We start from the raw sequence: 59882 nt of genomic DNA, 5'->3' as shown, positions 1-59882 counted from the left end.
ACAAAACGGAAGGGCATTCCATGCAGAGGGGACGGCAGGGACAACGTGTCACTGTGAGTATGCGGGGCTGAAAGGAGGCCGCTGCGGGCTGGACGATTGAGGACAGAAGGGAGTGAGGCGCAAGAGCGAGGTGAGGCTGCAGAGAGCACGCTCCGTCACGTCCAGCGGACACCTGGCTCTGCAGACCAATGGGCTCAGAATGCCAGTGCACAGGAGGGAAGCCTCCTCTAGGATGCAGCTCAACACACTGCTGCTTTCATCAAGAAAGCCTGCCTGGTGAACTCAACAGTACATCGAGTGGTGATATGATTTACATTCTGGAGCAAGCTCCTTATCTTAGAGAATGGCAACAGTTCTCAACCAGCAGCCAGTCAGTGACTCCACATTTCTGACCACTGTGAGGAGGTTTGTCTTTATCCTAAGAACAATGGGAAGTCACAGAAGAATTTTTTTTCATTTATTTTTTTTCATTTATTTTGGAGGCTAATTACTTTACAATATTGTAGTGGGTTTTGCCATACATTGACATGAATCAGCCATGGATTTACATGTGTTCCCCATCCTGATCCCCCCTCCCACCTCCCTCTCCACCCGATCCCTCTGGGTCTTCCCAGTGCACCAGCCCTGAGCACTTGTCTCATGCATCCAACCTGGGCTGGTGACCTGTTTCACCCTTGAGAGTATACTTAAGAATTTTAAGAGGAGGGGGTAGTGGCTGCATCACGGAGAATGAACTGGAAGGCAGGGGTGGTTAGCAGCAGAGGACGAAGTTGGTGTGAGAAATCTCCCTTTTCCTGGTGAAATAAGAGGTATTCTCTTCAGATGAAAGAGCAGGGACATCGAACAGTCTAACAGGACAGGATAAGAGTAGAGGAGATTTGGAAGCGTCATTGTGAACAATCATAAGTAAGGGAGGGGAAGAAAGCAATGGGGACCACAGGTCAAAAACAAGACAGCCTATGTTGTCGACATAGCTCTGTGACCAGATTCCAAAAAACTCGATGCTCTGAAAGCAGGTGTGAAGATGAATGTTACAGATGAACAGAAAGCATCAGCACCAAGGTTTCATGGGAAGAGAAAACAGCTTGGCAGTGTGGGTACAATGTTGGCATGATGGACCAGGGGTCGAAACAGGGACTAATAAGAAGCAAAATGATAAACTGTATTCTAGTCAAACTCACACTCACCAGACCCCCGAAGGAGGACAGCCCGTTTCTTGTACCACTCAGTAGGCCTGTCCCTCCCAGCTCAGGTCCCTAGAGAGAAGCCAAGGCATTTTGTCTGAGCCAGACATGGACCTAAATTGTCAGAGGATCCCAGAGGTGCTGTGGGGAGGCTGCTTTTGCTCATCATGTTCCTAGAAATAGGTGGGTAGAAAACATTAGATGCTGAAAGAGGGACCAATGCTACTACTAAGCCATAACTAAATATAAGTAGGGGAGAGAATGGGCTTCCTTGGTAGCTCAGCTGGCAAAGAATCCACCTGCAAAGCAGGAGACCCTGGTTCAATTCCTGGGTCAGGAAGATCCCCTGGAGAAGCACTAGGGTACTCCAGTATTCCTGGGACTTCCTGGTGCTCAGATGGTAAAGAATCTGCCTGCAATGCAAGAGACCTGGGTTCAATCCCTGGGCTGGGAAGATCCTCTGGAGGGCATGGCAACCCACTCTAGTATTCTCGCTTGGAGAATCTTCATGGACAGAGGACCCTGGTGGGCTATAGTCCAGGGGTTGCAAAGAGTCAGACAGGACCAAGCAATTAAACACACAGGGGAGAGAATATCAGAGAAACTTTGAAAGAAATCCAGCTGGATAGAACATAGTAAGCTCGAGGAAAATAAAAGTTTAAATTAATGTTAAATGACTAACTAATACGATGAAAGCTTGCCTGATCTGCATCTGCAGTAATGCCTTGTATGGAGAGGAGGTGAGAATGTTCCAGTAATCATTAATCAGCACTTCATCTGTACCAACACCATCCTAGGCATAGCGAATACAAGGATGAGTGAGACATGGTCCCTGCCTTCAAAGGGCTTACTGTTCATGGAAGGAAAACCATCTAAAAAGATGCTGGGAATTCCCTGGCAATTCAAAGGGTTGAAATTCTGTGCTTCCACTGCAGGGGGCATGGGTTCAATCTCTGGTCTGGGAACTAAGATCCCACATGTTATATGGCAGTTATAAATAGATTTATTTACAATCAATTAAAATAAATAATAAATTTATTTATAAATAAATGATTAACAAATAAAAAGATGCTTGTCACTGGAGATATGAAGGATTCTGACATGGGGATGTCAGGGAGTAGAGTAGGGAGGCACCAAAAAAGCAGGAGAAGATAGAAGAGGATTAGGGAAAGAAGGCCTCCCAGGGAAGCTGGTCCCCAACCTGAGGCCGGGAAACCAGCGGACATCAGCTCACTGAAGAGCAAGCAGAAGAGGAGGGTCTTAGTAAAGAAGCAGCATCTGTAAAGGCTCAGATAGAAATGACAGAACTTCAGAAATTTCAAGCTGTTCCACACGTCTAGAGAAGACAGGAAGAATGGAGCAAGAGATAAGACAACAGAGGCAGTCAAATCATGATGGAGCTCATATGCCAAGCTAGGGAACACAGACCTGATCATGATGGAGCTCATATGCCAAGCTAGGGAATACAGACCTGATTGCTGAGGACAATAAGTCTATGGCTTTCTAGGAAGCAGTCTGAAGTTCCAGGAGGAACTGGAGAGAGAGAGATCTTTGTTAGAAGGCATCACCCTGGAGGGGGAAGTTAAGCCTGAGCAGGAGATAAGATCACATGGAGAAATTGAAATGTCAAAAGGGGTGCCCACTGAGGATAGGAATCTGAAGAATACCAACATTTAAAATGGGCCAACATTTAAGATGGGTAAGCGAGACATCGGAGAGTGACACTGAGAAGGAATTAGAGAGGGATTAAAAAAAAAAATCAGGTGGCTTGATGGAAAGCACAGAGAAGGGAGCTTTAAGAAGATAGGAGACAACTACATTATGATGGAGAATAAAAAAAAATGGATGCAGCAATAAATAAATTATACTTAAAATTGGAAACAATTTAAATTACCATCAACAGGACACTATACGAATAAATTATGGTATTTTCCTACTTGGGACTTCTATACATCAAGGGAAATACATGAAATACACCTTCATATGTCAGCATGGATGAACCTAGGAAAGATAACACTAAACAAAGCAAGTAGCAAAAGAAAACACAGTAGAATATTATATGCTGTTTAAGAATAATTACAAATGTAGCATAAATATAAAGACATCCATTGCAGTGATGAATACCAAGTTCTAAAGAGTGTTTGCCCAAGGTCAGCTAGGGAATGTTTGTGATTGGGAAAGTCTCCAACAGAAATGGTAATGTTTCATTTCACAAGTTGGTTGGAAGATAGAGGTAGTGTTTGGCTATATTATAATTTGAGCATATTGTAGGTAAAAGTCATTACCGACCATATCTAGGAAATTTTAGTGTAGCATGTGTGCCCATGGAGAAGGCGATGGCACCCCACTCCAATACTCTTGCCTGGACAATCCCATGGATGGAGGAGCCTGGTAGGCTGCAACGGTTGGGCACGACTGAGCGACTTCACTTTCACTTTTCACTTTTGTGCATTGGAGAAGGAAATGGCAACCCACTCCAGTGCTCTTGCCTGGAGAATCCCAGGGACGGGGGAGCCTGGTGGGCTGCCGTCTACGGGGTCGCACAGAGTCAGACACGACTGAAGTGACTTAGCAGCAGCAGCATGTGTGCCCATGCTAATAGTAGGTAGAGGTATCCAGAATGCAGTGGGTAGAAAAGGAATTCTGTAAACATAATGGCAAGGCCTGATCAGAGGACTACCACTGTTCTAGAAACTGGATGCAAATCCCACATCTAACCCAATGTTAAAAGATAAACTGAGGCATATTTACAATTTTAAAAGTTTACTTGAGTGAAAAGAGATTCAATTCAGGCAGCACCAAACTGGAAGTGGTTAGGTGCACTCCACCCACAGAAGCTGCAGAGATTTTTATTTTAAAATAAAATAAAGGGTAGAAGCAAAGTAATTATTGATCTGCGACAGTTCTATAGCCTAGTTGGTGATTTTGTGACTGGTTGTCCTTACCGGTTGTTGTAACCAAGACATTTATTTATAGGCTTTGGTTTTTGTAGGTGGCCACATCAGTCTAATGGCCACATCAGTCTAAGGACCACATCAGTCCACTGGAGCCACCTCAGTCTAATGGCCTCTTTGCATAGTTAATCTAACACCAACTGTCTGAATTTTTCCTAAGTTACTTAACTTCCTGTACCTCAGTTTCTTTTGCAAAGTGGATAATCAGTAGTAAATTATCTGTGGAGTTGTTAGGAAACTTGGATGATTTCATACTAAAACAGTGCTTAAAACTATGTCTAGGAAACAGAACTATACCAACAAAGGTCCATCTAGTTAAAGCTACTTTATTTTAAAAATAAAAAACTTTTATTTTCCAGTAGTCATCTATGGATGTGACAGCTGGACCATAAAGAAGGCTGAGCGCCAAAGAATTGATGCTTTTGAACTGTGGTGTTGGTGAAGACACTTGAGAGTCCTTTGGACTGCAATGAGGTCAAACCAATCAATCCTAAAGGAAATCAGTCCTGAATATTCATTGGAAGGACTGATGCTGAAGCTCCAATACTTTGGCCACCTGATGCAAAGAACTCTTTTTGGAAAAGATCCTGATGCTGGGAAAGATTGAAGGCAGGAGAAGGGGACAACAGAGGATGAGATGGTTGGATGGCATCACGGACTGGATGGATATGAGTTTGAGTTGAGCAAACTTAGGGAGTTGATGATGGACAGGGAAGCCCGGCATGCTGCAGTCCATTGGGTCGCAAAGAGTCGGACAGGGCTGAGCGACTGAACAACTGAACTGAACTGAACTGAGAATACACAAAGTGCTACTTACCAGACATAGTCATCATTATCAGTACAAAACAAAATGATTATTAGTAATTACGATAATGTTCTTAATGCATGGAACACGTCATCATTTGCCAACGACTGTGTCAAGTAGGCAGAAACCAAAGAAATAAGAATTCTCTGCAGAAATTAACACACACGTGACGATTTAATGATCCACAGGTGTTTTTCATTCAGCCGTACATGCCTCCCTTACGGAGTGTACTCCCTCTCTTGGCTGGTGCAAGCACAGACACTTACCGGGAGTGTAAATAAGTAAGTAAGTGAAGTCACTCAGTCGTGTCTGACTCTTTGCGACCCCGAGGTCTGTAGCCCACCAGGCTCCTCCGTCCATGGGATTCTCTACGCAAGGACACTGGAGTGGGTTGCCATTTCCTTCTCCAGGGGATCTTCCCAAACCTGGTATCGAACCCAGGTCTCTCGCATTGCAGGCAGACGCCTTAACCTCTGAGCCACCGACCACTGTAAAATGCGTTGATACAACCATATCTCACTTTCATTCGAATCAGTAAACGCTTTTTGTAATCCCCGAATGCCCTAAACCACCTACCTTTTGCACCGCCCTCTTCGCGAAGCTCCCGCCCCTGATCCTCCGGCACGGTGCCCACGGGAGGCGGGGCCTGCGTGCTGACGCACGGGGAGCGCGCTGACGTACTCTTGCTCCCGCCTGCCGGCTTGAATCGCAGTCCCGCGCCGCGGAGGGCGGTGAGGCGGGAGCCAACGGCCGGTGCTGCGGGGCGGGAGGCAGCGCGGAAACGCGGCATCTAGGGGGCGACCTAGCTGGGACCCGGGGCGCTGAGTCTTCTGGCGGATCCGCCGCTCCTGCTTACGCTGAGCGGCAGCAGCCGCCCGGCGGTGGGCGCCCAGGAGCCGGGTGGCGACCCGGAGCCCCCAAGGCGGGGTGCGGACGTCGTGTCCGCAGCCTGCGTCCCCCGCGGCCGCGCTCGGGCCATGATCGACTCGGTGAAGCTGCGCCGCGACAGCGCGGCCGACTTCTTCTCGCATTATGAGTACCTGTGCGCGCTGCAGGACTCCGTGCCGCTGCCCGCCGTGCGCGCCTGTCTGCGGGAGGGCGTGCTGGACTTCAACGCCGACCGCCTCCGCGTGGCGGACTGGGCGCCGCTTCTCAGCACCCTCAAGAATGATAAAGATCTGCCTTTGATCTGCATCAAGAGCTTCTTCCAGCCGTGGCTTGGCGAAACAGGTTTGTAGTTCCGGCTCTCAGGGTCCCCCGTCCGCGCTGCGAAGCGGAGTTGTAGATGGTGCGAGGTGGGGCCCGGGTACTAGAACGGTGCCCAGTGCCTCTGTGTGCACAGGAGATGGGGCATGCGGCCTAGGACTCCTGCGGGCTCCGCGACCCCGGCCGAGTGCCGTAAGGATCTCTGTGTTCATCTGTTAACGTGGGCTTCACGTGTCTGTGGTGGTTGCAGGATTCAGTTCTGTTAATGCACAGTTTGGAGCGTTGTTAATTGTTCGACAGATGTTACCTGGTCTATTGAATGACTTTGCCTTGTACAGAACAAAGAGATTAGGAAGTTGATATATCCCAGCTTCATTTCCTTTTGATTGAGACAGGACTCAGGGAAAAAAAAAAGTTGTATCACATAGTGGAAAAAGCACAAGTGTGAAGGCAGCTTAGGGTTTGAATTCCAGAGCTTATACTCTCTGTGACCTGGGCAGGTTACTTTTCAACTGCAATCCCCACACTTGTAAAATGACATTAAAAACCACTTTTTCCCTGGGTTCTTAGATTTAGGCAGATTATGTGTGTAAAGTACCCTTGCACTTGAGTGAGTTCAGTCATCTCCTGCCCTGGGTGACCTTCCCTTCTCCCGGGCAGCAGGTAGATACAAGCACTGTAGTCAGTACTCTGAAAGAGTGAGTTCTGGAGTTACAGAGCATAGGATTTTTTAAATTGAATTTTTTATTTTATATCGGCATGTTATTGATTTACAGTGTTACTGTAGTTTCAAGTATACAGTAAAATGATCAGTTATACATATATATATATCCATTCTTTCTCAGATTCTTTTCCCATACAGGTTACCAAGTAGAGTTTTCTGTGCTATACAATAGGTCCTTGTTGGTCATCTATTTTATATATAATAGTGTATATAGGTTAATCTCAGACTCCTAATTTATCCTTCCCCTCCACCTTTCCCCTGTGCAAAGCACAGAATCTTGGAAGAAAAGATTCAGAGTAGGCTCCTTGGAGGTGGTACCATCCTTTTTTCTAAGGACATGTAGAAGCTTCTGGGGTGGCAGGAAGGAGCCGTTTGTGTCAGAGGTTGAGAAATATAAGAAAATATGGCAAAACTAAGGTACAGGAGTGGAACTCAGGTTTTGGGAAAGAGATGAGAGTTGATACTGGAAATATTGTGGGGCCAGACAGAAAGGGGCTTTGTTTGTCCTATCAGAAGGTGGGATGTTTATCCTGAAGACTGTGGGAAACGCTAAGAACAATGAGATGGACTTTTGATTTAGAAGTTCACTCTGACCTCCATGTGAAAGGCAGTTAATTGGATGCAGATGAATTTAATCTAAGGGTCCAAATTAAGTTATAAATGGTTGGACTGGATTTTAGAGATCAATGATTCAGAATGGGTGGGACCTAGTGACCAGCTAGAAAAAGGAAGACAGCAAGCTTGGGTGAAAAGCCACATCTTTCTGAGAGATACGGAACACAGTAGGAAGGGAGTGGGGTGGGGAGAGGATCTTACTTCATCTTCAGTGCTTTAGAGCCAACTGGTAAAGAGGTCTGGGCCCAAGGTATCGATCTGGGTTTTTGGGAGGACAGGTGTTTGAAGGCACAGAGAAGATCCCATGAGTTATAGTTCTGAGAGATGTTTTTTAAGTGGACACACCTGAGGATGTTTATGAATGAGAGAAAGTAGCCGGCAGAGAAATGTGTGCAGATCTAGGAGAGGAAATGATTTATTTTTAAAAACCTGAATGCTTATCATGTACCTGGCCCATTTCTAGGATCTGGGGTTCACACCATCTGTTAACTCTTCTCCAAGGACAGCTCAGCCCATCCCCTGGTGAAAGGAAGTCAGATTATTCTCTGCATCCCATTCAGGTGTAGGAACTATTCCTTACCTCTGAAGGCACTTTACTTAACCAGAGTAATAACTTAGAAATCAAAAGAAATTACACCTGAAAGGGACCTTAAAGGCCACGGTACTTGATTTTCCCTAATATTTTGCATGAATATAAGAAAACTATGTGGCAGAAAGCATTCTCTTCATAGTTCCTTCACTGAACTTTCTTTATGTCTTGCATCCAGTGGGTCTAGCTTGTAGATTTTGGCCTCTTCCTAAATTTGCTTCTTCATCCATATTGTTACATTTTGCCTGGACTATTGCAGAAGCACTTAGGTGGTTTTGCTGCCCTTGGGCTTAGTTCCTGTAAGTCCATCTGCCTACTCAGCTTGAGTGATGTTCTAAAATAAAAAGATGTGTTTAAAACAGTGCTTGCAATAGCATTCCCACACAAGATTATTGCATGTTAGTGGCACAGCTTGTGTTTTGCACAGAGGCATGAAATCTGAACTGTGCTCTGCCAAGCCTCATGGGGCTCTTTGGCCCTGAAGAAGGGTTCTTTTTCTAATCATTCCCTTTAGCTAATTGGTCTTTCAGCAGCGGGGCTCCTTTTTCTAATCAGTGGCAGCACCCTTATTGAGTCAGCGGTAGCCCCAGCCCTCATGACCTATGGGATAAAAGCCATACTGTCTCCCAGACTTGGTTCAGCCAACATCTCTATTATTTTTATTTTTTTAATATTCAAACATTCAGAGCAGTTTTATTTTCAGTAGCCCCAAAGTGGAAACCACTTACGTGTCCATCAGTAGGTTTATTGATAAACTGTAGCATGTCCTTACAACAAAATAGCACCCAGCAATTAAAAGGAATGAGCTCTCGATATCCACAACAGCCTGGAGAAATCACAGAATAATTGTTGTTGTTCAGTCGCTCAGTCATGTCCTACTCTTTGCGACCCCATGGACTGCAGCTTGCTAGGCTTCCTCTCCTTCGCTGTCTCCTGGAGTTTGCCCAAACTCCTGTCCACTGAGTCAGTGATGCCATCCAACCATCTCATCCTCTGTCGTCCCCTTCTTCTCCTGCCTTCAGTCATTCCTAGCATCAGGGTCTTTTCCACGAGTCCGCTCTTCACATCAGATGGCCAAAGTATTGGAGCTTCAGCATCAGTCCTTCCATGAATATTCAGGACTGATTGCCTTTAGGATTGACTGGTTTGACCTCCTTGCAGTCCAAGGGATTCTCAAGAGTCTTCTCCAAGACCACACTTCAGAGGCATTAATTCTTTGGCATTCAGCCTTCTTTATGGTCCAACTCTCACATCCATACATGAATACTGGAAAAACCATAGCTTGGACTAGACAGACCTTTGTCAGCAGAGTAATGTCTCTTCTTTTTAATATGCTGTCTAGGTTTGTCATAGTTTTTCTTCCAAGGAGCAAGCATCTTTTAATTTCATGGCTGCAGTCATCATCCTGAGTGATTTTGGAGCCCCAGAAAATAAAGTCTGTCACTGTTTCCATGGTTTCCCTGTTTATTTGCCATGAAGTGATGGGACCTGATGCCATTGAGGTTTTTGTTTTTTGTTTTTGGCCATTGAGTTTTAAGCCAGCATTTTCACTCTCCTCTTTCACCTTCATTAAGAGACTCTTTAGTTCCTCTTTGCTTTCTGTCATAAGGGTGGTATCATCTGCATATCTGAAGTTATTGATATTTCTCCCAGCAGTCTTGATTCCAGCTTGAGCGTCATCCATCCTGGCATTTAGCATGATGTAGTCTGTGTATTAGCTAAATAAGCATGGAGACAATATACAGCCTTGATGTATGCCTTTCCCAATTTTAAACCAGTTCATTGTTCCATGTCCAGTTCTAACTGTTCCTTCTTGACCTGCATACAGGTTTCTCAGAATAATTACTCTGAGTGAGAAAAGACAGACTAGGAAAAAAAAAAAGACTACATACTGTATAGTTTCATCTATTAAATGCCAGAAAATAAACTAATCTATAGTGTCAGAAAGCAGCTCAGTGGTGGCCTGAGACTGGAGTGGAGTGACAACATCTCTATTTTGTTTCTTCTCCCGCTTGCCTTTTGCCTTCTCCTCTTCTTGCCTTTTATCATCCCCACCTGCAGTATTTACAGCACCCAGCAGGTGTCAGGTCTGAATGTCTACACAGGGTGCTCCCTCTGCAGTTAATCCACCTCCCTCTCCAGCTCTAAGTCGTGTCATCTTTCTAGATTCAGCTTCAGGGTGATCATGAAGCCATCACTTAGATATAACGTTTTGCTTCCATAGGAACCTCTGTACATATAGATTATGTTTCTTCATCTCATGTGTTGAAAGTTTTGAGTTTACATATGTCCATCCTTAAAGAGGGTTTAAAGGGCAGGAGTCATTTCTAATCCTTAGCCCAGAGTGTATGCTTTTTAATGATGATAAAATGTATGGTTGAAATCACTCATTTTACAATAATTTTGCTTTAGCTTCTGACAGAAATAAAGTTTACAGAAGTCGTGTTCCTGCGATAAGAAATAAAGACGTGACCTTCCAGTTGTGTAAAGCTCTTAAATGCTGTTTAAGTGCATCAGGTGCGCTGAGGAACCTGGAGCTTAATGGGCTAGTTCTGAGAGAGAGAGACTTAACGATGTTAACAAAGGTAAGCCTTCAGTGAGTCCTGCCAACATTTGATAGTTGCTTTGGGGGGAATCTAAACCAATAAAATTTTGAACTTTTTTTCCTCATTAAAGGGGTTGAATAAATCGGCCACTTTGGTGCACCTGTCTCTTGTGAATTGTCCGATTGGAGATGGAGGTTTAGAAAGTAAGTGTCAGTCTTGTCTCTTCCCGTCAGACTAGTCTTGTGATTCACTGCACGCCATGTTGGTTCCTGTCTGCCTTTTCTTGGCGCGCTCCCCGCCTGGATTGTCTCCCGTACCTGCTCATACCGTGGTCTGTTCTCATTTGTACCACGGAAGTCTGTCATGCTGGGCACTCTGAGCACTCATTTTACCTCAGTTTGCGTTAAGCCCCAAACCACACATTTTGTACTTTCTGTTTTTTGTGTTTGTTTATATTTTTGTGGTTTCTCTTTAAGAAATATTATGGGAAGGGAAATAGCAAGATGTCAAGAGCAAAAAAAATCTGTATCTTTAAACTGTTAAAACATCCATCTGCAGTAATAGTTATCATGCACTGTGGAATGTGTTAAAGTAGGAGATATATTCAACGTACTATAAGAGCATTTAAAAGGCGAGCAAACTCAGTAGTGTTGGCTGGGGTGTATCTGGAAGTAATCACAAAGAAGGTGACTGTTGGGGTGCTGAAGCATTCGTGTGTGCTCACTGTGCCCAGTACTGGCCTGGAGGGCTAACGGGGGCTGCATTTCAGTTTGAGGGAACAGAGTTTGAGATCATCTATCTTATATTACTATATTATATTGCATAGTACCTAATAAGATTCTGAGTTTATAGTTGACATTTAAATTGTTGATATAAAATTGGGATATATCATTGGAAATGAAAGTAAGAAGAGTCTTATGCTTTTTAGGTTTTTCTTTTTTTTCCCTGTGTCTTTAAAGGTATCTAATACTTAATTGAGTGGTTAGGAATAAAGTTTGCCGTATTCAGTTATAGTATCTAAATAGAATTAAACTATTATTGTGAACTGGAACACTCTAGCACTTTGTTACTGACTTACTTTAGAATGCACCAATCAGTCAGTTACCTATTGGGGAAGATTGTCAACAGTGATTTTAAGAATCTAGCTATAAACCTCCAATTGACTCAAGAAAAGCAAATAAGTCAAGTTTGACCAATATATAGGCTCTTCATCTTATTGTGTGTGTGGTTTTCTTTTGTTTGTTTTTTTTTCCTTTTAGTTGTTTGTCAAGGTATAAAGAACTCTGTCACTCTTAAGACAATAAACTTCACGGGGTGTAATCTGACATGGCAGGGAGCAGATCACATGGCCAAGATCTTAAAGGTGATTTTATGTTTAAACTTTCATGAAAACATACGTGATTGAAGCACATTAATTTTTTGATACAAATGGCAGTGATTTTTTGTCTTTTGATACATGTGAGTGCAGCTTTAGTTTTGTTGAAAAAATATGACCAGTTTTCAGTTTGAGATTCTTTCTTCCATTTAGTAAAGATAATCCACTTAATCTTAGAAATAAGACATTTAATATATACTACATAATAATATTTAAATACTTTTATGTCTTTAGTTATTGAAAACATTTATTGTAATACTGTGAAGAAACTTGTCATTATAGTCTTCAACAAGACTTAAATGGAGTGTTTATTAGATGCTATAGCCTATAAACTAATAAAAATTACTACTTCAGAGCTCTCTATAGTTTTAAAAATACTGCCTTAACAACTTTATAGTGGTTATATTTACTGTGTTTAGGCCTAAAATTATTTAATAATTTGACATGAAGCCTTTTTAATACTTTGGTGGTATAGATCAAGGATAGGTAAACTATGGCTAGGGGGCCAAATCCAGCCCATCCCCTGATTTTGTAAAGAAAGCTTTTTGGAACATAGCCACACCCATTGTTTGCATGGTAACTAACTAAGGCTACTTTCACCCTGCACCCATGGTGATGAGTAGTTGCCACAGAAACTGTATGGCCCACAAAGCTGAAAATTTTTTAATTTAAATTTAAAAAATTTAAAAATGCTTTGGACCTGTACAGGGCAAATCCATTGATCCCTGGGACAGAAAATGGTGGCGAGCTTGCTTGCTGAAGCCAAATGTCCTAGGTTCAGATTTCATCTCTCCCTGTTTCATAGCTGATGACCATGGGCAAATTGCTTAACCTCTGTGCTTTGTTATGAGGTTTAAATGAACTCATTTGGATAAATAGTGCCTGGCACATAATAAGCACTGTGTGAGTGTGCTGTTACTTCTGCTTGTAGCTTTTATAAGTTATTGTTAATAGAAAAATGACACTAATGATTTTTCTTTTAGAGTGTCAGAGGAACTTTGAGTCTTGTTTAAGAATGTAATAAGATTTTTTTCCTTTAAAGCCAATGTTCCTTGTTAACAAAATTTATTTTATGAATATAAAGAACTGAATATCTTTAAGATAATGCTAGTGGTTAAATGTCAAACTCTCAATTTCCTAAGGCACATCAAACTGACTTTTCATTGTCCAGGCCTTTAAAGTTGGTGTGTATATCTGAAGTAGTGTGTGAGATCCATTTTGTAAATATAGTTTTTAAAGTAATACCTTAGAAGTTAGAAGAAGATATTAGAACCCATTTACTTTTATATCATTTAAAAAATATCCGTGTTGTTTACAGTGTGCACAAACTATATATATAGAACTTCATGTATATAACTTGTTAATAAATAATATGCATATTAAAATTTTTCTTAGAGGGTGCCCAGTCAAGTGTTTGGGGACCACTGGAGGACAGAATGATAAAATTTAGAGCTTCAGCAATGACAGAATTTAGAACTAATTCCTTGGGTTGGCAGATAAGGGAAATAAAATTCTTAAACTGTAACTGAATTATCAAACTTTATATAGCTAATCAAAAAACAGTCATCCAGTGGCTAGAGTCTGATCACTGACAGACTTGAATCTGGGTCACTGGATCCCTAAAGCAGAATTAACTGTTTAATTTCTCCTGTCATATATGCTTGACACGTACATGTGTGTAAATCTCTGACATAATAAACTATACTCAGTAGGCATATGCTGTTTCTTCATTCAAGTGACTTACTTTCATCCCATTCAATCTGAAGTATCAGACCATCAGAAGGCATGAGGAAACCTGGGCCGAGAGTCTTCGTTACAGGAGACCTGATCTTGACTGCATGGCTGGTTTGAGGCGCATCACTCTGAACTGCAACACACTCATTGGTGACCTTGGTGCAAATGGTTTTGCAGAATCTCTTAGTGAGGATTTATGGCTGAGAGGTAAATTCTAAAATTGAATATATTGAATTTTTCATACTAGATATACTTAGCTTTTGGCATGATAACTGTTGCCATAGGATTTTTATTTTTTTAATTTCATTTTTTTCAGTAGCTTTTATTTTACTTTTAAACTTTCTCTGAGTTGCATATATTCTTTATAGAAAATCCAGAGTAACAGGAGAGCCGTTACCTGTAATCTTAATGCCCAGACATAATCACCCTTCATTTTGGTGTATATACGTTCAGTCTTTTTTTTTCTTTCTATAAATATATTTATGCACTTAGGGATTACAAAAATAGAATGTAGTATATTTGCTATTTCATATTCCTGCTTTTTTCACTTAATGATGTATCATGTAGTATTCCATCATATTGATGTCCTGTAGTTTAATCAATTCTTTGCAATTAGGTTTAGACAGTTTGCTTTTCCCTATCAGAAACAATGTGAACATGTTGTATATACATCTCTGTGTCCATCAAGATTACTTCTGTGGAATAAGCTACTAAAAGTGGAATGACTAAGTGTGAGATATTTTTAAGACTTTGGGCACACATTGCCAAACTGCCATTCAGAAATGGTGTGCCAGTTTGTAGCCTAACCCTCGCAAACACTGGCTTACAGTACTTCTAAAAACTGTAAAACTGCAAAAATGAAGACCTCTCCCTTTCTTATGCGACTTTTTTCAGTTAATAAACTATGAGAATCCTAACAAGTGAATAATTTACATCTATAGCATCATTTTTAGTGACTGTTCAGTGTTCCCTTATATAAACATGCCACAGTACACTTAGCTTATTCACTCTTGTGTATAAGCTGTGTCCCGTTTTTAAGTTACAGTTCTCATACACATCCTGGCTTATATCTGATTATTTCTTTTGGTTAAATTCTTAGGGAATTAATGAATCAAAAGGGCATACTGATTTTGAAAGCTTTTATTACATGATGACCTAATCTGATAGATGAATAATCACATGTTAGTTTGTATTCATTTGATTTACTGGTGAGATTTAGTGACTGTTTGTATTAATTTGACGAGTTGATTAATTACACCCTATGCCCATTTGTCTGTTGTGAGAGTTTGTAAGGGTTGCATCATACCCTGTCAGATCCACATGACTGACTTGCTATTTCTGTGTGCCATGGGGTTTTGAAAGACTCCAGTTATTTTAATGTAATAGTATATATGCTGTGGTCAGTTGCTCAATTGTGTCTGAGTCTTTGCAATCCCACAGACTGTAGCCCCTCAAGTTCCTCTGTCCATGGGATTTTCCTGGTAAGAATACTGAAGTGGGTTGAATTTCCTTCTCTAGGGGATCTTCCCAACCCAAGGACATACAGCACTTTAGAAAAAGACTGATGATAGTTTCCTTTCATTTAGTATTTTTTAATACCTATGCTTTTGTACTGATGATACCTTTGGTTTAAATGAATAGGTTGTTCAGCCCCAGAACTATTAGAATTCATGATCATTTGTCCTGGATTTTGTCTGACCTTTTACAGAAAGTGTTGTTGACCGACATTTTTTCATGATAGGTTTTTAGCATGTATTTTCTATTCACACATTCTTTGAGTTTGTTATTATTTGTATCCTCTTAGACTTCTTTGTCTTATTTATTCTAAAGCAGTTATTATACTTTTTCTACTTTGTTCTCCCCTTTTAACCAGTTTCAAGAGTGGCTTGGAACTCAAGATCATGATCAAAAGAATGCAGTGCAGTTTCTGAGCTTCACCAGTTTTTGCTTGTGGGGTTTACAGTGCCACCACTGCCCTCGCTGGGCTCCCCTGACAGCTCAGTTAAAGAATCCACCTGCAATGCAGGAGACCCTGGTTCAATTCCTGGGTCTGAAGATCCACTGGAGAAGGGATAGGCTACCCACTCAAGTATTCTTGGGCTTCCCTTGTGGCTCAGCTGGTAAAGAATCCACCTGCAATGTGGGAGACCTGGGTTTGATCCCTAGGTTGGGAAGATCCCCTGGAGAAGGGAAAGACTACCCACTCCAGGATGCTGGCCTGGAGAATTCCATGGACTTATACTCCATAGGATCGCAAAGTGTCGGACATGACCGAGCAACTTTCACTTTCACTACCCTTGCTTGTTATGAACTGAGATTCGTTTTGTTTTGTTTTGTGCTCATAGGTTATATGCAATTTATTCTTCAGTTCTAGAATTGTAAAATATGCTGGATGATTTATTGGTACTAAATGCAGGGTAATCAGTGTACATCCAAGAAGAGGTTTTTAAATGGATTTTGCATTATGTGTGTGCATATATTTTTATGTTTTTTTCAATACCCAAAATTACAAACTTGCCATGACCGGTTTTATGCAGGACTCTTCCACACATGGGAAAATGAGAGTTGTCTTTATGTTTAATCTGTATAGAGTTAGCAAGTGACCTTTTTGTCTTTCACCAAAAGCACTTGACCTGCAGCAGTGTGGCCTCACCAATGAAGGAGCAAATGCTTTACTAAAAGCCCTTGAAACCAATAGAACTCTGGTCGTTCTGGATATAAGAAAAAATCCACTTGTTGGTATGTGGTCACTTTTTAAAAAATTGATTAAAAAATAGCAAAACAAAAGCACTTTTTAATGTATTGATGATTTTAAAAACCTAATGTGTTTAACTACACAGTTGACCCTTGAACAACTTGGAGTCACTGGTGCTGACCCCCACACCGTTGAAAATCTGGGTATAACTTTATAGTCAGTGGTTCTGCCTCTGTGGATTCAACCAACCTTGGATCGAGTAGAACAGTAGTATATATTTACTGAAAAAAATCTGTGTAACTAGACCCACAAGGTTCAGACCTGTGTTGTTCAAGGTCAGCTGCCCTTCCCTAATGTTGCATTTCCCTTATGTTTTTAGCAGATAACTTACTAATTAAAGTGAATTATACTTATAAATAATTCTTGTCTCTACTCTGAAGATGAATGTAGATAATCTTGCTTCTGCCAAGCGCCTTATTTCTTTCTTGTGCAATTCTTGGAACGAGTGCTTTATTCCTTTGTCAGTTTAACAAGTAAAATTTTTTAATACTTTTTGTGTACCAGATATGGGTTTTGGCACTAAACCAGAGATAAAACACTGAACCAGACAGACAAAGTCTTGCCCTCATGGAGCTTGCATTCTACTGAAGGAGTTCAGGTAGAAATGAGGAAACAGATGAGGAATATAGTTTAGATAGTAGGAAGTGAAAAGATATCTTAATGTGAAGGGAGTGAGGGGGCAGGTAGGCCTACACTGGCTCTGCTTTCTAGGGGCCAACTTTACCAGAGAAGTAATGTTTGAGTGGAGACCTGAGTGAAGAGAGGAGCAAGCCATGGAAGGTCTGGGGAAAGCACATGCCAGGACAAGGGGACAATGAGGATGCAAGCGTGTAGGTGGACGGGATATTTAAGGAAAAGTAAGGAGGCCAACACAGCCAGAACACCGAGGGAGGAAGGGTGTGGTATACCCTGAGGTCAGGAGCTAGCCAGGGCCTGATCTCGGAAAGTCTTGGAGGCCAGAGTAAAGACATGGTTATTCTAAATGAGTAGAGGCATGATATAAATAATGTCTCAATAAGATGACCCTGGCATAGCGAATAGACTTGGGGGGCTGGGGCATAGAAGAGAAACAGGGAGACCGCTTAGGAGACTGTCTCAGCGATCCAAATGAGAGATGTTTATGGCTTGGCTTAGCTTGGAAGTTTGGAGCAAGTGAAAAGCGATTGAGTTCAGATTGTATTTTGAGGGTGTAACTAACAAGACTTGCACATGGATTAGCTGTGGGGTATGAAGGAAGGATTAACAGAGAGTCAAGTCCTTGATGATTTTGTACGCACCTGGGTGGTACCACTTAGGAGGGGCTGATGGGAGGGGCAGCTTTTGAGAGAATATCGAGACTTTGGTTTGATATTTAGATACATTTGAGGTATCTGAGTGTCTGGACAGTTCTCAGATTCTGCTTTCTATCCAGAGGTACCCAGTGCCACCTTAGATGCGAAGTGTTTAAATTTTACCTTTGCTGCTACCCAAATAGCCACTGGGGTCAGTCTGCAAGATGGCATCTTAGCTTTTTGAGGAAGAAATTAGACTATACAAAGGGAGAAATAGGTATATATTATATAATATAGATTTCATATTTAATTTTATGGGTAAAGCAGTAATTAGTGGGCCTTTGTTTTTAAATGGAAATAGCCACTCACTGGGAAATAAGTACTCTCATTTCAATTTATTTTACTTTAGATCATTCTGTGATGAAAGCCATTATCAAAAAAGTTCTCCAGAATGGAAGAAGTGCCAAGTCAGAGGTATAGCATTTTTAGTTTTCTAGAAAGAATTTCAGTTTAATGTCTGTCTTTCTAAAAAAAAAAAATCATAAGGATACTTTCTGCCATCTTAAACTAAGTTTTTAGTCAAATCAAATGGCTTTTCTGTTTTTGAAAATATTGTGCAATTCTTTAATTCAGGTTCCCAGAAATGCTGCCAGAAACCTTTTATTAACTTAAAATGTTTTAATTTTCAATTAAAGATCAAACCTTGATAAATTACCTGTAACTTAAGTGGCATATTTATTATTTCTTTCTCAGTACCAATGGATAACTTCTCCATCGGTGAAGGAACCAGTGAAGGAACCATCCAAAGCTGCTAGACAGAAAAAGAGAACCATAATTTTGGGAAGTAGTCGAAAAGGAAAAGCTACTATTAGAATTGGTAACTTTTTTTTTTAATGCTACTAGAACTTATAACCCTTATGTTTTCTAATGTGCTGAAATTAAAACAGCCAGTATTAACCACATAGATATTATTAATAGGACTATAATTACCTTGATATGTATTATGAGAATTTATAGAATATAGAAATTATAAATGAATTTAAAGAGATGTTAATATTAACCAACTTCTGTGTTTACATTTCATAAAAAGTTTGTTATTTTGACAATATTTCCTGGTTGATGATTACTTCTAGTATTTTGCAATTGAAATTTGTGAAAAATAGGAAATAACCTGAAATAAGCTATTATAAGCATCTTCAGAAATACAGCTTCTTTTTTTTTCTACTAAAAGATGTATGATTTTGACTCCCCATTAATCAGCTTGCTTAGAGAATAATGTGTTAAATAGAAACTGTCCAAAGTGTTTATTAAATCAAAAATAGCATATGATTTGTCTGCCAATTGTTACTTTAAGACGGTGATAGTATGGTAATCAATCAAATGGTATATAAAAAGAAATTAAGATTTTTATATCACACTAATTATATACTATTATTAAAAGTTTATATAATGTATAAAGCATTCTTAAAATAGCTAATTTGCCTTGCTGTAATATTAGAAATAGAAATATAGGTAAATAAAACATGTATATATAAAACATGTTAGAAATTCGGTAATATCAGTATGTGGTGGTATAGAATAGGGCATCATGAAATGAGAATAAAACAAATTTTTTTTAATTTAGCATGATTAAACAAAGTGGAAATGTAACTGACGTTTACAAGCTCACTGAGCTATTTTAAGAGTAATTTTATTTTATTTCTTGGGCTTTTTTTTTTCTTTTGTATTTGCTTCAGTTATTTGGAGACATAGAGGTAAGCCAAATCAATGTCTGGCTATGTAGGTAGATCCAGGTGAGTATAGGAGTTAAATAGCTGTGTGAATTGTGTCACATCTACAATGTAATTATGTATGCCTTAAAAAGATGGGAACTTTTATCAGAAATGTTTTTATCTCCTAATGAGACAAATGTAATTTTTAAAATTTTAATTATAAATATATTTGCATTACTTTCTGCAAGTAAAGGTGTACACATGCAAACCATGTGCATATAGACTTTTTTAAAAAAATGTAATTAAGCTAAAAAACAAATTAACTGAGCCCCTCTGTATTTTGAAGCATGTAAATTTATCCAAAGAAATCACACAGGATCACTTGGTGGTTATCAGTAAGCTACACTATATGAAACATTTGTTCTGTATCACCACATACACTCTATCTTACATGCCATCCTAATGCTGCTAAAGTACAGTAGGTTTGAAGAATAAATACAATTATTTTAACCTATGATGTTTGTTTTCAGTAATGTTCAAATTAAAGATTTAAATGTGAATTTTAACATGTGGTTTGTTCTAAAAAAAGTATTAGCTTGTAAGTCTCTTTTTTGCTACCAAATGTTTCTTATAAAAATACTTGACTCTTTAGTACTGAAGTGTAGGGTAAGTCTCCGCATTTTATTCTTTCATCCAGTGGGTTTCACTTTTTGTGTGTGTTTTTTTGTGTGTTTTCTATATGAAATCAAATGAACAGTGAAGGTCAACAGACTTACAGGAAGGTAGCATTGACTCATCTACCACCTGGCAACTTGTATACAGTCATAACTTTTATTTGTTTTTACATAGAAAAATTAATCTTAAAATGAAGTCTTGGTCTAATCCCGAAGATGCGATTTGGCAGAAGTCATGGGTGTATTTATGTTTCTCTGTTTTTGGGATTCAGAAATGCCAAAGGTGTTCTAAGATTAATATTGAGTGTCTCTGCGTGATACATAAAATGTATCATTCTTTGGGATTTTTCAAAAATTTATTTTTGCATGTTCTGCATACCTCAGTACTTTTGTTTTAGTTAAAATAACTCGTCACTGCAGTGGACTTACATTTTTAAAAATTGCTGGCCTGTGTAAAACATTTTCACAAAACGATCGTGTTTCTAATGGCCTGGACATGATTGTGAAGTGCCTGTTGCATTCCCTTCAGTGTGTGTGCATGTGATAGTTGCTCTGTAGGCTTTTAGTGCATTTGATTCCTTCTTTTCGTGATTTCTCAAACACAGGATTGGCCACAAAGAAACCTGTAGGTAATGGAAAGAAACCCTCCACGGGTAAAGACTCTTACGCCCCGGAACCTCTGCCTCCCGGCGTGTCTGGTTTCCTGCCGTGGCGAACGGCAGAACGTGCAAAGAGGAGCAGGTGGTGTTTGCATTCCCTGTCTTTCAGTCATTTGGAGTTCTTTATTTTGGAGCTTCTATTATGTGGGAGGTCTCTGGTGGTTTCTATAGAGGAAGAAAGATAACTCACACATGGCTTCTGCCTAATGAGTCCTCTAAGAAAGAAAAAAATAATTGGGAGTTTGAAGTTGTTTCTCAAGTGGGACAACAGAGGTAACCCCGCGGAAGTCCTGAGGGGACTAAAGTTCTCCCCAGTCGTGCAGATGAGAAAAGTTGCAGTAAAGGCAGATGTATTTGAGTTAAGCCCTATAGCATAGAAGTAGAAATTTGGATATGTAGGAATGGGGAAAAAGACATTTTAGGCATGGGAATAGTTTATTGCAGAATGGGTGAGAAATATGGATTAGACCTAATCTAAATCAACCAGCTTAATTCAGTAAATCAGATTTAGTTTGTCAAACTAGACTTAACTAGCTTTAGCTGATTACTTATCCAGGGGATAAGTTCATAGTAGTTTTGTCATAGAGCTGTGAGTAAAATTTTTCAACTATAGCTCTAGGCTTGCTAGATGAAATAAATTGCTCTAGGTTATTTTCAAGTGACTTATTTGGTAATATTCATAAAAATTCAGAGTGGCGCTAGTGGTAAAGAATCCACCTGGCAATGCAGGAGATGCAGGAAACGTGGGTTTGGTCCCTGGGTTGGGAAGATCCCCTGGAGGAGGAAATGGCAACCCACTCCAGTATTCTTGCCTGAAAAATCCCATGGACAGAGGAGCTTGGTGGGCTAGAGTCCGTAGGATCACAGTGAGTCAGACACAACTGAGCATCTGAGCACATTGATGAAATTCGGTGTTAACAATTGCTTAAGAAAACAAAGAGAATTGATTTTAAATTGCACTTGAAGTAATTACTGAGTAAAATACCTGTTCAGTTGCTCACATTTAGTTGATATTTATAATCCCCATTGGACAACTGACTACTTTTTTGCAAATGGTAATATAGATTTTTAAAGCATAAACTATAATATTGAATTCCCAGTCTTTGCACTTTAGTTTAAGAGCTTTGTGTTTTCATATCGTCTTCTTGAGGCACTTATTAATCTCAGGTCCATCCTCATCACAAGGAGTTGTAAATTAGAGAACGATTCATACCACCAGTGAAGAAGGTAGACTGAAATCTCAACCACCCTGAATGTAGGAATCAAAGGTGCCTCTCAGCAGTTCAGAGAGTTGTCACAAAGCGAGTCTGCTAAATTCTGTTCATTTTTTTTCATAGCAGAGCCTTCCAGGTCCTTGTTTTGAGCTGACTTATTTTTATATACAATTCTATGTGGATATTGTACATGATACTAGGAACTTATATTAAATGCATTTAACTAGTGATGTGTGTACATCACGATATAACTTTGTTTTGTTAATATCTTTTTAGGGGTTTTCCTTTAATCAAAACTCGTGATGTGTGTAATCAATTGCAGGTATGTGGTTATGATATTTATTGTATACAGGGGGTTGAATTGGGAAGGGTGGAAGATCATATTCTTTGCTTTTTAAACTGAACAGAGCCTTATAAAAAACAGTTCCCTCTCTGAAATAAATCCATTTAAAACCTGTCTCGTCGTTCTCCCATTGCCTCTGTGTAGTTGTATGGATACGGCCCACTGGGAGCCTTGTGGTTATGTCTGTAAACAGGCAGTGGGTTCTCCAGTCCGCAAGTCAGCAGTTACCCAGTAAGATGAACCTGATTGCCATTTCTAACCCGTTACACTTCCAAGAGTGTTCATGTGTTTTCAGAAAATGTTGTTTGGGGGCTGTCTCTACAAGTTCCTGATTTCAAGCCAATGTGAAGCAACATGTCCCAAACCTCGCTCTCTGAGCGTTCCTTCTTCCTCACCAAGGCTGCACACTTGCCTTCTTTTACAGCCTCATGGCCTTGGAGCAAGGTGATCCTGCCAGTGGCCTTAGGAGACTGTGTAGCTGCTCTGTTGAGATTAAAAGAAGAGCACCTTGGATGTCAGTCCTGCCCCTGGATGCCTCATTCTACTATTGGGAGTTTCCTCTCCTGCAGGGCTTGTCAGAATGGTATCCTAGTGACTTGTCTCTGCACAGTTATATAAAACTAACGCACATCCTTTTGACCCATAGACTTTTATGGGGTTGTAACCAGGTCAGTTTTTAAATGGAAGTGTCTTATTGAACAACATTCTAGTGGCAGTGAAGCTCAATAGGAGAATTGAATTATAATTACACTAGTTTTGGCTTAAGGATGATGAGAAAATGAAATTTTTGATAGGTCAGTTTTAATTGTGTATGTATGTGACTAATTTTTTAAAAAAATTCTGTTTATTATTCACAGTTTAGATATGTTGACTTTCTAATTATTCTTCTGATTCTTTACCAGTCCCCTTACTGATGAATTGCCCTCCTAAAAACTACATTTTTTTCCAGACTGTTTGTGTCTGATGGTGAAGAATAAATTTCTAGTTTGCAGTGTAAAGGTGATCTGAGAAAAAAATGTTTACCCTGGCTCCTTACTTGTCTTCTATGAAAGAAACTTAATAAAATAATATGGACAATTCCAAATACTAATCCTAACCATGTACACCAGAGGTCTGTACAGTAACATAGCAAAAATAAGTTACTGTAATTTTACTTTGTCATTGCTTGTTTTAGACTAAGGAGCAGTGGGAGACATTTACAAATAATGGCTTGATAGCTCAGATCACTTGTGTTAAATGTCCTTTAATATTTGGGTATTTGGTATCTTGTTCATGTTATCTTTTATACAACTTTGTCTTCTTTTTTTAAAAGCAATCAGATTTTCCTGTGACTGTGACCGTAGAGAGTCCTTCCTCCTCAGAAATTGAAGAGGTTGACGATTCCTCAGAAAGTGTTCAGGAAGAGCCAGAGAAAATCAGTTTGAAACAAGAAGCATTGCAGGTATAAAGTTATCACTTTAAAGATACAGAGAAGATTATTTTTCAAACAGATTAGTTGCGTCTGACTGCAATACTTGACAACTTGTGTGGGAGCTTTCTGTTTTCCCCTCCTGTCTGCATTGTATCCCCTTGGTCTTAGCTTAGACCAAGGTGAATGGTGGACATTTGAACTCTAACAAATAAAGAATCAAAACATGTCATTAGTTACATATTTGCCTTTCTTTAGAACCTTAATATTAGATATAGGGAGAATCTTTAAGATAAACTTGAAGAAATTGAGTTCCGAATGAATGTAGTTAGCTGATTCAGTGCCCTTGTTTTACAGATGAGAAAATTGACAATTCTTTTTATAGGAGGGGTGTATGACCTCATTTTTAATGAAAAGTTGAAAAAATGTTTCAATATTGATATTCTCCTAAAAATAAACATCAGGAAACTCCATTATATTGCCTAATAAACCTGACATCTAATGTCATTCCATACTTCTGTTTGTATGGACAGAAAAGAAAAATTGATCTTCATAAGAAATTTTTACTCTTCAAAATAATATATTAATTTTATTTCAACTTAAATGCCGAGCTGATAATTTGTAGTAAATAAGGGAAACACGATTTGAGGGCACCTTGTTATTGTGCTACAAAGTCTGTGTTTAATTTTTTTAAAAGTACTTGGTATGATTTTCTTTAATATGAAATCTTGATAAATTTTGAACTAGCCCATTACTAAAGGACAATGGAAATTACTGTTTGATTTTTAAAAGAGAAAGTTAGATTTTAATTTTTTAGTTAAAATTAGTGATAATATGGAGACATTTTATTATGAAATATCGCAGTAGGAGGAATCTGTAGTTGATGTAGGATTACCCCCTTTTCATCTTGTAAATGAGCACCTACAATTTGCAGCACAGAAGTGGTTTACCAGCAAGTTGTAGACTAAGACGGGACCCTAGGGCCTCTGACCCGCATTCGTTGTCATTTTAGATGGGTTGTGTTCGTTTCCTTCACCAGTAGGTCGGAGTATCGTATTGATACTTCTGAAAGCAGTTGTAGGCATCGGGGAAGACCAAGAAGTTTTAGAAACTGTGACTACAGAATAGATTCAGGATGCTCTGAGAACCCTTTCAGCTCTTCTTTGTTTTAACAAGACACTGAAATGATGGTATCAAAGTGTTTAAATATATAAACCCACCACAATCAGGAGATTTTAGAATATCTTTGAAAGACAGGAGACAAGTGGAAGAGTGTGAAACTGAAGCAGTAGAACAAGGGGAACCATCACCTATAATAAGCCCAGGGCCTGCCTGCAGCGCGGGGAGTCTGATCCCCCTGCAGAAATAGCTCCATACTCAGACGTGCATGTGGGGGAGAGGGTGAAGTTAAGCAGGTGAGTGAGATGGGGGAGCTCATCGAGTCTGTGCTTGAAAGAGTTGACTCCCAGCCCCACCTTCACTCTCCTGAAATTAGATAATTTCATTTTGAAAAAATTAAACTGAAGACAACTAGGGCAGCTATTGTGAGTTTTTACGCCCTAGAAAAGAGTACCTGGGGGTATCCTATTATAGTTACTACCCACTTTTTCCTGCTTTAGAAAAGCCAGTCAGTCACTGACTTCTATCCAGGAAGCTTTTTGCTGTCATTCTTAAATAAAAAATAACCATCACACGCCTGGTAGTTGAGTACAGCTTACAACAAGGGAGGTGGGGAAAGAGTAAAAACAAATCCTAGTAGGACCAGGGAAAATTTAGGGAACAAAATAATTTAAGAAAAAACCCTAATTCGTGTCCTTAAAGAGGCTTAAAAGGAGCTGGAAACTTTAAGAATAGGGTGTTAATTAAAAAGGGGATGTCAGAAAGCAGAGAAATCTCTTGGAAATGAAAATGTGGTTGCTGAAATAAATTCAGTAGGAATTAAAGAAATTTCTCAGTATATAAAAAAGAAAGAAGGGAAAATGTGATAGAAGCGATATATTAGGAGAGGCTGCATCGGGAGGTCCAGCATATTCCTGTTAAAAATTCTAGATCCAGAAGAAAATGGAGGGAAGCTGTCAAAGGGCAAGAGAATTCCCCATGGCTGAAAGTAAGCTTCAAGCCTCAAACTGAAAATAGCTAAACAAAAATAGCCTCTACCTAGATACTCTTCACTATGAAAATTTAAATACTGAAAAGATACATCCATTCCAGAGGAAGAAATACTGATCACCTAAAAAAAATAAAATCTGACTTTATCATTGTTGTCATTAGCACCATGGATTCTGGAAGGCATTAGAAAGATACTGCCACAGGTTTTCAGGCAAATAATTTTCACCCTAGGGTTTTTTATCCAGCCAGACTATCAGTTATAAGTGGAGGCTGAATAAGATATTTTGTACATAAAGAAATTTGAAAAGCTTACCCCCTGTGCTATACAAGTTGTTTGTAGAAATAATCCAACCAAATGAGGAAATAAACTAAGAAGGAAGGTAATAGGGGAGTCAGGAAACAGTGGATTCAGTGCAGAGTCAGCTAATATAGATTTGAGAGCCTTGCGTTGGTTGTGTGATTGACAGCTTAGAAACACATTGAGGCGTATTGTACTTACTGTGCATTAGGCACTGTTGGAAGGGAGGAGGGAGAGGAGGAGGAAATTGAACTCCAGAGGCTACACTGACATAAACATGAAGTGAACTAAATTATGGTAGATTTTTTTGGGGGGTGAGGGGGAGGGGGCTGCACTTCAGCTTGCAGGATCTTAGTCCCCCGACCAGGGGTTGAACTCATGTCCTTGGCAGTGAAAGTGTGAGTTCCTATAGTGAGTAGCCAAAGAATTCCCTAAACTATGGTAGATTTTAAACTACTACTGGTGAGCAAGAATCCACTTAAACCTGACATTACAGGTGTCCCCCTTTTCAGTGACACACAGAGGCAGCGACCATCTATCTAATTTGTTGTCCAAACCAGAACACTAATAATGTAAGGAGTCACTATGCTTCTGTAACCTCAGGACAGCAACCCAAGGCATCTGAGGGTGTGTGGGCATGCTATACAAGGGTAATGACATGGAAATAGTAGAAGAGGTATAATCTGTACATGGAGACACAGTATATGTCTGCAGTGGGCAATGTTAATTTAATTGTAATAGTAGAAATACTGTCTTGGTTTACAGTTTTTATTGTCAACTTGGTCTCCCACATTGTAGGCAGACGCTTTACCGTCTGAGCAGCGAAGTCAAACCGGAACTGTACTTAGGGTGTGTTAGTGTTCACTTAGTATGTACTGAAATGCGTTGTGTCCTGGTATATACTTAGTGTATCTTAGAGTCTTAAGTGTTTTTAACATGTAACTCATTTAATGCCCTGAATAACCTTATGAGGTTGGTGCTAGTATCATCCCCGCTTTTCAGAAAAGGAAGCTAAGCCAGAGGAGGAACTTGCCCAGCCTCTCCCTGATTTATGGTTGGATCGGGCTTTGAGTTCAGGCTTTCTGCCGCTTCTCTTAAACATTGCTCCATACTGATTCTCAAATAACAGAAACTTAGCTGCACGTAGAACAGAATATAAATTTCAACTTTGACAATATAAAAGCTAGGTTTGGAAGGTAGGAGGTAGAAAAAAGGGGAAAAGACACGAACGTCTTCATTTTATAAAGCGGGACGTTGAAAGAGTTTATAGTTGATTAGCAATATAGATTTTTAAGTATATCACTACATATGGAAGAGATCATGACCGGTGGAAAAACTAATAAGGATGTAACTTTACTAAGCAGTGTGGATATAGGAAAGAGTGTAAAGGAACTAAATCCTTACCTAATAAATTAGAAAGTTAACAGTTACTGCCTCAAATTTAGTCAGAAATAGTCATGTAAGTATAGTATTTGGATATGGAAAATTAAAAATAAGACTAGTTTTCTTAAACTTCATAAAGAAGGATATCCAGATAGCCAGTAAACATGGAAAAGTGCCCAACTTCATTAAGTAATAAGAGAAAAACAAAACCAATAAAACTATATGCCAGTGAGATTGACAGAGTCTGATAGTATCAGGTATTGTAGACCTGGAGTACTATGAGAATCTTCTACCCTGCTTATGCTGAAGTATAAATCAATACTACTTTGAAAAGCCTTTAGCACTGTCCATCAACTGAAGGTATATAAATACCCTGTGATCCAGCAGCCCTCACCCCTGCCCTGGGTAAATGCACCAGAATAACCGGTACAACAGGATTCATGTGCATGCGTTAGGACAAATAGAAAAAACCCAAAGTGTCCTGTAAGAGTCAAACATTAAATAAATTATGTATGTTTGTACAGTGGGAAAGCTTTCAAGGAATAAAATTGAATGAATTATTAGGTTTGGTGTAAACATAATTATGGTTTCAGACAGTGAATCATTATAACTAGGCTTAAGCACATCTTTATTAACCAAAATAGGAACCATTACAGTCAACACTTGTTTACCAACGAGAAATAAGTTTTCTTATTCCTGTAGCATAAAAATCCATGTTTCAGGATCCAACAAACTCTTAAATAGCATTTTCTGCATCCTGCCGGTTGTGGAAGTGTTTTCCCTGCCAAAAGCTGTGAAGATGTTTGAGGAAGTGGCAGTCAGTTGGCAAGAGGTCAGGTGAATAGGGCAGATGAGGCAAAACTTCATAGCCGAATTCATTCAACTTTTGAAGCCTTGGTTGTGTGACGTGAGGTTGGTGTTGTCGTTGCAGCCCAATGCCAGCTGCAGGTGTTGGGATTTTCAGAGTATCTCATTGATTTACTGAGTGTACTTCTCAGGTGTAGTGTTTTCCCCAGGATTCAGAAAGCTGTCATGGGTTAGACAGGCAGCAGACCACCAGGCAGTGACCATGACCGTTTTTTGGTGAAAATTTGGCTTTGGGAAGTGCTTTGAAGCTGCTTCTTGGACAAGCCACTGAGGTGGTTGTCACTGGTTATTCTATGCAATCCACTTTTTGTTGCACATCACAATACGATTGAGAAATGGTTCGTTGTTGTGAAATAAGACAGCACTTGAAAATGACGACTTTTTTTTTTTCCATTTATTTGTATTAGTTGGAGGCTAATTACTTTACATCATTACAGTAGTTTTTGTTATACATTGAAATGAATTAGCCATGGATTTACATGTATTCCCCATCCCAGTCCCCCCTCCCACCTCCCTCTCCACCCAATCCCTCTGGGTCTTCCCAGTGCACCAGGCCCGAGCACTTGTCTCATGTACCCAACCTGGGCTGGTTATCTGTTTCACCCTAGATAATATACATGTTTCAATGCTGTTCTCTTGAAACATCCCACCCTTGCCTTCTCCCAGAGTCCACAAGTCTGTTCTATACATCTGAGTCTCTTTTTCTGTTTTGCATATAGGGTTATCGTTACCATCTTTCTAAAGTCCATATATATGTGTTAGTATATTGTAATGGTCTTTATCTTTCTGGCTTACTTCGCTCTGTATAATGGGCTCCAGTTTCATCCATCTCATTAGAACTGATTCAAATGAATTCTTTTTAATGGCTGAGTAATATTCCATGGTGTATATGTACCACAGCTTCCTCATCCATTCGGAAAATGACGACTTTTTAAAAAATTTCTGGTTAGCTCATGAGGCACTCGGGCTTCCCTTGTGGCTCAGCTGGTAAACCGCCTGTAGTGCGGGAGACCTCGGTTCGATCCCTGGGTTGGGAAGATCCCCTGGAGAAGGGAAAGGCTACCCACCCCAGTATTCTGGCCTGGAGAATTCCATGGACTGTATAGGCCATGACGTCTCAAAGAGTCGGACACAACTGAGCGACTTTCACTTCACATGAGGCACCTACTTATCAATCTTTTTTACCTTTCCAATTTATTTTAAATGGTGAATGACCATAGATGGTCAATGTGGAGTTCTTCAGCAACTTCTCATGTAGTTATAAGAGGATCAACTTTGATGATGCTCTCAATTACCGTCAATTTCTGATGGCTGACCACTATACTCCTCATGTGTAAGGCTCTTGTCTCCTTTGTAAACTTCTTGAACCACCTCTGCACTGTATGTTCGTTAGCAGTTCCTGGGCCAAATGTGTTGTTAATGTTGCCAGTTATCAATTCCATAGTCTAAATAAATATTAAATTAACAGCAAGTAATAAATGATTAGCAAAAAAAAAAAAGTGAGAATGCACATTAAAAGACAGGTGCTCAGGGCTGGTGCACTGGGAAGACCCAGAGGGTTGGGATGGGGAGGGAGGCGGGAAGGGGGATCGGGATGGGGAACACATGTAAATCCATGGCTGATTCATGTCAATGTATGGCAAAAACCACTACAATATTATAAAGTAATTAGCCTCCAACTAATAAAAATAAATAAAAAAAATATTGATAAAACCACATTTATTTAGGGTGTATTCTAATATCAAATAGTAGCAAATTTCAACAATGCAGAAAACAGCAATTACTTTTGCACCAACCTAATAGAACTACAGATAGCAATCTGGATGAATTTTTTAAAACAATGTTGAGTGAAAGAAATAAAATAGAAAAGACAGCATACACCGTGATCCTCTACATAAAGTTGAAAGTGAAAGTTGCTGAATTATGTACGACTCTTTGAGACCCCATGGATAGTCCATGGAATTCTCTAGGTCAGAATACTGGAGTGGTGGGTAGCCTTTCCCTTCTCCAGGGGATCTTCCCAACCCAGGTCTCCTGTATTGCAGGCGATTCTTTACCAGCTGAGGCACAAGGGAAGCCCAAGAATACTGGAGCAGGTAGCCTATTCCTCTCCAGCAGATCTTCTTGACCCAGGAATTGAACCTGGGTTTCCTGCATTTCAGGAGAATTCTTTATCAACTGAGCTATCAGGGAAGCCCCATGTCGTGACAGATGGAACCAGATTAAAGGAAATGGTTGTCAAGAAATGAGGATGGTGTTTATAACTGGGGAAAGAAGCCTGAAATGAGGGAGGGATATGCAGGATCTTTAAGATGCTGACAAGTACTTGCAGATTTGAGTGGTGGTTATGGGTTATGTAAGCATTCTCTTTTTAGTTGTCACATTGACACTTTTGTTCTGTGTACTTCTCAATATGCATATAATATTTTACAAGTAAAAACCTGCAAACCTGCTTAAAGAATTGGTCACCTCTAGGGTGCTGGATGTGGGTGTGGGATGAGACTATTTCATTTTAAGCCTTTCACTACTGTTTGCATTCACATGTTCATTCACTCAACATTAATTGAACATACTCTGTGTACCAAGCACTCTTGTTAAAGAGTGCTTATAAGTTTTATTACATGCTTTAGCTTATGTAATCCTCACAAGAACTCTGTAATGTGGGAGCTTATCTCCACTTTATAGATAAGAAAGTTGAGGTCTAGCATTATGAAACTTGTCAAAGATTATAGAGCTAACGGGTAGGGCCAGGATTTTGCCTCAGAATTTTTAAAATATAATTTAAAAGAGAAATTTAATTACTAATTATAAGCAAAGAAGTGCACACTTAAGGGAGATGCCAAGTTTTCACTTATCCAGTTACAGAAAAAGCACACATCTTTCATACTGTATACATCTTGCATTGGTAGGGATTTTCCTTATTCAGCAATTATTTATTGACTGTCTGCTTTGTGCTAGGTGCAGGTGCTGGGGATAAACACTTAATAAAATACATTCCCTTTCTTCAAATAACTTGCATTCTAAGTGAGGAAGTAAGCCAAAAGTTATTGTAGTGATTATATACCAAGTGATAACATTGCTGATGGCTGTATAAAGTCTTAGGAATCTTAGAAAGCAGTTTGGAGATAGGTACCTCAAAGCCTGAAAAACATCTATTTGCTTTGATCTCAGCCTCATTTTTATGGAGTTGTTGCAAGAACATTTTTCTAAATATGGAAAAAGATCTTCATGCATAAAAGTGGTTATTTTTTCTTATAATATTGAAAATTTGGAAAGGATTTAAATGTCTAATCAAAGGAATGGTTGACCAGTAACCCCACTCAGTGAAATATTTTGTAGCCCACTTAAAAAAAAAATCCAGGTTATAAATCCCCTGATTATATGAGAAATGATTGATTTCAATCATTTTAAATATAAAAAAAGGTTGAACATAAAACTTGATAATAATATGATGGGAGCTTTGTTCCAGAAAAAGCAACCTAGCCAGTGTATAGAAGGGAGGAAGGAGAGCGGGTGACAGGACAGATTTCTCCAAAGCCTTATCATTAGTCTTACCTAAGTAATAGAATATCAAGCAATTTTACTTTCTAATTTTTTTGGTTCCATATTTCTGTTTAAGAGACAAGAATTATACTGTAGGAGAGGGGTTCACTTTTTCATAAAAATTTAACACTGTGTTCTAACCCTTTCCACTAGAGGGAGAAACTATTTCATGTTACTGCACGTTAGTGTGCTGTTTAGAACCAGTCAAGAATTCTGTAATTTAGTCTACTTTTCTCAGACTGTGGTGAGGGTTTTTTTGTTTGTTTTCTTATTTGTTTAGAATTTCTTTGAAATCAATTTTAGAAGATTTATTTAGCCATTATATTAAAAGTAGAGGAATTTCCCCCCTTTTTCCCATTGAAAACTTGGTTGGCTTTAAGAATCTGAAGTTATTAGACTCAATTTTTAAAGCATGTTCTGAGCATAAAAATATGTTCATTGAGCAAATTTTTGAAAGCAGTGAACACCTTATTGAAGGAAATAAAGGCCACCTCTGCTCTTTTGTCTTAAAAAGGTATTAAAGACATTTTTTCATGTCACTAAATATTTTTCTAAATCAGATAATTTGATAAAGCTCATGGACCATCTTCCAAGAAAAACACACATATATTTTGAATATAGAACTCCTCAGGCCCATTCATTAACTCTGGTTGAGCCCTCTTATCGTTGTTATTTTCCTAGTGGTTTCATAGAGCATTCCTTCATATGGTGTGCTATTTTTATTTAAACCAACCCCAATTTGGAGGCTCTTAGCTTTCTTCTAGAGTTTGATTATAAATAATCTTATGACATCTTGTTTGTAGATAAATCTTTGCTTACATCTCTGATTTCCTTAGGGTAAACTGCTGATGTAAGATTGTTGCTGGGTACCAAAAGTTATTGTCCAGAAAGTGATACCAGTTCCTCTCACAATGATAACATATAATAGAATTCCTTATTCTATAAGTGATTGTTCAAAGCATTTAAAATGTATAAATACACCTCACTGTTTTCATAGGTATTCTGATTATTTATTGATGGCATAAGAAACCACCCAGAAACAATGACTTAAAACAATAACAGTCATTTATTTTTGTTCTTAAGCCTGGAGATTGAGTAGTATATTAATTTTCCTTTACTGTACTCCCACTGACTTAAAATAATACCTATTTTACTAGCTCACAGTTGCGTAGGTCAGAAGTCCCGTAACGGCATGACTGAGTTCTCCACTCAGATACACAATGGGAACATGTGAGTTCCCTCCAGAGACTGTTGAAGTGTGTGAAATTTAAGTGCAAGACATCAGGCCCCCAAAGTAGGATGTTCATGTTTGTACTAGATGTTCAGCAAAGCTCATGAGTGTCATAGAGCTAAAATCAAGATGTCAGTCTGAAAGTGTTACTATCTGGAGGTTCCAAGAAAGAATACTTGCAAGCTTCTTCAGCTCAGTGGCATGATTCAGATTCTGCGCTTGCTTGAAGAGAGATCCCCGTTTCCTTGCTGACTGTCAGCTGGGGGACGGTCTCAGCTGCTGGCGGCCTCCCGCTTGTATTCTCTGCCACCGCATCATGCTTGACTTCTTCAAAGCCGGCAGTGGGGAGTCTCCCTCTTGTCCCTTTTTATTTCAGATCTTTAGGAGAAGTCCAGTTCCTTTTCCTTAGATGCCCTATATCACATCTGCCCAGAATAAAAGAGGGAGCTCTTTTAAAAGCAACTGATTTTGGAACCTTAATTACATCTACAAAATCCCTTCACTACAGCACCTAGATTGAAAAACTGGCAGGATTGTGTGCTTCAGCATAGGACTCTTAGGAGCTCTTTTAGAATTCTACCTACCCGTAAGCAGTGTCCTCCACTTCAAGGACCTAAGTGTCTTAGTTCTTAAAAATTGTGAGCGTTTACCAGTGTTCATTTTATGTCACTGACCTTGGTGAATGGAAAGAGTGCTGCCTCGGGAATGGCAGCCAGCTTCCTGAATTCACAGTCCTGGTTCTGCTGCTTCGTGGTGTGAGCTTGGCTGTGTCGCTCCGCTTACTCTGCCTCCGTTTTCTCTTCGGTAAGATAACGAAGTCAGTCTTGTTCTCTCCTCATATTTAATGCCCAGGAAACTCCAGAACGGTGCTTGCCGTATAGTAAGTTGCTTTAGAAGTGATTACTCTTTTTAAAAAATGCTTTTGAATCTGCAGTTATGTAACTCAGGTATGTTAAACATGTTCAGTAATAGGGCTTCCTGTTGTAAAGAGACCCACAAATAAAAGTGGAATTTTTCTTTCTTGGTCTTAATTTTTTATTTCTGATTTACTGTGTTATACACACACACCTTTTATGGTGAGCTGCCACAGATTTATGTTGGTAAGAAGGGATTTAAATAAATCTTTACTATGCTAATTTGATATATTTCAATAATTAATTTCATTAGCATGATATGATATTCCAAGTAGCAGATTAAAGTCTGAGTTCACTTCTGGCTCTGCCCCTAAATCATGATGAAATCTATATCTGGAAATGCCTTGGAATATCATACTATGAATTAGTTATAATATTTACTCTGTTTCTTTACACTAGGAAAAACTGGAGGAGTGCCTAAAGCAGTTAAAGGAGGAAAGAGTAATAAGGCTTAAGGCTGATAAACGAGTCAGCGAGGTAAACAAGTCTCTTCTTACACTTTGGAAAGTTTCTTGGTTTTATTTTGATTTGATTTTAAGCCATATGCATATAGTTTGTAAACTTGAAAACTAATAATGTTGCAAATTGGTGGTATCATATGAACCTTTACATTTACTGATATTTAGTGATCATATGATCTAAATACAGGATGAAATAGAGCTCTCATTTTCCATTTTCCTTTTAGACATCGGCTTATAATTTATATATATTATTATATTACATATCCCAGAAGGTATGTTTTTAAAAATGCAAAAATCTGTTTTTTTGTGTGTTGTGTGTGCTTTACATGATGTTAGCTTATTTTCTGTTCATGATTATTCGATTCAAGAAAGCATGTTTTGTGTGTATACTGTATATCTAGTAACATAAATGACATGATGAGACTTCACTGGCAGTGAATTAGGAAAATGAGTCATTTAAATAAATATAAGATATTGGAAAACTAGTAAGAATGCAATGAAAATAAAAATACATACTGTGAGAATTACATTTGGTAATGTGCATGAAAACAGCATAAGCTAAAAAGTTCTATATAAATACAATTTATTACAGGGTGAATGTAGGGAAGAAATTTTGAAAGTGCATCTACTGGATTGGTGGACACTAGTTCATTCAATAAATATTGAACACCTGCTTATATAAGACATGAGGGCATCATGAACATAATGGCCTTTCTGAGAAATACTAGAGTTGGTTTTTATATAGGGCAAATATCTAAAGAAGAGTGCATGGAGTGAATATTTCAAGAAGCCGAGAATATTGGTGATGGTACAGTTAATAAATTGGGCTGGGTATGATTTAGGACTTTTAAACTTAAGCATTAGACATTTTGTTCACTAAGTTATTCCTTAACATTCAGCAGAGTTGTAATATGCTTTGTTCAAATTAGGTTCTGTACTTCATTTTCTGATTTAAGGGAAACTTAATAGCAGCTAACCTTCTAATGTGGAATGAGGATCCATTATGAATTTAACCAGTTTAAAATGGATCTTTTGAGAGATCATTAATAAAACAATCACTTTGGTCTATTTATATATATGTTGTATAGGAAACTTTGTTGAGTGCCTCTGCCTTTTGGTTATTATGTGATGTGGTCTCTCTTTACTGATGGAGAGTTAGATTAATGACAAATTAATTACATTTGAGGATGACAGAGGATGAGGTTGGATGGCATCACCGACTCGATGGACAGGAGTTTGAGCAAACGCCAGGAGATGGTGAAGGACAGGGAAGCCTGGTGTGCTGCCGTCCACGGGATCGCAAAGAGTGACTGAACAACAAATTGCACTTTGGATGTTTTAGTTTTGTTCTTTAAACTAGACGAGACTACTTTTGTTTTCTTTTGATGACAATGAGAAAAAAATCATGTCAAATATTTTCAATCTTCTTTTATAGTTGGAACATGAAAATGCCCAGTTAAGAAATATAAATTTCTCTTTGTCTGAAGCCCTTCATGCACACTCATTGACAAGCATGATCCTGGATGATGAAGGTGTTTTGGGCAGCATTGAGAATTCTTTCCAGAAGTTCCATGCTTTCTTGGATCTCCTTAAAGATGCTGGGTTAGTTCTTTTCTCTTCATGGCATTCTTCTCTTTGCAACTATAGAGGTAGTTTGCTGAGGAACTTGAGCAGTTTTTATTACTTCCATGACCATATTTAGCCAAATGCAGTGAATTATAGGTAATAGAGTTGATTTTTTTTAAAATGAGGAAATCTATAAAGAAAAGCAAAAGGGGAACCTGCTTTGGTAGAGTGGGAAGCCCATTATAAACAAGTAACCTGTAGACAGAGTAATTAGTAGGTATAATTTTTTGTAAAGACTACATTGAAGGCAATTTTAATTGAAAATATTTGGGAGTACATAAGAATTTTCCTGCCTTTCACTTATTTTTCTCATTCAGTAAGTTTGAATTAAGTTTGTTTTTGTCTTGGACTTAAAAACGATTATATAGGGAAGATGCAGGTCAGTGGTTTCAGCTGGGAGCAGTTTTGTCAAAAGAGGGAAGTGGAGATTGATAATTGATGGAGTGCTGTTTGGTCAGTGAATGAGTTGATGTTGGGAAGGAAGAAGCAGTTGGGAAGGAAGAAGAAGAAGAAGAAGCTTCTTGGGAGCTGGAGGGATGGTAATGGGAGTGTGGGAATGGAGGTGAGAGGCAGTGGCTGATGTGTGTGGTCGATGTTGAAGCTGCTAGTGAGAGTGTTTGAAATGGAGTGGTAGTAGGCAAGGAGATGGGATGTGTCCCAGAGAACGAATCTGGAAAGGGCTGAGAATTTGGGGGAGAGAGAGGCTTGTGGTCTGGAGTAGGTGTTGGCTTTCAAGATGTTAGAAGTATTTCCTGATTGTAGGTCTGGGGATATCTAAGCTGCTCTTCTGTGATTATAGTAACTTTTGTCTTTCTCTCCTTTTCTCCTCTGGTCCAGGCTTGGGCAGCTGGCCACAATGGCTGGTATAGATCAGTCAGATTTTCATTTACTAGGTCGTCCCCAGATGAATTCTACTGTTAGTAGTCCACCTAAAGAAGAAAAGAAGGCACTTGAAGAAGAAAAATCAGAATTACATCAGAGTGCCTTAGGACAAATGCAAAATATCCAAGTAAGTGGACAGAACAGAACTTAATGATTCTAAGAGCTATTAGCAAAAAGGAAATTTCCAAGTCAGAAAGAAAATAATAATGATCAGTCTCTGAGAGTTCATATGCTGAGGAGCTTGAAGCCTCCTTTCTGGTATCTTTGAGCTCCTTTCTGGTATCTTAGATTAGTACATTTGTGCCCAGTAGATTTCATGATACTGTATTGTTGTAAATAAGAAAACTGGAAATTCTTTTGAAAATTTATGAGTTAAAGCAAACTATCCTTAGCGAAGAAAGAAAACCTTAGAGAAAATATCCTAAATTTTAAATTGTGTAAATGTCTATTCTATTCGTATTTTATCTAGGTTTCTATTTGTATGCAGTCAGCTTACAATGAAGGAACACTAATGAAGGTACAAGTACTGATATAGATAATTTTTAAAAATAAGTGGTCCAGATATAGTTCATAGGCAGTATATTATAGTGAGTCACCTGGTTATGGGAATGGGAGGGGGAAACCTGTCAGCTTTTCCTCCAGCCTTAGGCGGAGCCTCCATCCCTTACCTCAGCCAGTCTCAAACTGGTCTTAGAAACTGACAGCTTGGATACACAGTCTGGTCACAAACTGGACACATTTTTACATGTTTTCCATTTTGTAAAACTCTGTAAAAAAACAACTGGTTTACATTTATCTGGAGGATAGAAAAGAAATTAATTTTCTTACAGAATAGGGTTTTATTTTTAGTAAGGGAAAGGAAATAGGTAATAACTACACTAAACACTGAAGTCTGAAAATGTAGCAGACATAATCTTGGATATAGCTAAGTTGAGAATCACTTGCAAGATATAATTAGAAAAAAACTGACTCCGAAATCTTCTAAATTATCAATTGACTTTTAATAATAAAATCACAGAGTAACATTGAAATTTTGGACTCCACTTTTTAATGGTTGGGCTTCCCAGGTGGTGCTAGAGGTAAAGAACCCACCTACAATACAGGACACATAAAGAGACATGGGTTTGATCCCTGGGTTAGGAAGATCCCTTGGAGAAGGGAATGGCAGCCCACCCTAGTATTCCTGTCTGGAGAATCCCATGGACAGAGCAACCTGGCAGGCTACAGCCCACGGGGTCACAGAAAGCTGGACACAACTGAAGCGGTTGAGTGCTTTTAATGGTAGGCCTTGTTCATCACTGAGTTTTTGTCTTGTCTTTTGTTTTTCTCTCCAGTTTCAGAAAATCACTGGTGATGCTCGAATTCCATTGCCTGTCGACACCTTCCATGTCCCAATCTCTACTCAGGAGACCTTAGAGACTTCCAAAGACAACCTGGGAGTCCCAGTCACAGAACAGCAGCAGGAGTCTTTTGAAGATTTCATTGCTAGAGCATGTTCTCCTTCAGCAGATGTAATTTGTGGAACTGGAAGTCAAAGAAAAGAAGAGGAATTATCTAGAAATAGCAGGTCTTCCTCAGAAAAAATGACCAAAACAGGTGAATATATCAAAAAGCACTCTGCTAAGAAACAGCCTGGGAAGGACCTGCATTCCTGCTCTGACTCACCTGTAAAGCAGAAAAGCAAAGGAATCGGGCAGAATAGCTCTTTGGTTAATGAACCAATTAAAAGCGAGTCTTCGAAAAAACACATTTCTGTTAAGAAAGAGAGTAAAATACTGACTGTTTCATCAAAGACAACTAGAAGTAAACTCAATATTCTTGAACATTCTGAAAGTGATACTCTTGGATCTGATTTTGAATTTCAAGAAAGCATCCATACTCTATCACGCCTGACATAGGTCTAAATCTTTTAAAATTATGTTTTTACCTTCAAATTTTAATAAATGACTTGTTTTTATTATAGCATTTGGTGTTTTAAAATATATGACTGGGAGCCATTAGAGAAAGATTTATCTATACTTTTTATTATAATGAACATTTTGGTGTATGGTATATTTTCCCTTTTGACAGTTTGCACTGTTCATCTAGTGTCTACTGAAGGCTTAATATGTACAGTACTTTTCTGGGTGCTGTTTCAGCAGTGAGCAAGATAAAGCTCTACTGTCTTAAAACTAATACTCTATGGTGGAGAAAATATGAATAATAAGGCAGGGTAAGGGGACTAGAAAGGGGTGGGAAAAATAAATAGTTTTACCATTTATTTAAATGTCAAACTATTATAAATCATATGGCTGGAAGTCATTGGTGTATTTTCATTCACAATAACCAGGCAGAATCGAACATTTACCAAGACATTTAATCATGTTAAAGGTTATGCAACCCTATAAGGTAGGGAACTACTACCATCCCCGTTTTGTAGATGAGTCTGAGGAGACATTATGTGAGTTGCCCACAGTTACACAGCTGTAAATAAGTGATAAGCTAGGATTCAACCAGAACCCATAATCTAAGCCCTTTTTTTTTCCTTAATGGACTTTAGTTTCATTTGTTTCTTATTTATGATGATCATTTTTATGCCAGTTTTTAAAATTTATTTTTTATTGAAATATAATTTAAGTATAATTTTATGTTAATTATTGCTATATAGGAAAGTGACTCAGTTATACATACATATGCATTTTTTAACATACTCTTTTCCATTATTGTTTATCACAGGATATTGAATATAGTTCCCTGGACCATACAGTAAGACCTTTTTATTTATCCTTTATGTATATACCAGTTTGCATCTGCTAATCCCAAACTCCCAATCCAACCCTCTCCAGCCCCCTCCCCCTTACAACCACCAGGCTGTTCTCTTATGTTCCTGATTCTGTTTATATTTCATAGATAGGCAGAACTCATGCTCTTAGTTATTTTGTTATCCTGTTTCCTTATTAAGAGAGGAAGGGTTTAAGGAAGGCACCGAGAGAAAAGCCTTCCTTTTCCATTGGAAGTGCAAAAGAACAGGGCTCTCAGAAAGCACCTTTCCCTATCTGAGTAGAATTTATCAATGGCAGAGTATTGTTAAGAGTATGTGATCACACATCCCTGGATTAAATTAGTCTCCCTGTAAAACATGCATAGCGAAGTCTTTAGTTCAATCAGACTGAAAGGTGAGATTAGGGAAAAGTTGGGAGTGTTAGATTTCTTGTAGAAGGTCCTAGCTGATTGTTACTAAGAGACTACAGTACTGTTTGGTTCGTTAATCATGGACTGAGTGTTGTAGGAGTAATACATTGGGCAAGATGCCACGCTGGCCCTTTAATAGTAGAGTGAGAATGCAAACCCTGCATTAGATGTCCTGACACCGCCTGTACCAGCAGCGCGCGGACCGAGGGCTTCCGGAGGCTCACCTGGCTTAAAGAGGCAGAGGGGCCAGGGCTCAAACTGCCAACATCTGCTGCATCACCGAAAAAGCAAGAGAGCTCCAGAGAAACAGCTACTTCTGCTTTATTGACTACGCCAAAACCTTTGACTGTGTGGATCACAACAAACTGTGGAAAATTCTTCAAGAGATGGGAATAACAGACCACCTGACCTGCCTCTTGAGAAACCTGTATGCAGGTCAGGAAGCAACAGTTAGAACTGGACACGGAACAACAGACTGGTTCCAAATTGGGAAAGGAGTACATCAGTGCTGAATATTGTCACCCTGCTTATTTAACTTATATGCAGAGTACCTCATGAGAAATACTTGGCTGGATGAAGCATGAGCTGGAATCAAGATTTCCGGGAGAAATATCAATAACTTCAGATATGCAGATGACACCCCTTATGGCAGAAAGCGAAGAACTAAAGAGCCTCTTGATGAAAGTGAAACAGGAGAGTGAAAAAGTTGGCTTAAAACTCAGCATTCAGAAAACTTAAGATCATGGCATCTGGTCCCATCGCTTCATGGCAAATAGATGGGGAAACAATGGAAACAATGACAGACTATTTTTCTGGGCTCCAGATGGTGACTGCAGCCATGAAATTAAAAGAATCTTGCTCCTTGGAAGAAAAGTCATGACCAACCTAGACAGCATATTAAAAAGCAGAGACATTACTTTGCCAACAAAGGTCTCTCTAGTCAAAGCTATGGTTTTTCCAGTAGTCATGTATGGATTTGAGAGTTGGACTATAAAGAAAGCTGAATGCTGAAGAATTGATGCTTTTGAACTGTGGTGTTGGAGAAGACTCTTGAGAGTCCCTCCTTGGACTGCAAGGAGATCCAACCAGTCCATCCTAAAGGAAATCAGTCCTGAGTATTCATTGGAAGGACTGATGCTGAAACAGACTCCAGGACTTTGGCCACCTGATGCAAGGAACTGACTCATTTCAAAGGACCCTGATGCTGGGAAAGATTGAAGGCAGGAGGAGAAGTAGATGACAGAAGATGAGATGGTTGGATGGATGTCACAATGAACATGAGTTTGAGTAAACTCTGGGAGTTGGTGATGGACAGGGAAGCCTGATGTGCTGCCGTCCATGGGGTCGCAAAGAGTCAGACACGACTGAGCGACTGAACTGAACTGACAGAACCACGGGCTGGTGAGGCTGCAGAGCAGCTGAACTTCTCAGATTGCTGGTGGAGATGCAAAACGATGCAGTCCTTCAAAACAGGTGGGCAGTTTCTTTAAACATACATGTACCAGCAGTTTCACAAGTTACATGAAAACTTGAAAGCATAAGTGAAAGTCACTCAGTTGTGTCCAACTCTTTGTGACCCCATGGGACTATACAGTCCAAGGAATTCTCCAGGCCAGAATACTGGAGTGGGGTAGCCTTTCCCTTCTCCCCGGGATCTTCCCAACCCAGGGATTGAACCCAAGTTTCCTACATTGGAGGTAGATTATTTATCAGCTGAGCCACAAGGAAAACCCACATGAAAACTTGTGTTCACGTGAAAACATGTACATGTTTTATATTAGTGGTTTATAGCAGCTGTATTCATAATCATCAAAATAGCTTCCAGCAGGTAGATGGATAAACAAATCATGGTCATCCACACAATGGAATCCTACTCAGCAATTAAAAAGGAATAAATTATTAACTCATATATTCAAAATCATATGCCAAGTTAAAGAAGCCAAAAGGTTATGTCTTTATGTAATCTCAAAAGATACATACTTTGTGATTCCATTTATATACTATTCTTGAACAGGCAAAACTATGGTAATGAGATTTGATCATTGACTGCCAGGAGTTGGGGGTGAGAAGATTTGATTACCAAGAGGATGTGCAAGGGATTTTTTTCAGTGATGAACTGTTCCATAGTCTGGTTGTGTTACTGGTAACATGAATCCATACATAAGCTAACTTAATGGAACTGTACCCACCCCTCAAAAGCATCATTTTTACTGTATAATTTTAAAAATCTCAGGCCCTCCCCCCTCCCCAAAATAGGGAAGATATTAAATATTAACCACCATGAATTTAAAACATCCTTTATGTTTTCTATCCATCATGAATATAAAACATTCTTTTGGAAAACTTACGAAACATTTCTAAAAGGACTTCCCTGGTCATCCAGTGGTTGAGGATCTGCCTTGCAATGCGGGAGATGTGGGTTTGATACCTAATCAGGAAGAGTTGAACATTTCCATAAATGATGCTGAGATTATTGACTACTTGGAAAGCTTTTTTCTTTCATACCATGTAGCAGAATTAAAATCCAAATGAATTTAAACTGGTGTCATTCAGTTGCTAAATTGTGTCCAACTCTTTGCATGTAAATATGAATATAATTAGAAGGAAGTATTGGGGAAAAAAATCTTTTATACAGGTGGAGTGAGGAAAACCTTACCAAGCAAGACGAAAAGCGCAATATCCATGCAAGAAAAAAGAAAGAAAAAACTGATAGATTTGATTGCACTTTTTTTTTTAAAAAAAGGACTTCCCTGGCAGTCCAGTGGTTAAGACCCCACGCTTCCACTGCAGCATGAACAGTTTCGATCCCTCACATGCCATGTGGCATGGCCAAAAAATCATACATAAATATAAAGAGGAGAAAAAAGATTGGGAGATTATGTGAAATACAACATAATTAAAGATCCGTAATATTAAAGCATTTATAAACCAGACAAAATATGGACAAAGGGTATAAAGATATTTTTATAAAGAAGTATAAACTTTCAACTTCATAAATAGTCAAAAATTAAAATGAGGACCACTTTCCTCTTTTGAAAAGGCAGATTTGAAAGGATTAGTAATAGCTAGTACTGGAGATAACGTGAGTAAATGAGCATTCTGTCGTTGGAGAAAGTATTAGTGCATATAGCCTTTCAGGTGGACAATTTGGCGGTGTATATCAGTTTTTAAAATGTATCTACCTTCTGATTTTGGACTCCCCTGGTGACTCAGCAGTAAAGAATCTGCCTGCCAATGCTGGAGACACAGCTTTGATCCCTGGAGGGAAGGGAAGATCCCCTGGAGGAGGAAATGGCAACCCACTCCAGTCTTCTTGCCTGGGAAATCCCCTGGACAGAGGAGCCTGGAGGGCTACAGTCCGTGGGGTCACGAAGAGCTGGACATGACTTAGCAACTAAACAACATAAACAAGACTCTGATTTTAAAACTCTTGACTGTAGGCATCCAGTCTAAAAAATCTTTATGCAAGTGTCCTAGGAATCAGGTATAAGAATGTGTATTGAAGCATTTTTTGAAATAGTAATAAATTAGAAACAACATAATTGTACATAAATGAAGAAGTTGTTGAGTTAGTACATGTCAGTTCTTACCACGCAATACTATGCAGCAAATAAAAACAGGTTTATAGTGTGGACATGAAAATATTTGTAAGATAAAGTGCTATGGAAAACAAGTTGCACGATAATATTTAATTGCAGTCTCCTATTTACATACATATGGTTTTACATACATATGGAACCTGTTTACATATGTATGGCATATGTGTGTCTATGCCTGCCTAGAAAAATGTTTGTAATAATGCATATCAAGCTGTTGATGGTTTCCTTTGCCCAAGGCACTCGGATTGGAAGAGGAGGAATGAAAAAAGGGCTTTATATTATTTACTCCATTTACTTCTAGGTTATTTGGTATTTTTATAATCATGTTTTTGTGGATGACAAGTAATTTTCTTTATCACAGAAAACTTGGAAAATGCAAATATATAATCTCAGTATTGTAGGTCCTGTGTCTGTTTTTCAAAACGTGTCTGGCCTAGTATAGCTGTGGAAAATGAGCTTCCCTGTGTAACCTCCTCTCAGTGTTCTGGACGCCTGAGGTGTTTCTACATAATAGTGTATTCAAACTTTTTTAAAAAGCCACAACCCACAGTAAAAATTTTATTTTATGCAAAGTGACAGGCATTGTCCTGGGCCATACCTACCTGTGAGTACACAAAATGAATGGAAATTTTCATCAGATAGTTCTTACTGTACTTCTAGTGTGTTCTATTTGCATTCCTTTAATGAGAATTATGTTTGCAACTTGCTAAATAGGGTTCACAGTCCACTAATGGGTCATGCCCCCAAATATTTATCCTGTCTCTCTGACACAACTGCCTCATAGAAAACACCAGTCTTTCATACATTTGCCTTATTGTATGGCTTGAAGTCCTTCTCCATTTGTGCATTATTACTTCCAAAGCACAGCTCTCTTTTCTATGTGAATTTTAATTTTTTTAATTTAATTTTATTTGTAAATTTATTTTGGGGGCTGTGCTGGGCTTTCATTTCTGTGTATGAACTTGCTGTGGTTGTGGCGAGCATGGGCTTCTCATTGTGGAGCACAGGCTGGACGGGCACGGCTTCAGTAGTTGCAGCGTGTGGGTTCAGTAGTTGTGGCCCATGGGCTAGTTGCCCTGTGGCATATGGGCTCTTCCTGGACTACAGATTGAAGCCGTGTCCCCTGTGTTGGCAAGTGGATTCTTAACCGCTGAACCTCCAAGGAAGTCCAAAGCCTAGGTTCCCTGAGTTCTTAAACTCCCACTACTCTTAAGGTAATTTTTGTTCAGTTCAGTTCAGTAGCTCAGTCGTGTCCGACTCTTGGCGGCCCCATGAGTCACAGCATGCCAGGCCTCCCTGCTCATCACCAACTCCCGGAGTTGACTCAAACTATGTCCATCGAGTTGGTGATGCCATCCAGCCATCTCATCCTCTGTCATCCCCTTCTCCTGCCCCCAATCCCTCCCAGCATCAGGGTCTTTTCCAGAGTCCCCTTTTAAAAACAGTTTTGTTACACGAAAAGCTTGAGTTTTCAAATTGACACATCTACAGAAGTCTAAAATATAATTTGGTCAAAGAGTTTTAAAACCAATAGGACAAGTACCCTGTGACTTCAGACAACCAGTAGGGGTGGCTGGCTGCTCGCAGGCACATCATGGGCTACAGGGTTGAAAGCGCCTGACCACGCACCCCTGCTCTCTTTGTACAGGCTTTAAATTTCAAACCAGTGGGAATTCAAAATACAACAAACAACGAAGCGGTTTAGAAGGAGGTAAGGCTATCTATAGACTAGATAGTCATTAACTTTGTTCTTGAAAGACCAGTGAGCACTAGTTGGGTTATTTAATGTCCTCAAAGTCTTTAAAATGTAGAGCAAGTTTTTCTCTCTTAAAAAACAAAAAAGGAAAAAAAAAAAAAAACTTCATAGAATTTTTAAAATTCTGATTTTTTTAGCATATGGTTGATTTATATGTGATGTTAATTTCTGCTGTACAGCAATGTGATTCAGTTATATATCTCTCTATTCTTTTTCATTAGGTTTATCGCAAGATACTGAATATAGTTCCCTATTCTATACAGTAAGACCTTGTTGTTTATCCTCCTGAGGTTAACATTTTAGACCTTTAGGTTAAAATAAACACCAGGCTGAAGACTTTGAGTTGTCCACACGTTTGAGTATTTCCTTTTTTAAAGAGGACAAGGATTGACGTTTCCACTAAACTGAGGTAAATCTCCTCCATAACTTATAGAGGCAATGTAATCATTTAGAGCTTCTCCATGTCTGGTTCACTTGAAACCCATAATTCTTCCCTACAATGGAAAGATGTGTCTTACCTAACTATTGATATTATAATACTATAACTATAATAACTATAAATGTCAACAATATTTCTCCATATCCCCCATTCTCCCTTGAAGAAGAGTCGAGTGCCTTGGGCCTTGGGTTAAACAGCCTTGGTCTTGCAGGTGACTGACTTTCTCAGTCCGTGGCAGCATCTGCAGCTGGTCTGGTCCTGCAGCCGCTCTTCATGTCCCAGGCCTGCCTCCCTTTAGAGAGAGACTCTTGGAGAAGTTAGAAACAGTTCCCTTTCTTCAAGAACTGCAGAGGCCCATGTGGAAGAGGCAGTGTGCTTACTATAGCTGGGGCAGTCTTAACCTCCAAGCAGGCAGAGATGCCTCTGTGAGGTGGGCCTCCTCTCGCTGGGTTTGAGGAGAAGCAGCTTCTGAGAAGAGTTATCGCCGCGGCACACACGCCTCGGTCAGCCTTGGACTTCCCGCCAGATGAGGGGAGGGCCCCGTGGCTGCCCTACTGACCCCGTGAGAGTGGGTCTCTCCCAGCTGAGTTTAAGTTCACAAGTCACCAACTCCAGACAACTGACCAAGGGAGTGACAGCCTGAAGAGCCTGAGGCCAGGATTGTTCTGCAGGGGAAGCGGCTGTGGAAAGAGCCAGACTCGACCACCTTTGCTGAGACCCTCTTCCTGACCCTGGACCAAAAAGGAATTGGGCAGGAAATAATTGTCAACTTTTAATTTCTTTAGAGCTCAGCCTTCAAGAGAAAGGATATTTATTTTTTTGGACTTTAATTCTTCCCTGAGAATTTAATAATATAGAGGCATTTCATATAGTTCAAATCAGGGCATTTTAATATTGCTGGTATTTATTATTTGGAGTCATTTCATGCCTTCATTTGAGTTCCGTACGTAATCTCCAGTGAGCTCTGTTGAATGTCCTACAAGGGAGAATGTGAAATGGAAGACAGATTGGGGAGTGAATTTTCATGCTTGGGCACCAGAACAGCCTCGAGCAAATTTAATCATGTTCTGTGCAGACCCATCTCAGAGCCTTTCGGTCCCATAGCTGACCTCAGGGTCTTCACAAAGAAGTTGTAACGATGTCAGCAAACAGCCCTGCTCACGTGAACACAGCATCCTTTCACATCAAGAACGGTTGCCTTTTTGCAGTGCTGAGTCCTATGCGGTAAGAAGCCCAAAGGTTGTAACTATTGGGGAGGCAAGGGGAGGGAGAGTTCTTCAAAGTCCACAAAAACGAGCTTTTTCAGAGCTTTTGGGGACTAAACTTCCGTTCTTTTTTCCAGACTCCTTTCTTCCAAGAAGAAAGAGTGGCTTATTCTGGCGGTGAGACTGGCGAAGGGGTAGTTCTGTGCACTGCCTTCTCCCTCTGGTTCTGTTGATCCTGCCTGTCCCCAGGCAGTATGCAGTCTTTCTGTATAGTAAACCCACCAGGGCCTTCTCTACCACTGTTGCCTGGTAAATAAATTCCATTTAGTGGGAGAAGAGGAATGGGAAGACAAGCTAGGCTTCCAGTCATAGTTTCCAGTCATCCTTGAAAGGTACTGATGCTGTTATTTTGATCCCTATTGATGTCTATTGTGCTTTTTAAAAAGGTTTCAGTTGGGTTCCATACCTTGGAGGGGAAATGGGTAGAATTAATTCAAGTGCCATGGAGTGACTAAGCCAATGCAGCTCAAATACTGAGCCCATGTGCCGCAACTAGAGAGTTCTTGCACCACAACAAAGATCCTACATGCCACAACTAACACCTAATGCAACCACAAATAAATAAATAAAAGGTTGAATGAGATAACATTAAAATAACACAGACTGTCTTCATGTGTCAAGAAATATGACAGTTAATTCTAGAGTCCCATCTCCATGGCTTCTATCATAGGAGAGTCTGACTTCCTTCCTTAATTTCATTTAAAAATCTTGGGGAAATGAAATCACACCCATTAGGATGGCTACTATAGAATAAAAAACTAAAATGAAAGTGACAACCATTGGCAAGGAAGTGGAGAAATTAGAGTCCTTGTGTACTGCTGGTGGGAATGTAAAATGAAGTAGGTGCTGGAGAAAATAGTATGATGGTTCCTAAAAAAAAAAAAAAAAATTAAAAATTAAATACTACATGATCCAGTATTCCACTTCTGGTACATACTGTCCAGCATTGAAAGCAGAGTCTCAAAGAGGTATTTGTACACTCATAGTCATAGCAGTATTGTGAATTCATAGTATTCACAATAGCCCAAAGGTGGAAGGAACCCAAGTGTCTATTGACTGATAGGCAAAATGTGGCATATATATACAATGGAATATTCTTCAGCCTTAAAGAGAAAGGGAGTTCTGACATACGTATGCTGTGACATATGCTAAAGAAGGGTTTCTGAAAAGGTTCCTTGAGGACACTATGCTAAGTGAAATAGCCAGCCACAAAAAGACAAATACTGTATTATTGCACTTTTATGAAGCCTGGAATAGCCACAGTCACTGGAACAGAAAGTAGAGTGGTGGCTGCCAAGGGTTAGGGGGAGGGAGGCCTGGGGAGTTGTTTAGTACGTATGGAACTTTGGTTCTTTAAGATGAAGGGAGTTCTGGAGATGGGTTGCATGACAATGTGCATGTACTTAGCGTTACTGATCTGTACATTTAAAAATGGGCTTCCCTGGTGGCGCAGACAGTAAAGAATCTGCCTGCAATGTGGAAGACCTGGGCTTGATCCCTGAGTCAGGAAGATTTCCTGTAGAAGGGAATGGCTACCCACTCCAGTATTCTGACCTGGAGAATTCCATGGACAGAGGAGCCTAGCAGGCTCCAGTCCATAGGATCACAAAGAATTGGACATGACTGAGTGACGTTCACTTTCTTTTCACATTTAAAAATGGTTAAGATGGTACATCTTTTGGTATATATATTTGACCTTAAAATCCTAAAAAAAAATTTTGAGGAACACTTGTTGGATTTTTAACACATGTTAAAGCATCAATTGTGGCCAGAGTCTGAGGCAGCACAGAACATCTGAGCCTCCACTCCTGGGCAGAGGGGGTCCGCTCCTGTTGGCCTTCTTACTGTTTGAAACTAGCGAGACTTCGGAAAGCTCTGGAATCTGTGGCTGAAATACATAAATGAAACTGAAGAGTCTTTGAGACTTTTGCAGAACAAACAATGCTGTAGTTTTTTAAACCAGTCTAAATGAGAGGGTGAAATATCTCTTCTTTTTGAGAAGAGTGAAGAAGAATGAAATGAATAAATCTCAGAAGCTCAATCTGAAATAATAGGACAGAGTGCACAGAAAAGAGAGATTTTTTTTTTTGAGGCTCTGGGATAGATAAAGTGTGATAAATATTTCCCAGTGATGTATAGTCTTCTGAGTTCAGTCATTTAAGTTCATGTGCAGTTTGCAGTGATAAGAACTTAGTGATTTAAAAATAAAAATGTCATTCTTTTGTAATATCACTTAAAACTTTGGTTCAGAATATAATGTTAATTGTTGATTTTCTGTCGAAACTTGGATTTCTGCTGGGCTAATATCTCACCGTAAGGAATCTGCCTACATGGTGATGAGCTGAAATGTCTAGGGGGCCAGGCACATCAGTAGAATATCTCAGGATTCTGGTCACTGACAGAAGTTGAGATGAAGTCACTGGGCCCAGCTGTGCAAAGGAGGGGGGAGGTGAGGGGAAAAATTTCGTGTTTGCCATTCCAGCCTTCGTGGGCTTTTTTCTGCCAGGAGCATCCCCTTGGGGATTTGAACTAGTCCCCCTCCCTTCAATATCACAGTTCAGTGGCTGCTGCTTATCCTGTTGTTCTGCCTCTGAGTGTAGGAGTGGGTGTGTGACCCAAGGGCCCCTGCAGTCCTTCCAACATGATTTTCAAAACAAAAACGAAGGAAGGGGTCCCAGCACATGAGTGTCTTGTCCAAATTGCCCCTGAAGCAAATCCTTACCTTTGCCCATTTGCTCTGAGGTTTGGTTCTAGGTTCAAGGATGGATTCATTTCCCCTCTGATGGTTTGAGTGAGATTTCAGTCGGTTGTAATTAGGAGAGCCCAGGGACGCTGCTAAGCAAATTGAGCACAGGCCACCCAGTGTTCCTCTAAAGGTGGACTAGTGACAGGACTAGGCTACTACCTTCCTCCACAAGGAAATGGAGAAGAGCATGAAGTAGTCTTTCGAACACTGGTCTAAGAACGAAGAAGAGCAATCAGGTTTCTGCTTCTGCCATTAAATGTGCTGTGTGATCTGCAATGAATTACTTTCTAGTCCTCTGTAAGATGAGGGGCTAGACAGCACCATCCAGAGGGGCCTTTCAACCCGTATATTCTTTTAAATACATTGCCCAGAGTTCAGTTCAGTTCAGTCGCTCAATTTTGGTTGGCCCTGAAAGAGGTGCATCTCATTGTGTTTGAATAAGCAAAACATGAGCCTGAGCAGTTCTGGCTCTTAGACTGGCTCCCCTGTTCCCATCTTCTGCTGTTACCTGTCAGATGGGATCTTCTCATCCAAAACTGTTACGTCAGAAAAGGAACATCAGACCTTCTTAACGGTTTATTTCTTACTAAGGCCCATAAAGAGGAGCAGGCTGAACAATTATTGACTCAGTTAATTTAGCCTGCTTCAGTCAGTCAGTTCAGTTGCTCAGTCGTGTCCAACCCTTTGCGACCCCATGAACTGCAGCACGCCAGGCCTCCCTGTCCATCACCAACTCCCAGAGTTCACCCAAACCCATGTCCATTGAGTTGATGATGCCATCCAACCATCTCATCCTCTGTCATCCCCTTCTCCTCCTGCCCTCAATCTTTCCCAGCATCAGGGTCTTTTCAAATGAGTCAGCTCTCTGCATCAGGTGGCAAAAGTATTGGAGTTTCAGCTTCAACATCAGTCCCTCCAATGAACACTCAGGACTGATCTCCTTTAGGATGGACTGGTTGGATCTCCTTGCAGTCCAAGGGACTCTCAAGAGTCTTCTCCACCACCACAGTTCAAAAGCATTAATTCTTCTGTGCTCAGCTTTCTTTATAGTCCAACTCTCACACCCATACATGACTACTGGAAAAACCATAGCCTTGACTAGATGGACTTTTGCTGACGAAGTAATGTCTCTGCTTTTTAATATTCTGTCTAGGTTGGTCATAACTTTCCTTCTAAGGAGTGAACGTCTTTTAATTTCATGGCTGCTTAGTTATACCAAAAAAAGAAGTGTGCACATCCATGTGTGTGTCTGCACATGTGTGCATATTGCCTTTTATTTTTGGTTTCTTTATGTTCTAAACCAAATTTTACTCTGTTGTAAAATTTAAAAAGCAAGATGCAAAAATAGTGCATGTAGTTTGCTACATTTTGTGCAAAAGAAAGGGATGGAATAAACATATATTTTATTTTATTATATTTGCTAAAGAAACTCTGGAAAGACCCAAAAGCAACTGATAAAAGTCACTACAAGTGGAGATGCAATGGGACCTAGATGGGTGGAAAATCAGGACATTTTCACTGTAAAACTTTTATATGTTTGACTTTTGAATCATATGAATATATTATCTGTTTAAAAAACACAACTAAACTGAAATTGCCTTGAAGGTTGGACAGCCTCTGTCTATACTCTGAATTTCTAGAATGCTTAAATATTTTAAAGCAATCATGTGTAACATTTGCCTCAGGAAAACTTTAAAAAGGAGAAAATCATTTTGGAACAACAAATGCCATCCAGATTTTTCAAGATCTAAGAAAACAAAGGCAAAATACCATATGTGTCTCCAGGTACCAAAGCAGTATGTAAACAAGCCAAGTTCAAAACACAGGAAGAAGAGGAAATCTCCCAAATGCTGGGCCTTCTATATAAACACGTCTCAAAATTTGTATAGCTAAAAAAATTATATTGTGCACCAGCCAGAAAGCTGCTCCTCTGAGCCATCCCCCTAAGGATGGTTTAAATTGTCCCTGTGGCACTGAGCAGTTGCAGAAAGATGGAAGACCAGCAAAATGCCAACTGTAAACTTGGAGATAAATGACTAAAAAGAGAGGGAGCTTGGGGTGAAAAGGGATGGTAGAAAGGACAGAGGAAAAAATGGACAAGCTTAACCAAGGCTGCTAGAGATACCAGGGATCAACTCTGGGGCTGACAGATGAGGAAGCAGCATCAGTACAAAGTCACAGAAATAGTGTCTGCAGCCTTGCCTGCTGCTGGGAGAGGATGCAGCGTTCTGTGGCGGGAGTGGCAGCATCCTGAGCTCTGGACAGGGCAGCACATGCCCATGCTTGTATGATTGCTCCTGCTCACACCCTTCACTTTCCAGATCTGTGTATTGCTCGGGTTCAGCTCGTAGTTCTCTGAGTTCACTCTCTCCTTGGAGAATTTAAACGACTTGACCAACAATTTAAAATCATTTTAATATGGGGGAGGTGTGTAGAGGAAGGGTCATATTCTCTGGAATAGAAGGATGATGATTTGCTGTTCTCTGCTTGGTCCGATTTCTCAGATTCTTGGTGACCCTAGACAGATACGTGAGCTGGGTTTCAGCTTTTCCTTCTGAGAAATGGGGGAAGAGATTACCAGCAGGGCACAGGGGAAAACATCTGTGAAGCCGCTGATGGCGGGACTGGCTCAGCCTGACACCATCCCTTCACCCCAGGACCATTTTCCTCATCAGAAAGGGAAGGAATTGCACTAAGTTCCTGAGATCTACAATTTGAATCTGATAACAGATACCCCAAAATGTGTGTAAGATACACTGGAAATCCTTCGTATTTTGATATGGATCAACAGCCTTAAAGATGATGGTAATTTCATCTTATTTCCCAGCTCTGCAAACCTCCACCCCAATCTCTGGGCAATCATCTAGGAATGCCTTTGTGTTGACTTACGAGGGAATGTATCATGATTTTCCTGTCTGCTGCTCCAGGACAACGCTGGGAGAGACTGGCTCTCAGATTGCATGGATAGATAATTCTAGATGACATTCCAAAATTCCAGCTCTTTGAGTTTGAGGAGCATCATGCGTCACCACCTCCCCCACCCCCAGCTCTGCTCCTCTAACTACCTCTCCTTTCCCCACAAAACATGTCCTTTCAACAGCTTGCAGCTTGCCAAGACCTGTCATAAATTTCAGGCAGTTGTGCAAAGTCAGAGAAGTGGGATTGGATCCAATACCAGTTGGATAGAAGTGGTTCCATCATCACTAGAAACACTGACCTAGAATTCTAACTGGAGGACAACATGTTAGTACTTGATGCTATGATCTGCCTTTCAGCCTCAGCAGAAACACCTGGTGGAAAGATGGGCCTCAGCAGTTATGGGCTCGCGAAAGTTGCCAAGTAGCTTCCCAGGATCACCAGGGCTTCGCGAAGGGTCTCATGCCTATCCTCACTTCACTATTTAAAAAATAACCAACTTTTCAAAAAGTTGATTAAGTTTTGAATATTCACTATGGAAAGTTCTAGAAAAATAATCTCAGCAACAGACTGTCAGCAATGCCATCTATTTTGTTCTTTCTGCCTTTTTAAAAATTCACTCTAGGAGTATCCAGCAAGCACTCACCATTCCTGATACTGAGGAATAGCCATAAGCAAGTTAGGCATAGTCTCAGCTCTCAGAGAATGTACTTTCTAGAATGTACTCATTCTACAGTGAGTAAGTATTAGTATTTCATAGACTAGCAAGTTATGAGAGAAGTGTCCCAAGAAATGAGACAATAAGTGTGGGCAGGGGGTACTTTTGATAAGGTGGTCAGTCACAGTGTGAAAAGATGGGCAGAGCCAGCCATGAGGAGGCTGGAGGTAGAATTTGGTGAGGGAAGGACCCTGAGAGAGTCTTGGGACTGATGGAGAAGTTCAGAGATTGAGCAAGTAAAAGGCTGAGCCAAGAGGTGACCAGGACCAGGTCAGGTGGGGTCTTGCGGGCCTTTTAGGAGTTTAGTTCTAAATGTGATGGGAAGCTGTTAGAGGACTTCGGCAGGGCAGTTATATGTTCTATTCCATGTATGTTTTAAATTATTTATTTACTTTTTATTAATTTTTTATTGGATTACTGTTGCATTAGTTTCTTGCTATACAGCAAAGTAAATCAGCTATACATGTAATACATCCTCTCTTTTAGCTTCCTTTCTCATTTAATTCACCACAGAGCATTCAGTAGAGTACCCTGTTCTATACAGTAGATTCTCATTAAATAACTATTTTATAGATAGTAGCTGCATATCAGCAACAGTTCAGTTCAGTTCAGTTGCTCAGTCATGTCCAACTCTTTGCAACCCCATGGACTGCAGCACGCTGGCCTCCCTGTCCATCACTAACTCCCTGAGTTTATTCAAACTCGTGTCCATTGAGTCGGTGATGCCATCCAACCATCTCATCCTGTCATCCCCTTCTCCTCCCGCCTTCAATCTTTCCCAGCATCAGGGTCTTTTCCCATGAGTCAATTCTTCGCATCAGGTGGCCAAAGTACTGGGGTTTCAGCTTTAGCATCAGTCCTTCCAATGAATATTCAGGACTGATTTCCTTTAGGATGGACTGGTTGGATCTCCTTGCAGTCCAAGGGACTCTCAAGAGTCTTCTCCAACACCACAGTTCAAAAGCATCAATTCTTCAGCACTCAGCTTTCTTATATAGTCCAACTCTCATAGCCATACATGACTACTGGAAAAACCATAGCTTTGACTAGATGGACCTTTGTTGGCACAGTAATGTCTCTGCTTTTTAATATGCTGCCAAAATTGGTCGTGACTTTTCTTCCAAGGAGCAAGATTCTTTTAATTTCATGACTGCAGTCACCATCTGCAGTGATTTTTGGAGCCCCCCAAATTAAAGTTTGTCACTGTTTCCACTGTTATCTATTTGCCCTTAAGTGATGGGATCAGAGGCCATGATCTTAGATTTATGAATGTTGAGTTTTAAGCCAGTTTTTTCACTCTCCTCTCTCACTTTCGTCAAGAGGCTCTTTAGTTCCTTCACTTTCTGCCATAACGTTGGTGTCATCTGCATATCTGAGGTTATTGATATTTCTCCCGGCAATCTTGATTCCAGCTTGTGCTTCCTCCAGCCCAGCATTTCTCATGATGTACTCTGCGTATAAGTTAATTAAGCAGGGTGACAATATACAGCTTTGACATATTCCTTTTCCTATTTGGAACCAGTCTGTTGTTCCATGTCCAGTTCTGACTGTTACTTCCTAACTTGCATACAGATTTCTTGAGAGACAGGTCAGGCAGTCTGGTATTCCCATCTCTTTCAGAATTTTCCAGTTTGTTGTGATCCACACAGTCAAAGGCTTTAGGCATAATCAATAAAGCAGAAGTAGATGTTTTCCTGGAACTCTCTTGCTTTTTCAATGATCCAACGAATGTTGGCAATTTGATCTCTGGTTCCTCTGCCTTTTCTAAAACCAGCTTGAACATCTGAAAGTTCACAGTTCATGTACTGTTGAAGCCTGGCTTGGAGAATTTTGAGCATTACTTTACTAGTGTGTAAGATGAGTGCAATTGTGCAGTAGTTTGAGCATTCTTTGGGATTGGAATGAAAACTGACCTTTTCCAGTCCTATGGCCACTGCTGAGTTTTTCAAATTTGCTGGCATATTGAGTGTGGCACTTTCACAGCATCATCTTTCAGGATTTGAAATAGCTCGACTGGAATGCCATCACCTCCACTAGCTTTGTTTGTAGTGATGCTTCCTAAGGCCCACTTGACTTCACATTCCAGGATGTCTGGCTCTAGGTGAGTGACCACACCATTGTGATTATCTGGGTCATGAAGGTCTTTTTTTGTGTAGTTCTTCTGTGTATTCTTGCCACCTCTTCTTAATATCTTCTGCTTCTGTTAGGTCCATACCATTTTTTCCTTTATTGTGCCCATCTTTGCATGAAATATTCCCTTGGTATCTCTAATTTTCTTGAAGAGATCTCAAGTCTTTCCCATTCTATTGTTTTCCTCTATTTCTTTGCACTGATCACTGAGGAAGGCTTTCTTGTCTCTCCTTGCTATTCTTTGCAACTCTGCATTCAAATAGGTATATCTTTCCATTTCTCCTTTGCTTTTCACTTCTCTTCTTTTCACAGCTATTTGTAAGGCCTCCTCAGACAGTCATTTTGCTTTTTTGCATTTCTTTTTCTTGGGGATGGTCTTGATCCCTGTCTCCTGGACAATGTCACGAACCTCCATCCATAGTTCTTCAGGCACTGTCTATCAGATCTAATCTCTTGAATCTATTTCTCACTCCCACTGTATAATCGTAAGGGATTTGTTTTAGGTCATACCTGAATGGTCTAGCAGTTTTCCCTACTTTCTTCATTTTAAGTCTGAATTTGGCAATAAGGAGTTCATGATCTGAGCCACAGTATGCTCCTGCTCTTGTTTTTGCTGACTGTATAGAATTTCTCCCTCTTCGGCTGCAAAGAATATAATCAGTCTGATTTTGGTGTTGACCATCTGGTGATGTCCATGTGTAGAGTCTTTTGTGTTGTTGGAAGAGGGTGTTTGCTATGACCAGTGCGTTCTCTTGGCAAAACTGTATTAGCCTTTGCCCTGCTTCATTCCGTACTCCAAGGCCAAAGTTGCCTGTTACTCCAGGTGTTTCTTTACTTCCTTTCTTTACTTCCTACTTTTGCATTCCAGTCCCCTATGATGAAAAGGAGATCTTTTTTTTTTTGGGGGGGGGTTAGTTCTAGAAGGTCTTATAGGTCTTCATAGAAACATTCAACTTCAGCTTCCTCAGCATTACTGGTCGGGGCATAGACTTGGATTAGTGTGATATTGAATGTTTGCCTTGTAAACAGAGATCATTCTGTCATTTTTGAGATCACATCCAAGTATTGCATTTTGGACTCTTGTTGACTATGATGGCTACTCCATTTCTTCTAAGGGATTCTTGCCCACAGTAGTAGATGTAACGGTCGTCTGAGTTACATTCATCCATTCCAGTCCATCTTAGTTCGCTGATTCCTAAAAGGTTGACTTTCACTCTTGGGGGATTCTCTGGTGGCTCTGCTGGAAAAAATCCACCTGCAATGCAGGAGACCTGGGTTTGATCCCTGGGTTGGGAAGATCCCCATATTCCCTGGAGAAGGGAGAGACTACCCACTCCATGATTGTGGCCTGGAGAATTCCATGGACTATACAGTCCATAGGGTCGCAAAGAGTCAGACACAACTGAGTAACTCTCACAGTGAAGAGTGTTAACAAATGTATCAGCAACAGCCATTTTTAAAAAACACAGTTATTCCAAATTGGGTGGATGTTGCTGCTGTTTGGAGAATGGATTCAAGGGGCCAAAGTGAATGCAGGGAAACCAGGTCTAGTAATCGAGAAGAATCCATGGAGGCTTGGACTAGGCAGGTGATAGAGAGAAGCAGATGGACTGGAGAAAAGTCTGGAGGTAGAGCAGATTTGCTAAGAGAGTGAATAAGGCAATGAGGAAAGAGAAAACTCCCTTTGAAATGTGGAATGAGACTTAGTTTGGAGTACGAAAAAAGGGGGAAAGCAGGAAGATCCAAGTCCTGCACTGGCTTCCCCTGCTGCCGCCCCCAAATATCCCTGGCTTTGCTGTATCACCTTTCTTTGTATTTGCTCTGCCTCCAGAAAGAAAAGGAAAGAACAAAACTGCCTTCAGATTATAAAAGTACAGAAGTCATTCTAAAACTGAGATGATGGTTTCTGTAATAGAGACACATAGATTTTGAACAGGTGAGTAAACAAGTGTTCTGTGGCCCATTTTCACATTCCGTGTGGGACCCTGAAATGAATGAGACATCCTAGGTGTTAAGCGGGGCTTCTCAGGTGGCACTAGTGGTAAAGAACCCACCTGCCAAGGCAAGAGATGTAAGAGACACAGGCTTAATCCCTGGATCTGGAAGATCCCCTGGAGGAGGGCAGGGAACGCAATCCAGTATTCTTGCCTCAAGAATCCCATGGACAGAGGAGCCTTGCAGGCTACAGTCCTTGGGGTTGCAAAGAGTTGGGCATGACTGAAGTGACTTAGCATGCATGCAGGTGGATAGTGCTGATGCAAAAGATGCATGTGTACATGTCCAGGCCCAGCACACTGGGTGTGATGAATAGTGTATCTACAAGCTAGAGAGGTGGTGCCAGAAATGTTGTTCTTTTCCAAGGCAGTGAAATAAATACATTTTCAGGTTAAAAAACTTGATGCTTTTTCTATATCATAATCGTTTTAGGGTGTCAGGAGATATAAGCAGTATTCCGTTTCCTGTGTAATGTTGCTCACTGATCCATAGAGAGCACTTCCCCTAAAATGACCCCCTTAGATATTTTATTTGTATGAAGTTTGCAGTGGAATGCTCTCTCTATCGATTATTTGAAAATGAAGCAAAAAGGGGGAATTGAGGGATAAATAGGCAGAGCACAGAGGGTTTTTTTGGCAGTGAAACTGCTCTGTATGATACTATAACAATGGACATATGTTATTAATAGTATCCTTGTCCAAACTTACAGAATGTGCAACACCAAGAGCCCTAATGCAAGCTGTGGACTTTTGGTGATAATGATGTGTCAGTGGAGGTTCATCCGTTATAACAAATGGACCACTCTGGTGGAGAGAGGCTATGCATGTATAGGGATGGGAAGTAGTTGGGAAATCTCTGGATCTTCCTCTCAATTTTGCCTTGAACCTCAAACTGTTCTAAATAGTAAAATCTATTAAATAAAAATACTTAGAAAAAAAATGGATGAACTGAGAAGACATTGTGCTAAGTGGTATAAGCTGGTCACAAAAGGCAACTTTTATATCTTCCACTTACAGGAGATACGTTTGTTACTGAACCAAATTTGGGTTCGATTGATAGCGACCCCAGGGTTCTTGGTCTTCCCAAATCAATAGAAATTGGCTAGAGGCCAGAAAAGAAATTCAGGTAAGGCTTTATTGGGGCTCCTTCACTGCTTGCTGCAGGAGGGAGCTAAAACAAATAAGTTCCCTTGCACACTCCTGGGGGTGAGGCTCAGGTAGTGGGGAGGAGTGCATTCCTTATATGGGATGAGGGTAGGAGTGTGTCCAGGGGTCAGGATAGAGGGAAGGGAGGTGGTGGTGGTTTGCCCATCCTTTTGTGGTGTTGAGTGCAAAGGGCATGCGTGGTACCCTGCTTTCCCTTCCAGCACCCAGTTTTTGCTTCTGGCTCTTCAGAAATGGCAGTAGGGTTTTTTTTTTTTTTCTTCTTCTTTGTATCTTTTGGTCCAGAATTTGCCCCAACTGCACACACACAGTTATTTTTAGTCCCATACAGTTTCTTTGTACTTTGTTGCTGGAGGAGAGGTTTGTCCAGGTGCAAGCTTTGCAGCACCGCAGCAAAGGGCCCCAGGTCCCAGCTTATCTCACACTCACCTGACAAGCAGCAGAACTGATCTACTGATTCCAATCTGTGGTGAAGGAAAGTACAATATTAATTGCAAAGTGTCAAGCAAGGATAATGGGCAGCTAATGCTCAAGCCCTGAACTTCTGGATGGCTTTCAGCGAAGGGGTTTTAAAGACAACATTAGGGGTGAGTGTTAGAGGTGACTGGCTTGATTGACTGATGAGGAGGTGACAGGATGAAGTTTCAAAATCTCAGCCATCTACTTTCTGAGTCCAACCAGTCTGGGGTCTGTGTGGTGGTCAGTATGCAGTTAGCTTCTACCTGGTGGGGGTTCTAATATCTCCAAAACAATTTGAAGATGTGACTCAGGGTATTATCTATAGTCCCTGGGGAGGAACTAAAGGTCCTTGACTGTTTTATGGACAAACGATTAAGAGTTAGTCTTGCTTTCTTTTGCTTTTGCATTTTCTCACTTCTTTGGTTAAAATGACTCTTTGGAAC

At 40.0% G+C, this 59882-nt stretch overlaps 1 protein-coding gene across 4 annotated transcripts; it reads left to right on the top strand.

The window, feature by feature from the left end:
* Window positions 1-5675: 5675 nt before the first annotated feature.
* Window positions 5676-39047, top strand: CEP78 (centrosomal protein 78). 4 transcript variants are annotated; one of them, XM_070480315.1, is made up of 17 exons: window positions 5676-6173; window positions 10490-10662; window positions 10754-10826; window positions 11883-11986; window positions 13765-13939; window positions 16358-16471; window positions 18168-18232; window positions 18512-18635; window positions 19495-19512; window positions 20750-20885; window positions 22294-22339; window positions 23673-23801; window positions 34513-34590; window positions 36010-36176; window positions 37038-37209; window positions 37552-37599; window positions 38417-39047. In XM_070480315.1, the coding sequence occupies exons 1-17, from the start codon at window positions 5921-5923 to the stop codon at window positions 38978-38980; spliced, it is 2439 nt and encodes an 812-aa protein (XP_070336416.1). In that variant the 5' UTR covers window positions 5676-5920; the 3' UTR covers window positions 38981-39047. The 4 variants fall into 4 exon arrangements, with proteins under 4 accessions (XP_070336416.1, XP_020747808.2, XP_070336417.1 ...); XM_020892149.2 differs by lacking the exon at window positions 19495-19512 and having other exon boundaries at window positions 5677-6173; XM_070480316.1 differs by lacking the exon at window positions 37552-37599 and having other exon boundaries at window positions 5677-6173.
* Window positions 39048-59882: the final 20835 nt, after the last annotated feature.

The sequence above is a fragment of the Odocoileus virginianus genome, chromosome 18 (genome assembly GCF_023699985.2).
Source record: "Odocoileus virginianus isolate 20LAN1187 ecotype Illinois chromosome 18, Ovbor_1.2, whole genome shotgun sequence".
In the NCBI taxonomy this organism is placed as follows: Eukaryota; Metazoa; Chordata; class Mammalia; order Artiodactyla; family Cervidae; genus Odocoileus; species Odocoileus virginianus.
This window is presented reverse-complemented; position numbering and strand designations above follow the sequence as displayed.

What these genes read in the sequence shown, in the direction of transcription:
- CEP78 (XM_070480315.1), top strand. Translation starts at nt 5,921, where the DNA reads ATGATCGACTCGGTGAAGCTGCGCCGCGACAGCGCGGCCGACTTCTTC. An exon ending in GCCGTGGCTTGGCGAAACAG is followed by an intron (nt 6,174 to 10,489) that starts GTTTGTAGTTCC and finishes ATTTTGCTTTAG; the next exon opens with CTTCTGACAGAAATAAAGTT. An exon ending in ACATGGCCAAGATCTTAAAG is followed by an intron (nt 11,987 to 13,764) that starts GTGATTTTATGT and finishes TTCAATCTGAAG; the next exon opens with TATCAGACCATCAGAAGGCA.